This window comes from Mytilus galloprovincialis, chromosome 6 (genome assembly GCF_965363235.1).
Source record: "Mytilus galloprovincialis chromosome 6, xbMytGall1.hap1.1, whole genome shotgun sequence".
Classification (NCBI taxonomy): domain Eukaryota; kingdom Metazoa; phylum Mollusca; class Bivalvia; order Mytilida; family Mytilidae; genus Mytilus; species Mytilus galloprovincialis.
The window spans coordinates 94,667,571-94,739,659 of NC_134843.1; the positions used below are offsets into that span (position 1 = coordinate 94,667,571).

Genomic DNA, 72,089 nt, shown 5'->3' on the forward strand with positions numbered 1-72,089 from the left:
AGATCAAATCAAATACAAGGTTGAAGAGCATTAAAACAATTCCTACAAGTTATGCAAAATATGGGTAAGACCATATATGCCTGGGGGCATAAACATTAGTGTATTGAATAATTCAATATCTTATAAACAGGTAATGTACTGAAAACGAACATAGTTGTTCAAATATCAATGTCCTTGGTCTTTTGTGGAAAGTGGTCTCATTCGCCAGCATAACACATCTTCTTATATTTATATATCAATAATATTCAATCTCAAAATGTCAACACAAAAGTTCTGACTACTAGACTGATGTTCCCCCTGATATAAAATATCTACAATCAGTGGCATCCACCCAGTGGTTGTAAAATCTCATTATAGTTACCAGGCCATTGATTTACATGCAAAATGTATATGTCGTCTATCTAAGACTCATCAGTGGTGCTAAAATAATATTTATAGTAGCAGTTATTACATTGTTTCCATATCTGTACATCTTTATAGAAAACTATATAATTTTAATCTGATGTTATTAATAGAAAATGTATCAGTTAGAGAAAATAATAGTAATTATACACACTTTATTTGAGGGAGAGATGGAAAATTATCCACACTAATTTAAATCTCTGCCGGTTTTTTGACAAATTGATCAAAATTTTTAATGTATGTTATTTCTTTTCAGTTTTTACCTTATTGTATACATTGAATATGCCAGAGTTGTCCTATTATGACTTTTGATCAAGCATTTTATTATATTATATTTTAATCTTTATCTTACATTGAATTTTATAAATATACTAATAAACGACCACACTTCTTCCATTCATCATTTAACAAAGTATGAAAAGTCTCTCAAACTTACCAGCTCTTAATCATCTTTTCTAAATATAACATATATATCCATCCAACAGCTTCGTCCATTCCAAGTGGAAGTACAATCATAACAATATCAGTACCTTTAACAGCTTTGCCATACCTTTATAATTTCTAATATTTACACTTTCTGTCACAGTTTTTTCATTGTCTCTCAAGCTGTAAACCAAATATTAAGTCAGTCTGTTTAACATAATCTGAGAAAATTAATTCAAAGGCTTGAATGTCGATATAGGCAGGGCATGAACTACATGTATGGCTCTTGTTATAATATATCTATCAAAATATACTACTCTAGCAGTTCATACTAACATAATTTCATATGAGTTTGGTGTTGTTCCTACAAATGTCCGCCAGGCATTGCGTAAACTCTGTGTTGGGGTCTTTATATAAATCTTTTAATCTTTTCTGAAAAATGAAAAAATCATTTTATTGACTAACCTTTGAAATTATCTAATATGATTTTAAGGCCTGTTTGAGTTCTATAAATGTACACAACATCTTTTAAATAAGATGTTAAACTATGTTATTTTCTTCCAAGGTTAGTTTACAAACACTTTACTTATTTCAGAATTAAAGTAATCTTTTGTTGTAATTTATTTTCAAAGAATATATAAAAAATATATTTTTGAAGTGCTTACTCAATGAAACTCTGTGTATAAAGTTTCTTAGAAGAGTAAAACAAAATTTACATAAGAGAAACAAACAGGAGGACAGCCAAAATGCCAGTATTTCATCACATTTGGATGAGAGGTATATTTAAATGCACTACACAGTATGTAGGCTGCACAAGCTATGCAAAATACAATATTTCTTGTGCATTTACTTTTGAAATTTAAATGGTTTTTCTTTTTGTCCCTTATCAACGCATTGCGGGGAATATAAAACAAAAGTCGTTCGTCCGTCCATCCCTCTGTCCGGTCTTCTTATCAATTTCACAGGTACAATTCCTGCCAGATTTCTTATAAACCTTATACTAAAATTGAGAATGGAAATGGGAATGTGTCAAAGAGACAACACCCCGACCATAGAAAAAACAACAACAGGAGGTCACCAACAGGTCTTCAATGTAGCGAGAAATTCCCGCACCCGGAGGCGTTCTTCAGCTGGCCCCTAAACAAATATATATTAGTTCAGTGATAATGAACGCCATACTAATTTCCAAGTTGTACACAAGAAACTAAAATTAAAATAATACAAGATTAACAAAGGCCAGAGGCTCCTGACTTTGGACAGGCGCAAAAATGCGGCTGGGTTAAACATGTTTATGAGATCTCAGCCCTCCCTCTATACATCTAGCCAATGTAGAAAAGTAAACGCAAAACAATGCGCACATTTAGAATTCAGTTCAAGAGAAGTGCGAGTCTGATACAACCAAAGAAAATAAACAAAATGACAATAATACATAAATAACAACGGACTACTAGCAGTTAACTGACATGCCAGCTCCAGACTACAATTAAACTGATTGAAAGATTATGATTTCATCATATGAATATTAGGCACAATCATTCCCGTTAGGGGTTTAGTATCATACCATCATAACATATGTGAGAAGAAGTTAACCGGTGTCATGCCAACAACTGGTTTTTGAATAAATATGTTTAGTTTCGATTCAAAGACCCTATGAGTGAATCAATATTTACGCCAAAAGATGCAATCTTTAATGGCCTGACAACAGTATCGTAACTATATCCCTTCTTAATAAGTCTATTTAAAGGTTGCTTTTTGTTTCTGAGGTGAATACTGACATTTTTGTGCTTTATAAAGAATATTTCCATTAAAAAAATGGATGTGAAATACCTGAACGTATAAGAAGTCAGCATGTTGAGCTGTATTTACGAATGATGTCCTTATACCGATGATAAAATTTAGTAAATGTTTTGACTAGTTTGTGATATCGAAAACCCTGGTGTAATAATTTTTCAGTAATACATAAATTTCTCTCGTTAAAATATTGATACTGTACATACACGAACGAATCGCACAAATTAAGATATATAAACACCGTAAGATGGTGACAAGGCAACGTCACCATCTAAAAATGGATAATTAACGATAAGAAATGAAAAATTATCTCTTTTATCATAAATTTTAGTATCAAGCTTTCCATAAGTGATATAGATATCAAGATCGAGGAAAGGGATGTGGTCATTGTTATTATTAGCTTAACCAAAAAAAGTTAAGAAAGGATAAATTTCTTTAGTATACATACTGAAGTCGTCATTATTGACAGCCAAAATATCATCTAAATATCTAAAAGTATTATTAAATTTGTTTATCAGATGTTGTTTCAATGAGTCTTTGCTGATTTTTGTCACTAGTCCCCATTGAAATTACAGGTAAATATCAGAAATATCTCAAACAAGTTCTATAATGGTGGACGATCGACTTTTTAAAAAAAGAGTTATAGCCCTTGGACTTATTAAATTTATGAAAAATGGCCTCGTTAGCGCTCTCACAGGTACAATTCTTGTCAGATTTTTTATAAAACTTATATTTTAGGTTAATATCAGTAATATCTCGAACAAGTTCTATAATGATGGACGATTGACTTTTTTCAAAAGAGTTATGCCCTTTTGAATATTAAATTTATGGAAAATGGCAATGTTAGCGCTCTCACAGGTACAATTTTTACCAGATTTTTATAAAAACTATACTATAGGTTAATATCAGCAATATCTCAGTCAAGTTCTGTAATGGTGGCCGATCGACTTTTTTTAAAAGAAATATGCTCCTTAGAAATATTAAATTTATGAAAAATGGCCTTGATAGCGCTCTCACAGGTACAATTCTTTCCAGATTTTTATAAATCTTATACTATAAGTTAATATTAGCAATATCTTTGACAAGTTTTATAATTGTGGACGTTCGACGTTTTTTTAACTCTGTTAATGGTATTGTTTGCCTTAAAATATTGGAAAAATTTAAAAACAGTGATTTTAGCCTTTTGATTTTAATTACGATAGTGTTGAAATATAAGCCTGCAGTTTGTTATTTAAAATATTGTATGTTTCCTTGATCCTTAATATTAATTAAGAATCTGTTTACTATACTGATCTTACCACCTTTGCTTCTCGGTTTACTTCATGATTAATCTAATACATTGAGGGTTACAAAGTATCCTTTTTTAAATTAATGTTGTTGTTATGTAACTAACTTTTCCTCGTGAAATCCCAAGTCAATCAATGCATTCGTTTACTTGCAATATGAATGTGCATTTAATCGTTCTTCGTCAAATATCGAATAGTAAATGCCTTTTGTAAAGACAATTGATGTCCATTGAATATTTATTTTTGTATATCCATCACCTTTTTGTGATTAAACCCCGAAGTTCCTCTCCACAGTGATTTTACCAAATATTGAAAAAGCACAGAAAGAGCGTCATCATCATCTATAACCAATTATGCACCAACAATGGATCTAATGCCCATAATCCAGGTGCGATACAACAGATAAGTTTTCTACCTTATATCAGCACGTGTTTATTTGTTTGCCTGTTCAAACTGAGGATCTGTAAGTGATTGTTTTAGTTATTTCTGAATGTGGTTGATTATTCAATGTATTTCGTGTTGGTGTTGGTCTTGTCAACGTAAGTATATATTCATGCACTTCAAACAAGAAGTTTATGAAGTAAGTTCGCAACAACAATGTGATTTATACTTCTCCTGTTTTTTAGCCTGTGTATTTATTCATCAGCAAACTATTTATGGCAATGATGTTATATTATGATAACTTTTACTTGGTACTTTCATATTTGTTTACGATCAACATCATTCTTTCTTAGAATCGAAGTCAAAGAGCACAGAAATATTATGTCAATCACTTTCCTTTTACTGAGTATGAAATATACCTACGAATCATCTGACTTAAATGGGATTATTTCACAACCACGATTATAAACGACTGTCATATAAATTGTCTGTGAATGTAGTAGGAAGATACAATTGATTCCATTGGTTCATCTATAATTATGTTTAAATTACAACAACAAATATTGTATGCATGATTCAAAGGCAAATCGTTGTGACAAACTTATGATTTCCTTAGATTATTCATTATCATTATCCTAATCATTCTTTTACAAATATATATATTGATTTGTCTATCGACGTTTACAAAGTGCCCATCGTATATATCGGAGCTTTAATTCTTTTATCTCTTCGACTTTAATTACGACGACATATCCTACAATCGTTCAAGGAAACCTAGCAATAGGGAAATGCCAGAAATATATTAGAAACAGTTTACAATTGTCTGTTTTTCCTTAATAATCTGTTTGTTTTGTACCAACGAATGCACCTTTGACTATTGTCACGATAATTTTCATTGTCAATTAATTTTCTCTTTTTTAAATATTTTATAAAACAATTTCCTCATACATGTATATAAATGAGGAGATGTTTTATTGTTAAACATAAAGTTCAGTTACATTTCAAGGTAAGTGGACACGTATAATTTAAAGTAAATGTAAATAATGTCGGGACGTTTAAGCAGTACCAAAAGTACTTATTTCCATAATGTGTTTGTGAATGAAAAGTTAATTGAATCATGTGAAAATGCATGATTTTTTAAAGTTTTCCATGTCGCCCTGATTTCCCCTTGTACTTCTCATTAATTTTGTTTACGCGTTATTTGTGTTTCGAAAATCCAATCTTGATCCGAATATCAGGATCATGAGGCGATTTTATTTTTGAAAAAAACAATTCGGGTTTAAAAATGTTTGTCATATATTTCGCCTGTCCGGCTGAATTGATATATGTTTGATTTCGAGCTTTATTTATGCGCTTTTTCAAACAAAGTGTATTCCTTCAGGTTTCCTGCGCTAGAATAGTTTAACAAATGTTTGGGCCCGTTATTTGGATGGTAGGTGTGTTTAAAATTGGAAATTGTTTGAAAATGAAGCGTGATGCAATGCGACTTATTTGTTGTTGTTAGTGAGATCTTATTTAAGCACGAGGAAAACGAATTGTGAGATTTGAATTTTATTAATTGATCGTTTTGTGTTTAAGGATGTATTTTTCTCATGTATCAGTCCCGTTGAAATCTCGTTCGGACGGAAATTATTTCCAAAACATGTGATACAAGTGGAAAATATTAATAAATTTAAGAAATATCACAATCAGACTAAACTCTGTGACAAAGTTGTGTACTTTTAGTTTTTGAGTAATAAAATTTCAAATTTTAAAACCAATCCGGTCAACGTCATCCGTCAAAATATTGAGAAAATGGGTATCGGTACACAGAAATGATTTTACCAGAAATATGGACATCCAATATAACGCTTTTATTTAAAAATATTTAAGGAATGACTGCAATATTTTTTCTGTCTATGAAGAAATAACATTAAAAATTTGGTGCACACTGAATAACGCGCGTAGCTGGTAATTTAACAGTGTGCACCACATTTTTTATGTTATTTCGAATAGACAGAAAAAATATTACAGTCATTTCTTATAATTTGATTCTAAATTCCATTTTAAACCGTAGAAAACCATGAAAAAACGTTGATGACGTCACGGTCACATGACTAAACTGTCTATGTGCTCAACCATTTATAACAAAGAAGCTGAAATTATATGCTTCTTGTTCTAGAAAAGAGAAAAATTCCAAGTTTACCAAATTTATATATATTTATTTGAAAAAAAGGTTAAGTACAATCTTAAAATAATCCTCCTACAGAAAACCAGAAATCTCATTTGAATATGTTAAAGATAATTCTTTGTAATTTAATTGAGAAAAGTTGTCAATTTTTTGTTGTGGAAACTTTACTTTTTGATACATTGTGGTTTCTAAAAATTATACTTGCATGTTTTATACACAAACTTTTAAATTGATAAAAAGATATCATTTTCAATCTACTTTGCACATTTTTGAAATCTCTGGTTTTGGAATAAGCTTTTTAAAATTGTATATAAACAGTATTTTAAAAACAATATTAGCGCTGCCGTCATATTTCTTCTTAAAAAAGACGGACGAAAGATACCAAAGGGACAGCCAAACTCATAAATCTAAAACAAACTGACAACTCCATGGCTAAAAATGAAAAAGACAAACAAATATCAGACCACACGACACAACATAGAAAACTAAAGAATAAACAATACGAACCCCACCAAAAAACCAGGGGTGATCTCAGGTGCTCTGGAAGGGTAAGCAGATCCTGCTCCACATGTGGCACCCGTCGTGTTGCTTATGTGATAACAAATCCGGTAAATACTCTAATTCGGTAGGTCACATTCATGAAAGGGAAGGGGGTTGTAGTTACGACGTACGGAACATATCCGATATCATTTGTGAAATTAATTTATTAATAATTATCGTTTATAAACCCGATCGTTTTTTTTTTTTTTTTTGTTTTTGTTTTTTTTTTTTTGCTTAAAATTGTAAAATTATTTAAGAAATAATTGATGCCAGCTATACTTTATTGCAGTTTTAACATGGGTAGGCATTATATTCGTGATTATTTTTGCCAGAGCGATAGCGAGGGCTAAAATAACACGAATATAATGCCTACCCATGTTAAAACTAAAATAAAGTATAGCTGGCATCAATTATTTCGATTCTGATTAGGACAATTACGGTAATTTCTATGTTCGCTGTGTATAAGTGTACGATCTTCGTGTAGGCTCTTCCATCAACCTCGCTGTCGATTTTTATCCAACTAGTTCAAACCAGTTTAATTTCGCAAAGTTGTAGGTTTCTAAAATTCAAAATTGAAACAGAAATTAACAAATTAATTTATCAGCCTAACTAAAACAATATTTGAGTCACAATATAACAGAAAATTTATATTACAACAGTCTTTTCCTTTGAGGTCAATTTCTGACACGCACATTTTCAAGTCAGTTGTCAATGGCGGTGGACGCACAAGGAGAATCGGGTAGGTCTTTATTTTACTAAATTAATCGTAAATATTTCGCCGGTTAATAGTGTAGCATTGGTAAATATGTTTATATTTGATAGAGGATTCCTTGATAAAGTTGTGCTGACATTTGAGACTTGGAAGGAGGGGCCCTTTGACAGAGATCCATTTATACTTGCGGTGGCTACACCTTGTAAAGTTGATCAAAGGGCACGCCTTTGTGCATCTGACGATGTCAAAGCTGTATTACATGATGATTAAAATTAATACTGGGTGACAATCTTGTTGCATTTGTAAAATGGATTGGAAACCTTGGTGGTATATTGGTAATTACGCCTATTTTTTTTTATAGGAGAATGGGGTTCGATTCCCTGCTAGGGTCAATCCATTTTATCAGAAATATATGAAACAATTTTGTCATTTCAGTACAACAGTAATAATAACCTATACTTGATTTTATATTTTATCATCGGAACATATGTTTCAATGAAATTATTCTATACAATGACATGCCTTTTTAAAAGGAGAGATGAAACGTGTTTTTCAGAGGGAGGGGTTTTGAAGTTAGAACAGCCAACATGAACGATGCGGTATCTAGGTCAAATATGTCAATTACGAATTGTAACACATTGTTGTCATTGTAAAAGTATAAGTAACAAAATGTGTATCATTTTAGTGTTTGAAAGTGGTTTAATTTAAGGAAATACATTAAATGCATATCAATTTGACGAAATTCATTTTTCTGCCGTAGTCAATATACGCATGTGCAAACTAATTTTATTGGATAATAAAGTATGGTTTCTTTACAAAGCTTAAGAAGCACGTCATATTAGAATATTCGTTTTGTCATCACAGACTGTCACTTTTGTGTTTCGATTGTTAAAAGAATTACTGTGTTATTCTGAAGAGACCTATACAGAAGACACTATGAAGGAACTGATGTTGATTGTCTTAGTACTGTTCATTACTATAGGTAATATTTCTGAATAATCTCTTTGATCAACTCATTCGTTTTTATGTATATTCACATCGAAACAATAGTACAACATCACGAAGACGACGCGATCGCTTTAAAAGTATGTGTTCTTTTTTGAATGGTGACGAACACAAAATTTTGTTTGTAGGTTTAATAAAGATTATAGTCAAACATTGGATCAATTCCTTGCTATTCAAACAATTGACCACTCAGTGCAGTCCTTGATCAATCAAATCAAACAAAAACAGAAAAAAATTATGTAAAGTTAAGAGTGGATTGACGGTGGATGGAACATGTTAGGACAATTTTCCTTAAAAAAACAGTTCATTAAATTTAAGGTTTTATCAGGGTTTGTTTTTATAAATATCACTGTATCCTCTAATAAAATAGCTTTTATGAAAGCCTTAACATGAAAAACAAATCCCTCAAACATATTTTGCAATTATACCGGATGGAGAATGCAAGCAAATTACAAATAGAGATGGACAAAGACACATAAGGTTGTCTTGATATGGAATAAAATTCAAACGTTCGACTATACCAACCAACGAACGACTGGAAACAACAGACATATTCCTGACCTGGAACTCTCATTTTCCGAACGATTTGCTGTTCTGTTTAAACCTAGTTTTAAAGCTGACTTAAACCTCCTTCTTGTATGACAGATTCATACTTTACACTAAACATCTTGATATTTGAAATACAGTCAAAATAGATATTTTCCAAGTAATGATACTTCTACATTTATACCTATCTGTACACTTGCTATTCTAACTTAATGATAACGTATAAAAACAGGGATAATATATACACACTCTAAAATAGCAGTGACAGATATAACTTTTCGGTTTGTTTACATGAGATAAACTGTCATATTAATCTTACCTACACAACATATTCTTGACAATACAATCAGCCAAGATGGAGTTTTGGCAATATCTTTGGTGTGAGACAAGCGTAGAAAGGTAAAAAAAATATTAACTATTTTGGTTAGTTTACTTTTAATAGGTGATCGAATACGATATCTTGTGGAATATTTGTCATTGTGGACCGATATGATTCACCGAATTGTTCCAGTAACAATAGACACATATCTATAATTTTTAACTGTTTTATGAGTTTTTGTCGCCCAAAGAAGCAAATAAAGGTCAAACGACATGCTCGATTAATAAAATAGAAAAAAAGCCATTTTTTTATTAAATTTTTATTGTTGCATTTTTTTTTGTGTTAGAAATGGTGTATTCTAGACATAAGTGTGCTTGTGCGGCGTATTTAGATCCAGTTTGCTCCACGACTAATGAGACTCACAGTAATGCAGGTTGCGTACTTTGCGCGTAAGTTTTCTTTACAAAACCTGGAAATGCTCATTCTATAGATATAGGAAGATGTGGCATCAGTGCCAATGAGACAACTCTCCATCCAAGTAACAATTCATAAAAGTAAACCATTAAGGGTCAAGATACGACCTTCAACACGGAGCCTTGGTTCACACCGAACAGTAAGCGATACAGGGCCCCAGAAATTACGAGTGTAAAACCTTTCAAACCGGAAAATCAACGGTCTAATCTATTACTAAATCTAATAAGCTGAATCATTGTAGTAACTCAATATTTCATGCTGTTGATTAAGGACATGCCTATTAATTGGTGTTCCCTGTCGGAGAACGCGGTTTCGGTCATGTGATTTCCACGGCTTCTTTGTTTTGTTACCTTGATTGATATCTGCCCTAATTACAGTTAGAGATTAAATATTGCATGTTAAATTACTGTTTCTAAAAATTTTAAAACGATAATGAACGCTAAATCTTATGCAAGGCATTTCATTGCAAATTCTACTTCACAATAAAATCTATTGTAACCTAAATTAAAATTAAATACTACCCCTCCCACCACAACAATAACAAATATTACCACTCAGATAAGTTTATCCCTAAACCCTCCTTCAAGTATACTTCCAAACAATTTATGCGCCTCTCCCAAATTAGGTTCCTCTGACCTCTGTTAGTCTTGTATATTTTTTTTTATTTGGGTTCACCTAAATGTTTCGGAGTTTAGTGTAACGTCCGTTTTCGCTGAACTAGTACGCACTTGGCTAGCTGAATCATGCCTCCGTATACGGGATTTTCTAGTTGTGGTGAAGACCCATTGGTGGCTTTGTGATGTTAATTGCTCTTTGATCGGGTTTTGTCTCTTTGACACATTCCCCGTTTCCATGTTGATTCCTTCAGTTTTTCACATTGATTTAAACAGTGCTTGGTTAAATGATTACAATTAACCTATGACCATGGAATGCAGCTTGTTCGCCAAAAATAAATATTTTGAGCTTCGACCTTTTTATCAACTGCTGAGATTAACAACAATGATTAATTATATCATGTTCTCAGTATTATTACAATTTAACGTAACAAATATATCATCGGAGTTGTTCGAGAAAGGATTTGTCACAGATCATTAATAAAGGGCAAATATGTAAAACTTTTAGGAATTTTGGTCCTCAATGCTCTTCAACTTCGTAATTTCTTTGGCCTTTTTTAACTTTTTTTGGATTAGAGCGTCACTGATGAGTCTTGTTTAGACGAAACGCGCGTCTGGTGTATATACAAAGTTTAGTCCTGGTATCTATAATGAGTTTAAGAATGTATTTAGAAAACAAAGAATTTGTTTCAAAAGTAAAATCACAAAAATACGAATTACGAGGAAAATTAAAAACGGAAAGTCCGTAATCAAATTGCAAAATTAAAAGCTAAAACTCATCAAAGGAATGGATAACAACTGTCATATTCCTTACTTGGTACAGGCATTTTCTTATGTCGAAAATTGTGGCTTAAGCCTGTTTTTATAACTAGTTAAACCTCTTACTTGTACAAAAACAAATTAATGACCGTTAGGCAAGAAACGAATTATTTCCATGACAGACGTCGAACAGTTCAAAATGGTATGATTTTTATTTCAGTCATCAAGTTTTAGCTTGCCATCATGAATGTCCATGTGTGACGGCATCTGCGAATGCAACAGCGACAGCAGTAAGTTTTGATAACAGTAATGAAAGATATGTTTTAATAATAAATATATGAAACCAAACCATTTGTGTTGAATACGTAACCTAAGTTTTAATCACAGAGGATTATAATAGAATAAAATGAAAAACATCAAACCCACGGAGGGAAAAGTTCTCCGAAAAGCGCAACACTTAAACATATAACTTTGTTCAATATGAACTTATCTCTAAATCTACGTCATTATGGTAATCTGACCGATAAAACAGTTTGACAGAAATATTGAAACTATCTCAAAATATTAATGTTACTCAAATGATGAACTTTCACAAAAGAAAAATAAACGTATAGATATCAATAAATTTCTTAGTTTATATATTAAAACGAAACATTGAATCAATATACCTTAAACAAAATGTTGATGTTCTTTTCAATGAAGGATGCTAATTATTAAAAATTGACCAGCAACGTGTAGGATGCAAACTCACAATCTCAATGTTTAAAGGCTAGTGATACTTTCAGCTGTTCTTCCTCGAATCCTGCCGGAGAATTGTTTTGTGTTGTGAACTCACCCATGTTGATAAGGTCTGTATAATGTTGACATGCAGTTCGTATTGCGTGGTGTGGACATGTGAGAATACCTATGTATGTTAATCAAAGGGGATGTTGCTACTGAGAAATATGAGAATAGAAAAACTTAAATTTTCAAATTTTTTCTAAGATACTAAAGCCGGCTATGTATATTGATTTCAAGATATCTAAACATGAAGCAATCTATAGTATCCTTATTGTCAGGCTCACTAAGATATATAAGATGCACTGGTTGAAATGTGTTGAAATGACGTTTGCAACGTGTGAAGCAGGAACAACTTACCCTCCTACAGCATCTGAAATCATCCTGTATATGTTTGATTTAAAGTTGCTTTTTTTATAAGTTGGGTTGTGTAAAATGTTGTTTGTCTTTTAGCTATTTTTTCCAATGGTATTGTCAGTTGGTGTTTGATTGATGAGTTTGCACATCACTTTGGTATCTGTTGCATCTTTTTTGTTGAGAGATAGAAATTATAAACATACCTTAAATGGGTACCTGATATGAGATATATAAAAAAATTCAAAATGTTCAAGATTTTTAAGGCTTATCAGAATAATATATAGCTATGTGTAAACCAGAAATCTTGAACTATGAGGGGCAAATTTACGGTTACCTCATTTCTAAGATCAGGTATTACAATTGTTATTGTACATAAAAAGTTTCTGTTCAACTATTCATATTTGTTCTTACAGACAATAGAAAAAAATGGTCAAAAAGTCCAAGTATAGGTGCTTACAAAATATTCTTAAAAGGGGTATTCGAATAATTTGGGTAGCAGTGGACTAGTATATTTGACATTTCAAGCATGTCTGTAAAATTTACATATATTATGATCTTAACAAGATATGATAATTGCTTCCATTTACCATCATGTTTTAGTTTCCGCCATTTTCGTTTGTTGACAGAGACAAACTAGAGGGGGTGGCACCTTCAATAAGTGTAAAAGACAGAAAAACATAAGGTTGCTATTTACTCCGGACTAAAGTAGTCAAACAAGCGGATAAAAGCATACTTTCTAAAAGATAACTTTAGTTTTAATGACTTATCCAAGAATATTCTAGACTTGTTGAATTTACCTCCATCAGAAGGGGATGATACTTGTCTGACTAGTGTTAAGAGAAAGCCATATATATTGCACGTAAAAGAAAACCATGTAGATTATTAAAGAAAAAACAGGCTTATGCCAATACAAGGACGCAAACGCACAATGAAAGTGCAATGGAATTAATATGAGTTTCAATAACTTGTTTCCCAATCCACTCTAAATAAATATGTTTAAACTAAACCAGACATGTGATTTTAGGATACAAGAAAAGGAAAATAAATTCTCTACCGAGTTGAGACAAATCTTATCGGTTATTCAAATTGTTCGGTTGCAATTAAAACTTGTGCAATGTCAATTTCAACCCACATTGTTAAGGTCCTTATAATGTTAACTTGCAGTTCGTGTTGTGTGGCCTGAATTAAGATATGAAAATATCATAAGCTGGTCAAAGGGTGTGTTTCTACTGAGATATATGAAGTTGTTAATAAAGAAAATGTAATTTTCACATTTAGTGTCAGATTTTAGTCTGAAGCAGGCCGTATGCGTCAATTTCAAGATATCTAAATATAAAGCAAACTTGAGACAAGATAAATGAGAATGGTCGACACATTCAATAAGTGTGATGGACATACAGACATAAGTTTGCTATTTACTCTTGGCTATAGTCAATCAGGGCATAAAACGCACTTTCTATAAGATAACCTTAATATTTCAAACTTAACCAAGACATTCTAGACAAGGCTCTGTGTCAAGACCGTACTTTGAACAATAATGATTTACTATTACAAATTGTGAGTTGGATGAGAGTTGTCTCATTGGCACTTGTACCACATCGTCTTACATATATATTGATTAATTTATCTGCAAGTCTAATCAGGATACCTGTATCACATTGAACTAATATGCTTTCCCAAGTTTATACTTAGCTTCGAATCCTTATAAAGTATTTAGTGAAAAGGGCCATGGAATAAGGTATATTATAAGGATAGATGATTTACAAGAAAAGATAACAACCTTTATGCAACAATGTTTGTAACAGTCATTTTAATTGGATAAAATCCCAAATTTCATCACATCAATTCCGAATAAATGCTTTAGAAGTGAACCTGCAAGCACAGAGGACATATGACAGATTCTAAATTTATGATTTGACATTGTTTTCTGTCAGTTTTAATAAAATGGAGATAACCGTATCATATTATGAGATAGGACAATATACCTAATGCGCCATGAAATGATGAACTCAAAAGTAACGTGTAGGATTTTCTAATCCCAGGAATGGATTAAAAACCTTAGCCGTATTTGGCACAACTTTTTGGAATTTTGGATCCTAAATGCTCTCAACTTTGTACTTGTTTTGCTTTATAAATATTTTGATATGAGCGTCACTGATGAGTCTTATGTAGACGAAACGCGCGTCTGGCGTGCAAAATTATAATCCTGGTACTTTGATAACTAATTACCAAAACATCTCTGTGTAGTGATATTTGACACTTTTCTTTGATAAACAAGTGACTGAGCTTAACCAGAATAAATGTGTAAAATCTAAGGAGCTATTGAATGTGTTCAAAGTATTAAATTTTCAAAGAACTTATTGTGTTAAAAATGGGATTTGTTACCACGAGGAGCCGCATCACAAAAGGATACTCGGGGTTTGCTAATTTACGGAAAATTCGATCACCAGCTGGTCGCTTATGAGCCTCATCATTCTTTGGTGTGAAAGTTTGGTCAGTCCATTACTGTTTGGAACACAAATACTCAATAGATGGCTGTATAGATAATCATTCAAGTAGTTAAAATATTCATGCAGTTATTACAAACAGAAAACAGAAAATATTTTTGAGCACACCAATAAGCTGTCATGTCTATTTTCTACCCTTGGTCGTCCCCAAGGGTATCACCGGCCCAGAAGTCAGCACTTCTGCGTTGGAAAATACTAAGGATTTTTTTTATCCCAGGCATAGATTATTTTAGCCGTATTTGGCACAACTTTTTGGAATTTTGGGTCCTCAATGCTCTTCAACCAATTTTTTATTTGTTTGGCTTTGTAACTATTTTGATTTTAGTGTCACTCATGAGTATAGAGTAGACAAAACGCGCGTCTAATGTATTAAATTATAATCCTGGTACCTCTGATAACAAATTGCTGTCTGTAGATTGTTACCTTTTGATGATGCATTTAAAAAATTCCGTGTGTAGTACTGTCTAGTTAAAGAAGGGCTTATATTTATATCAACATTGTGTTTCCTGATATCTTCGAAAGGTAATACTCTACAGGAAGACACATTTAACCTACATATTTTTAGAACTAAAGCAGATCAGTCTTATATATTCAACATAAAGGCTCAAAGTTCAAATTTTTCGTAGTTAGAAACAGGGAGAAATATGTCTTTTCACTATACCTTCTTCTAGTGTCCTTTATTCTTAATTGTTTTTATAGATATTTGAACAGCAGATTTTAAACCTTTCATTGACTATTGTATTACGAAAATAAGAACATTTAGTAGTTAGTAAAGAATATTTGTTTGTTGCATGACTATCCAACTCAGGGCCATTCTTATTTTAATCAAAGAAGAAGTGTAAATAGGGATGTTGGTAAGTCTATTTGATGTCATGAACACTACTCAATGATGATGGAAGTTTTTAACGACCTTGACCGGCTATACATCCCTTCCACGGTCAGGCAACTACTCAAAGTATGTCAATTGAAGGCGGACTATGGTAATCTCTTTCCTTCCTAACACATTCATTTTTAATTCAAAAAACGGCCATGTCTTTATACAATATCATGGATGAATTGGTGATCAAAAGAATAAACATAGACATTTTCTGTGGAATTTTGTTTGAACTAATTGGCACAGCATTGACATATGTTTAATAAAGAGATAAACTTACTTGTTGCTTCTCAATTTGCCTGAGAATAGGCCCCTGTAAAAAAAAGATAACAAAAAATAAAAACTATTATTGAAAATATCCCCTTATTTTCAGAATTGCTATAATTGGAATGTTTTTCAAGAAAAAATATTATACAAAACATTTTCTTTGGCTTATCCCCTTGTCTTCTAAAGATATTATGTATCCCATACAAGAACTTCGGGGATGCCAAGTTGTCTAGGAAATTTTGATTTAGCCTCAAAAGTATGGAGTGGTATTCAAACAAATAGATTATAGGACATTTTTTTCTATTGTTTTTAACAATTGTACATGTTGTATAATCGATGTGATTTGTTTAGAAAATATACATGTTTGAAAAGCCTAGATTTTATTCCAATATAACAACATTGGACAGATTTTAAAACATACAGTCTAAAGATCATGTATCTTATTATCGAAGATAGTTACTTTTGCATAAATTTGAATGAAAGGGAAGAAAATACTCAAATGGTTTAAAATTGCCCTTTATTTTCTGTAAAACATCATGTCACTTGTACTAAGCAAGCAGTTTGCCAACAGTTTTATTCATTTATATATTTAAAAATGTTGATCTTTAATAAAAAGTGGTGTTAGAGGAAATACTTTTGTAGTCTCTGAAAAATCATTAATAACTTGTATAGAGTCAAAGTAACTCATGTAGATTGACATATGGTATACACATTTGTCTATATTGATGAATAATGCATATTGATATCAATATGTATGTTGTTTTGTTGGTTGAAATGGTGTATGTCTCATATCTCAAACTGATTTATATTGCAATGCATACTCTGAAGTTACAGGTGATGCAAATGCAACAACTCTTATTACTGTAAATTCAGAAATTATTGCGAAGTTTAATTATTGCTAAAATTGAGACAAGGTTATAATCACAATAATTTAAACTCGCATTTTGAAATATTTTATATGAATTCAACAGGAGTTTCCTCAATTACGCATAAATTAAAACTGCATTTTTTGTCTAAAATGATAAAATCACAATCGCTATTTAACCTTTGTTAATTTCTTTGACAACAGCACGTGCACTCTTAGTTTCTAGTGATTGTTTTACATCACTCAATCTACTATGCTAAGAAAGTTATACTCTAATTAAGTGCAGATACATTATAAATATCCCATGATTTCTAATTTTTACACTTTTGTTTTTGCTAACTTAAAGTCTGTATGAAAAAAAAAAGTTGTTCAGAAAATAAACGTATGAAATATTTTGACTTTGCAGCCATAATTTTCATGTTCTTAATTATTTTCACATTTTGATATGCAAAAGCTAATCAAAACGTCTCTGCTGACATGATACCTATTTAAAAGTAAGAACAGAAACGTTCTAGAGATGATCTCAATGATATCTAGTTATGTTCAACAATTTCAACAAATACTGTATGCACGATTCAAAGGCAAATCGTTGCGAAGAGCTTATAATTTCATTCTGTTATTCATTCTAGTTATCATTATCATTCTCTTTATTATTTTAGATGTCGTTATTTCTATTTGTCTATATACGTCTCTTGTGGTTATCAAATATATTGAAGATTAAAATTCCCTTATCTTTCCAGTTTTAATTATGACGTAATGCCATACTGTCGATCAAGTAAACCTGGCAATAGGAAAATTCCAAACACTTTACATCCCAGTGTTTTTCTTTTATAATCTGTTTGTTATGTACCAAATGAAAACACCTTTGACTATTGTCAAAACAATTTTCATTGTCAATTAATTTTGTCTTTTTTAAATATTTAATAAAACAATTTCCTCATACGTATATATAAATGAGAGGATGTGTTATTGTTATATAATAAATATCAAGAACATTTCAAGGTAAGTCGACACGTAACATTTAAAGTGAATATAACTTATGTAGAAAAATTCATACAAAAGCAATAATATCCGAAATGTATTTTAATATTCATTTTATTATACGAGCGTCGATTTCGTTCTTTCGTTATATTTGTTTCTAAAATCAATATTTGACCCGATTTTCTAGATCACGATACGTTTTTATTTTTTGAAAATACCAGTTCGGATTGTATATTTCGCATGTCCGACTGAGATGAAATTATTTGATTTAGAGCTTTATTTTTGCGCAAGTGTGTTCCTTCCATTCCAATTTTATCAAATTGTGTGTGCTCTTTTTTTTTAGGATGGTAGTTGTGTTTAAAATGGAAATTGATTGTTTAAAAATAAAGCGTGATATTGATTAGCGAATTGTGATGATTAGCGAGATCTTAATCAAAAGCACGAGGAAAAAGAATAATGAAATTGGATTTTTATTGATTGATTGCTATTTATATAGAGTCAAAATTGGAAAATTTAATGCATATTAAGCATAATAACAAATTGAAAATAGATCCACTAATTACGTTCTCTTGTTAACCAATTTTGACATGAAGAGGACCTTTAAATATTTATATGATATGTTCAATTACTGAACGATAAATCGTTCAGTAATTGTGAGTTTTTCATTTAGTTTTCAAACATATATTCTACCGCAAATATTGTTAAGACAACCATCTTGAAGCCAATCAATATCTGTTCAGTTTATATTCAGACTATTTAGTAGTTGGTATGAATTTGAACCATATGTACACATTGTCATCATGCTCCATTTGCTACCAAGGATCCGTCCACGCAGTAAAGTTATAAAGTTCATTTTTTTACTCTTATAATTGGCCATCAAATCAGCAGCTAATTTAGATACTGAAAGCTGTAATACACCTGCCCACTATTCATTTAAATGCCTGCCCCTTAGCAACATGAACGTGTCACTCTAGCATCCCATGTCAAGCTTTTCAGGAAAATGGCTTTTAACATGAACTTTACATAATAACAAAGCAAATAATTTGTTGTAGCAAATGTAAAATGGGGAAAAAAATTGTTCAGATAAAAAAAAACTACTCATTTTAGATGTGATATAGATATATGAAATCGAAAGAAGTTTCCATTTATTCTGGAAAAAAAGAAACAATTACAGTATTATTGATTTGTAGGTTCTGAATTATTCGAAAGAACATGTAGTTTAACAACAAGATATAGAATGATACGTTACATACATGTTAAATTATGATGATAAATTGCAGGTTGATTTCGGCATGTTTGATGAATGAGATAAGTGCGTTTTCTATATATCATAATGCTAATGATTCGTTTTAAAACGTGTACCATTGCGCTAAAACAGTTCACTTTAATACCATTTGACAGGTTTTCTTTTTTTATATTCAAAAATAACTTAAGAATGATTTAAACTCCAATACTTAGTACAGTTAGTCTTCTCTGTTTTTAAATTTTGGTTCATTTATATGTTTTGGGGTTAAGCATGACATCCATTTTCACTTAACTTGTACAGTTTTGTTTAAGGGCCAACTGAAGGCCATCGGATGCGGGATTTTCTGACTGCGTTGAAGACCCATTGGTGGCCTTCACCTGTTATCTGCATTTTGGTAGGGTTGTTGTCCTCTTGACATATTCCCCATTTCCATCCAATATTTAATCATTTATGTATTAGTATTATTATTATTGTGTTAGTATTAGCATTGTTATTATTAATGTATCATAATAATTAGGTCTTTCCACTTTTCCGTGGAAAGACCTATTGGTTTTCTTCTGATTATTATTATTTTTTTTTTTTCTTCCGCCAACTTTTTGTTCCTCCGCAATTTTTTTGTTTCGCAAGATGTCGCTTAGACATATGGTATATGATATGGAACAGTTATTACGCTTTTGTAACTGACACCGTGTAACCAAAATCTTTCCCATATAAGAGTTATCTCCCCGAACACTGTTTTTCTTGTTATCGCGTAATCTTCACAACCGTATAAGAAACCGACAAATTTATTTTTGCAAATTGCTCATTACATCTTCAGGATGTGCTGTTTTATTTTGACCGAAGCCGTATAGAGATTCCATATGAGAGTTATTTCCCCTTTTGTATTTGAAATTTTGAAATGTATTTTAAACTGGAAAACCATAAGTGATAGAGACCTAGGGTCTTTTGATTTGATATCCTTGGTCCAAAAAAAATGAAAATTAGGTCAAGGTCAAAGGTCAAGGTCATATTCTAAATTTTGATTTTGGCTTATTTTCACTCATTTTCATTAACCTTATCAGATATCGACAAATTATTTTTACTAAATTGTTAGTTGCGACATGTTGTAACATAATAATTTTGGTTGAAAGGGTGCGTAGACAATAAATGGGAGTTTTAGCCCCTACCACATCTAAAATTATGCGTAAAGTGATATTACTTATTAACCATACATATTAGAGACCTAGGGTCTTTTGATTTGAGATCCTCAGTTTGTGACCTTGAAATTGAGGTCAAGGTCATAGGTAAATTTGGCGTTTTAGATGATGACCTTTGGTTAAAATTCATATCTATACATCATAAAGCCATAGGAACTGACATTTTAGACTGATTTTTAATATTTTAATATCAAAATAGATATTTACTGGTGGAAAGACCTTCAATTGTTCTCTGAACAATTGGTTTTTAATTATTATTATTATTATAATTATTATTATTATTATTATTATTATTATTATTATTATATTTTTATTATTAATACATGTATTATTGTTTTTTGTATTTATTTAAAGGAACTAATTGTTTTATTGTATCGAACTATAAGAAAGACACTATGACGAAACTGATATTGATTGTCTTAATACTGTTCAAAACTACAGGTAATATTTCTGGATATTCATTCGTTTTAATATATATCTACAACGAATTGCTATTACTACAGCACTATGTTGCACGTGATTTATTTACAAGTAAGCGTTCGTTATATTGGACGGTTACCAAACAAACTCACATCATACAGTTCTTTGCCAATACAAGCATTCATCAAAAACACAAAATTTATATGTAGAGCATGTAAATAAAATATGGGTGAATCGTGTGCGTGCAATTTCCTTGACAAATTTGATTAATAAATTTCATGTTTTATCAGGAGAGCTTTTGTAAAAGCCTTATTCTAAAGACAAATCCTTCGAACATATTTTGCGATTATATCGTATGCAGGCAAATTACAAAAATAGATGGACAAAGACACATCAGGTTAATTTGGTTCGGGTATAATCGCTAGACTACATGAACCAACCATCAACTATAAATGAACAGTCGTATTCCTTACTTGACATACTCATTTTACCAACAAAATGGTTGGTTAAACCTGGATTTAAAGCTGGCAAAACTGTTCTTCTTGTGTGACAGATGCATACTTCACAACAAATCCCCATATTTGAAATAATAGTTAAATAAGATTTGATTAAAGAATAATAATTCCATATTTCTTGTACCTTACTAATCTAACTTAATGATAACGTATAATAAGAGAAATGTAATACACCCTATAGAAATAAGAAAAGGTCTTACTTTTTGGACTGTTTGGAAGAGATAAAGTGTCATATTAACCTTTCCTACTAAATATATTTTCGACAATGCAACAAGATAGAATTTTGAGAAAATCTATGGTAACCGTGATATTCACCATTTCACCGAACGTGAAATCTAGAATCACCGAATGGTCCAGTAACAATAGAAAAAAAAACATAAATTGATATAAGTGTTTGGGGAGTTTTTGTCGCCCAAAGGATACAAATGTAGCTTAACGCAAAATACTCAATTACAGAAATAAAATATTTGTAATTTATTTTTTATTTTTATCGTTGCATTGTTTTATTTTAGATATTGTGTATTCTGAACATACTAGTAGCTGTCACTGTGCTGCATATGTTGATCCAGTTTGCTCCACAACTAATGTGACTCATAATAACGAAGGTTGCTTGATGTGCACGTAAGTTTCTTAACAAAACAGAAAAAATACTAATCCTAAACATTTATTATTAGATAAGAATTTACACGAACCCCGCGGTTAGAGTAACATATATTTTAATGCATGCTAGTGATAATTGAATGCTACATGATTGTGCGTTATTATTGAATATAGTACTATGCTGGTGATAATTGAACATTGAATAAAGAAATTTCTCACAAAAGTAATATACAAATATATCTAAATCTAGACATCAATGCTGAATGGAACGTTTGATCGATCTAGTTAAGAACATTATACATTGATTTCACGAAACTTCATAGAAAAATTAGCACAGCTTTAGCCGCAAACAAGGGAGTTCATATGAGAATTATATATTGTCTATTTATACAGAATTGCAACCTATAAGCTGAATCACTTTAATAATTGTAACTGAATATAACATGCTTCTGATTAGGAACATGCATAATAATAGGCGTTCCCTGTGGGAGACCCTAGTCTAGATCCTGTGATGCCTAAGCTTTTTTTGTAACCTTGATTTGTCTCTATCTTCATTACATTTATGCAATTTGAAAATGTCATGGTTAATTACTGTTGCTGAAAATTAAAAACTAACGCTACATCAAACGCAAGTCATTTCATAGCAAATTTTACTCAGCAATAAAATCTATTTTAACACGAGTTAAAAATAAATACCTCCCACCCCCACCACAACAATATTACCATTAATATTAGTTCATTCATAAGTTCTCCTTCCGTCATCATTCAAAACGTTTTCAGAGAAATCTGCTTACTATTCGAACGCTAATTTTCGCGACTGGCTGTTTTCTTGCAAACAATTTTAAGATTGACAAATATGTTTGGATGGTCACATTGATAATGAAATAAGAAAAATTACTAGTAAATATTTTATTGTTTATCTGTTTTTTATTGGTAAAAAAACAAGCAATGTTTTATGCTATGTTTGTGCATTCAAAACTCTATCTGATTGTAAATACAACTTATAAAACATAAGGTTCTATATACATCGCAGAGTTCGTTTTAAGCTAGTTCATTAAAATTGAGAAGGAAATAGGGAATGTGTCAAAGAGACAAAAACCCGACAAAGAGTAAACACAGCCGAAGTCCACAAATAGGTCTTCAACACATCAAGAATGTCTCGCAGCCTGAAGCGGACACCAGCTGACCCTACACAAAAATGTATATTTGGTCAGTGAAAATGCCGTGATACTTTATAACTTCTAAAACATATTAATGAACTAGATTTTTTTTTAAATGCAGATAAGACTTACATTGTCTCTTTCTTTATAGTTGTTACATGTTTCGTATCATACAACAATTCATAAACCTATTGAACGTACTGCGGTAGTCACTAATCTTTTAAAGAAATAATTGCTGAGGTTAATAGCCGTGCATAATTATATCATTTTCTCAGAATGATTATAATTTAACGTAAAAATAAATTTGAATCGGAATCGTTTGAGAAAGGATTTGTAGCAGATCATTATCTAAAGACAACCATGTATGTAATAAAAATCAACAGTATTTTTTCAAAACATATTCGACGACCGTTTGGGAAGAAAGATTTCCATGACAGAAGTGGAACAGTTCAAAATGTTATATTTTATATTTCAGTCATGAAGTTTTAGATTGCCGTCGTGCATGTCCATGTGTGGGTGGACCACCAACAACAGTAAGTTTAAATAATTATAGTGAAATATGTATTAAATAAAAGATAACGGTGTTGAATGATTCTTAATATCGAGGAATTATAACAGAACACAATAGAAAGCAATGAACCCACACGGAGGGTAGAGTTCTCCGAAAAGCACAGCACTTAAGCCAATATCAATGTCACCAAAAACAGATAGTGGCAAATCTACATTGAGTTCATTTGTAAAAGGAAATGGGGAAGGTGTCAAAAGACAACAACCCGACCAAAGAGTAAAAAAAGCAGCCGACGTCCAACAATGGGTCTTCAACACGATAAGAAAATCGAGCAGCCGCGGCGTACTTATGCTGGCCCTAAACAAAAATTTGTATTTGTTTAGTGAAAATACCTTCACAATTAACTTCTAAAACATATAAAGGAACTACAATTAACAAAAATACATGTAAGACTAACATTGTCTCTCTCTCTTTAAAGTTGTTACATGTTTGACATCACACAACAATTCATACAGCTATTGAACGTACTGCAGTAGTCACTAATCTCATAAAAAAAGAATCAACTGCTGAGGTTTATAGCAGTGCACAACTACATTATTTTCTCAGTATTATTAGTTGAAATGAAATTGTTGGAGAAAGGATGTGTAGCAGGTCATTAACTAAAGTCAACAATGTTAGTAATAAAAATCAATAGCATTTGGGAAGAGAAGATTTCCATGACAGACGTGGAACAGTTATTAATGTTATCTTTGTTATTTCAGACACCAAGTTTTACCTTACCATCGTTGTGAATGTCCATATGTGAGAGCATCGACAGCAACATCAGTAAGTATAAAAAAAATTGTAGTAAAAGATATTTTTAAATCAAAGATAACAGGTGTTAAATAGGTAACCTACATTCTGAATAACAGGGGATTATAATAAAACACAATTGAAAAACAAATAACCAACAGAACGAATATTTCTCCGAATAGCGCAGCACTTAAATCGATATGAATTTCACTCAAAACAGACAGTGACAAATCAACATTGAGTTCATTTTTAAAAAGAAAACGTATAAAATATCTTTGGCACAATTTAAAATATAATTATCAAGCAATTGTATAATGTATTAATCGTAGTATTCTCCAGATTCATGATTTGGTTTAATCTGTCAGATTTCAAAATTACATATATATTTGCCTTTTGTTTAATTCCATCAAAATATAACTCAAATTAAAACCGGAAGTGATACATCTACGTAATTGTGGTAATCTGACAGATAAAACCGTTTGACAACTCAAATGATGAACTTTAACAAAAAGGAAATTTTGCGTTTCTCAAAGTTATTGATCATATCTGCAAAAATCGAAAATGAATCTGAAAACGAAAAATTGACACAATATGCCTCAAACTAAAATGTTGATGTTCCTCTCAATGGTACACCTGAAACATGCAGGATGCGAACTTACAACCTCAGTGTTAACAGGCTAGTGATACAGTAGTTCGACTACTCAAACTAACCGGCAACCAAGACCCCAACGTCAATTTACCATTAACTACAGACAACCTAATAGACAATGGTGTTCCCTATTTAAATAATGTGAGGTTTTATGTAAGAAAAAGGTAACATCACAATAATACTGACCTCGGAGGAAAATTCATATGTAGGAAATGGTGGATTGAACCTGGTTTTATAGCTAGCTAAACCTCTCGCTGGTATGACAGTCGCAAAAAAATCCATTCTTCTGACAATGGTGCGTGAACAAAACAAACAGACAGTATAGGTAAAAATGTCAAAAATAGATGTACAGCAGTCAAAATTGTGTAATAATCTTAATCACTATAAATAAAAACCTTTTTTTCAGATGCAAAAAGGCTTCAACCCTTGTTTTAGAGAGGTGTTAATATTATCGATTTCATTTTCACTTTAAGCAGCAATTATTCATTCATTCAACAGACACTTAAATATTACTTGTTCAATGTTATTTCCTCTAGACTAATCTATTTTACATTATTTATTTCAGCATGGCTAAGTGAGATGGAATAACATATTTGAAATATATTACAAAAGCAAAGAATAAAAGATTTTAACATTATTAGTGTTGAATATTATTGTGAAAAACTTATCATTAACGAACAACATTGTAAGGTACATCATTCCATAAGAAAACCTATACAAGATACTGAATATTGAGCATATTACAAAAGAACAGAAACATGAACTGACATTGCCACATTTTGTCTCAGATACTAGTCTGAAGCCAGACATATGTGTTCATTTTAACATAACATAATGCAAACCTCCTATTATCCATAGTATCTTTGATGTCAATTTCACCGAGATATATGATTTGTCCTTGTTGTAATGTGTTGAAATCACGGGTGTCACATGTGCAGCAGAAACTGTTCAACCTCTCCAGAGCACATACAATCTCCCCCGAATTACGTTTTCTGTTAATTTTGTGTTTCGTTTAATATTGTTTATTTTTTCGCTGTTTTTTTCACTGGTATTTAAAACAGTTTGAATTTGATTGATGAGTTTGAATATCATTTGGGTATCTGTAAATATACCTAAACTTTTGTACTATTTTCAGCCAAATTTTCTTTGTTGCCAGAGACAAACTAAAGGTGGAATCGGCACCTTCAGTAAGGGTAAAGAATAGACTAAACGTTTTTATTTAATCCTGACTCTAGTGAATCAGGGGATAAAACACACTTTCTAAAAGATAATAGATAAAGGAAGATGTGGTGTGAGTGCCAATGAGACAACTCTCCATCCCAATAACATTGTAAGGTACATCATTCCATAAGAAAACCTATACAAGATACTGAATATTGAGCATATTACAAAAGAACAGAAACATGAACTGACATTGCCACATTTTATCTCAGATACTAGTCTGAAGCAAGCCATATATATTAATTTTAAGATAACATGATGCAAACCTTCTATTATCCATAGTATCTTTGATGTCAATTTAGACTTAATGTGTTCACTTGTTGTTATATGTCTTTTGATTGAGTTAATTAAGCCATTTCAATTGATAGTTTATAGTGTCTTTCTATGATGTGATGTTTATACACTATTGTTTCGGGTAAAGGCTGGTACCTATTAAAACGTTTAAAACCCGCTGCATTTGTTTGAACCTGTCCTAAGTCAAAAATCTGATGTTCAGTATTTGTCGTTTTTTTATGTGATTCATAAGTGTTTTTTGTTTTATATATTGATTAGACCATTGGTTTTCCTGTTTGAATAGTTTTACACTAGTCATTTTTGTGGCCCTTTATTGTTACTGTTAGGTGTGAGCCAAGGCTCTATGTTGAAGACCATTCTTTGACCTATAATCTTTGATTTTTCACAAATTGTGACTTAGATGGAAAGTTGTCTCATTGGCACTCATACCACATCTTCTTATATCTAACTGCAAGTTCTATCATCATACCTCTGTCGTTAGTAACAGTAATTTTAATTGAATAACATGCCTAATTTGATGGCATAATTAATAATTGATGCTTTTGAAATGTACCTGCAAGCACAGACGACATATGACAAATTTTGAATGTATGATTTGACATTGTCTTCTGTCAGTTTCAATAAAATGGTGATAACTATATTGTATTTTGAGATGAAGGTTTCAAACAAAACAAAAGTAGTTACTTTGAATATACATTTTTTTTTGCTACTGAATGAAAAGAATATTTATTGGTGCCAAATAAATCTGGCATTAAACTTTGAAGTGTATATCTGTATATGGTATAATAAATGTTTGTAATTGCAGAAATGATACTAGCAGGCGCGTAGCTGCCTTTACGCAAAAAATCATTTGCTTGCACATGTTTTTCACACAAAAAAAAAAAAACATCCTGAAATTGAATTTTGGATAGTCTTTAGTCTTTCCAGATTATCATGTCTGGCGGTGTCTGTACTTGCAACTACAATCACGACACAAAGTTTAACCCCGGTAGAAATCAAAATAAAAATGAAGAAGCTAGATTTTTATTTTAGCAAGAAGGCAGCGGATAACGAAAGCCAAAACGTTTTATCTAATTCGCCCAGCAAAGATGTAAATGAGCCATGTGAGAAACACCACGGGTGTCTTGCAAGAAGCAGGACCTGCTTACCTTCGGAGCACCGGAGGTCGCCACATTTTTTCGGGGTCCGTGTTTTTCATTTGTAGTTAGTTTTCAATGTTGAAAGTTTTTGCTTGTCATTTTGTGTCTTATCTGTTCCCGGGTTTCCAAATTACGAAACTCACTAGGATGTTACTATCGTTTCTTGAAATATGGTATAGTAAGAAACAGATAGGGTATTTATCATTTTCATCATAAAATGGTTCAAAAAAAATTTTCGCCTCGATCCGCTCGCCAATATATGCTTGCACTTTATTTCAACTCAGCTACGCCCCTGACTAGGAAAACACTGTCTAGGATGGATGAGAAATTGAAGAGATAACATTTAATATTAATGTTAGTGTTAGATGTATCAAACATTTGAATATTTTATCACAAAAATGAACAATATGATAAAATTGTTATGTCACTTTTTGAGTTTTGCTTTCAGATTGATCAGTCCTATTTTGATCATCAGCTGGTCTCTTATGAGTCTCTTGGTTTTTAGGTGTAAAAGTTTGACCAGTCCTTTTGTCCACTACTTTTTGGAACACAAATACACAATAGATGGCTGTAAAGATAATCATTCATGTAGTTAAAATATTCATGTAGTTAAAATAGTCATGTAGTTATTTTAAAATATGTATGCAGTTAAAATATTTTTGAGCACATCAATAAGTTGTCCTAATCAAGTATAAAAGTAATCTAAATCCTGATTTCAAATTTTTTATTTTTTTAGTAACATTCACTATTTGTTTTTACTATAAAGTGATATGACTTCTTCTTAATGTAGTTGGCTGTATTGGCTAGTTCATTGAATTATAAATAATGAAATATCGTAAATTTTACAGGACATATTGCATGGCAAAAATTTTAAACTTTTATTAGATTTCTCTGACAGAAAAAAACAATACTTTGAATAACTGATATTTGCCAAAAAAGAAAATAACACAAACTACAATGCCTAAACTTCCTAGACAATGCTAAATTAAAATACCACACAGACACTTATGTAAATAGATAATCACATTTCAATGTGTATTGATCTGTTTTATATCACTGATTAGTACAATTGAAGTTTATTGATAAAGAAATGAGGATTCGTATTAACCTACCTCTGCTACCATTTTATATACCAAGAATCAGACAATATATCAAATATAATATTTGCACATCCATTGATGAAATGTGAGAAAAACAAGAATGTGCCCACAGAACACAAATGCCCCACTCACACTTTCATGTTCTATGTTCAGTTGACCATGAAATTGGGGTCAAAACTCTTAATTTGGCATTCAAATAAGAAGGATCATATCATAGGGAACAAGTGTACTAAGGTTTAAGTTGATAGGACTTCAACTTCATCAATCACTTCCCTGACCAAATTTTTTTTTTAACCTGAAACTGGACAGACATACGCACAGACCAAAAAACATAATGCAAATAAGTGGGGCATTAAAATAAATGATTGAATTCTTTGTTATGTTTCTCAGCTGAATTATGATAAAAATATAGTTTAATGTCTAGAGGCAAATATTACAAGCATATATATATATATATATCATGATCAGTACAAAATATATAAATATTATTATCAACTTTGCTTTCTACAAGACTGAAACTGACATCAATCCACCTATTATTTTGCCCTTTGAGCAATTCAGTCTTAACTATTTCTCTTCATTGATGCATGCAATGCAGAGAAACAAATAGCAATGTTTAAGTCTTTGGTTTGACCACTATCACTGTCAATATGGTAGTCTCTTCCCTATCCTTACACATCAATCTTAACAGAAACGCTGTCATAACATTATGCAAAATAATGGATGAAATGGTGATAAAAAGAATGAAAAAAGATTTTTTTCGGCATAGTTATTTTCTGTGGGAACTTTGGGAAAGTAACGTATGAACAGCTTTGAAATATGTCTAATAAAGAGATAAACTTACTTGTGGCTTCCCATTCTGCCTGAGACAAGGTCCCCTGTAAATAAAATAAAACAGGTAATGAAAATATTCCCCAATTTTCGGAATTGCTGTAGAGTTATCAGCACATGGAAATATCTAAACTCTTCACTAGTTTTTTTTTTCTTTTTTTTTCTTAAAATTATATCTTTATTGCACTTTTCTTTGCTGTTATGACAAATAACTCGACCTACAGCAGTTGGCCGAGTTTCCCTGTGAATTAGTCACTGGATAACCAGAGAATTTATGCAGTGAATTCATATTTATAGATAGTTTGTTAGTTTTACAATTCATGGTTATTACATACATTTTGCAAACTATATTGTTTCATGATTACGGAAAGTGTACAGTTTTGTCCTGTTCTGTTTCTATAGATTAAAACTTTATGATCATTGACCATGTTGACCTTAACCTTATTGTTGAAAACCGTTAAAGCTGGTTGATCAGTTGTCCTGATTAATTTATACGTTTAATTGATTCTCACGAACAACTTAAACTTAAGTTAAAAATTGTATGTGGTAAGTCTCGACATTCTAATTGAACATTCATTTGATTAATTATGCATAAATGTGTTTGGAGACAAAATTCTGTACATTTTCAGAAAGCATGCTGTTTAGGTTTATTGCCATGTGTTCAGATATATTGTCAACTATTGCTAAAATTTTTTATACATGGAAGTATTTTATATCTAGCTATTCATCATGTTCATGATCAAATGTATCTTTTTACATCATTTAAAAATTTGCTGTTTTTAGCATTAATATATTTGTTAATTTCGTATGTATTTAAAAGTTCATTTCTGAAAAATGCATAAGCGTCTATGCCTCTTTGTTTATAATTTGATATATTAGTATTTTTATGGATTGAATATATTAAGATAGTTAGGAAGAGATTTATATCGCTATACATAGGATCATGTATTTTATAGCCCAGTACTAAAGTTTTAAAATTAAAAATATGTGACCCAATTTTGATTTTGCTTACAAGTACATATATTTTCTTCAAAAATTCATGAAAGAATTGACAATTGAGAAAAAAGTGTTCGTAATCGTCAGTCAAGTTACACAAGTCACACATACTTGTGTCTTGTATGTTCCATTGTAGTAATAATTGTTTACATGGAAGGATATAATGGAGTAATTTCCATCTTAACATTTTATATTTGTTATTAATTAAATAGGTAAAAGTAAATTGTAGCACATTATTTATTGGAGTGATTGATTCTAGTTTGAAGATGTTTTTCCATTTGGAGAATCCTATGGGTCTCTCATCATTTTTGTTATTTAAATGATTATATATATCTTTAGATGACATGTTTTCAATTAATTCCGTTTTTTTGTTAACAGTCAAGGACAAGTTTAATTTTGTTTTTACCAAAGTTTTCAGATTTTAATGCATTGTTTTGGAATAGAGTTTTTCAATTACAAAAGTTCAGAGATCCAATTAGTTTTGAGGTTAATTTCTCCAATATAACTTTTTGTGATATATGCCCTTTTTGATCAATTATATCATTAATGAAAATAATACCATCTTTTATCCAATTTAGGTAAACTAAACATTTTCCTTAAAATATAATTTTCTTCACTAGTTTAAGGGAAAAGTATTATACAAAATTCTACTTGCCTTGAAACATTTTTGACTTATCCCTTTTTCTACTACAGGAATTACTTGTCCCACCCAAGTACTTGGAAGAAAGTAGCTTATTTTGGAGATTTTAGGATAACCCAGAAAAGTCAGGTGTGGTATTCAAACATCCCAAGTTATAGAACACTCTTTTTGTTGTTTGTATCAATTGTATGATAATGTGATTTAGCCAGTTTGAAAAGCATGTTTTTATCCCAATAAAACAAACTGGGGTAGATTTATAAACATAAAGTCTAAATTTAACAATTATAAATGATTATAATTATTGCTCAAATTTTCCTGAACAGTGCACAATTTGTTTCAAATTGTCTATTAATGAAGACTGCATATTTACATCTGTAGATGGGTTTTTTATATGTTGTTTTGATGGTTTATGTTTTGTATGTATATCTTACACTGATTTACAGATTGCAACTACTCTCAAGAAGTTACCCACTATCCAGAAAGTGTTTGTGTCTAGGGATTCAATATCATCATTGGCAGCTTAAGATTACAGAACATTTATGATCCTAGGTTGTGGCCAAGGAAATCCTCAAGCTTAATGGTTTGAAAAATGCAAAAAATCATAGTATTTTGACAATCTTTTTAGGCGTAAATAGATTTCACTATGTTACAATATTATCATACCACTTTAACTGGTCGTCTGTGTCTGTCATCTGCTGATTGGTCATCTGATTCTTGAAGATGTTTTACTGCAGCTTCAACAGTTTTATAATCTTCAGGCTTTTCACTGACTAAATTTGATTCTCTGTCTGCAGGGTATGTCTGTTAAATAAAATTTATCATATGTACAGATTCTTTTTCAAATGAAATACAGTTAACTCTCGTTGTCTCGAACTCGGTTGACTCGAAATTTCGGATGAGTCGAAGTTTTCACGTGGTCCCGAACTTTGTTCCATATAAATGTATGTAATTCGACTCCTGATGAGTCGAAATTAAATGTCGAAATTTCGGTCGAGTCGAACTAAATTTACGGTCCCAAGGTTAACAAAAGCATTCAAAATTCTTTATCCATCTCGAACTAATACACATATGTCAAAACATGACCTCCAGGATTTAAATGAATCGAAGAGTTAATCTGACAATACACGTGTAATTAAATTTCCGGTCACTGACCAACCACTGTATTGATTTATGACATGCTATTTCCACGAGTGTTTACCTAAGAATTTATATAAATAATTAGTGATACATTGTTAATATTCATGAAAAAGTATTTAAAATGTTTACAAAACAATTAATTGTGATTTATACTAATGAGCTTGGGTGTATAAAGTGAGGATTATGACTTCCGTAAATAATCTACTAAAAACTACTCAATCGGCGTCTTTAATCTTGTTATATTTTCTTTTGAAAAGAAAGAGTGTGATTAAACAAAATGAAGAGAAATCTTAAATATCCAAAATCTCATGTATCCGAGAATAAACAATTTTGTGAACTAAAACCGACCTGAACAACGTAACTAACTATTGGAAATTACTCTCTCGAAGAAATAAGTCATAGGAAAAAATTGCAACTGAAACAATAGAATAAGTAAAAATAATGTTATTAAAATAATGAAAGACCATGACATTAAAATACATCAATCTGATACCAGAATATCGATCCCCTTCCCATATTCACCGGATTTATCTTAGCTTAACCAAGTTAAGCAAGAGTTATGTCCCTTGGTTTGTCAAACTTCCGGTTTTCGTTTGAGTCGAACTATGTGTATCTCGAAATATTTCTCTGGTCCGACTGACTTCGAGATAACGAGAGTCGACTGTACTGTAAACTCAAAAAAATGTTTGTGCATTTATTATTGTAATTTTTTAACATTGTCAAAAATGGCAGATCAATAATTGTTATTTCAGGTAAATGCTGCATACAATTAATGAGATCATAAAATCTATTGAAATTTTTTGCAATAATTTTAATGCGATGTAATTGATAGAAAGTATATTACTTTAAGGAAAGAACAATAGTAATTACTTCAAGAGCTTTCATTTTCCGTAACAGCGAACTGTGGTCACCATGTTCTGATTTTTCTTTGAAATATTCTGCAAATGGTTTCCGCAGTACCAACTTCATACCAAACTCTTCTGCCAATCTGTATTCATTTAAAAAAAGAAGTTTAATTTTCAGAACAAAGTTTACTGACTAGTTAGGTCACTTGAGCAAGTATTCCTTTATTCTTATTCTATATCAAAGATGCCTATAAAATGTCTGTAGTTGATTGGGTGTAAATCATGATCAAACATTTAAATATTTTTCCTCATGAATATATAATGTCATTCAGTTAACCTTCTGTTCAAAACTACTTTTTTCACATTATTTCATCAATTTTACTGGAATTTTAACATGTTTAACAAAGGTTTTTAAAAGTCAGATCAAACCAGCCAGACAATTGTTTTTATTCTAAAGTTGCAGAAAATGTTAAATGACTAATTAAAAACTTAAGATCTTACTTTTCTAATGCTTGAAAATTAACTAAGAATTCTGGACAATCAACAACACCTTCCAGATGAAAATTATATTTGGCACCAAATAGCGGAATGTTTTCTACGTCATCTGACTGATATGTAATTCTGTAGACGTCATTACCGAACGAGTTATCTGTTGTCTGTCTTAGTCTGTGTCTACAATACAAAAGTATGTAAGGTCTTTATAAAATCAAGATAATTATTGACGAATATGTTTCATATTCACTGACTTTTTCCTATACAGGTTTAGTGCAGATAAATTGCAAAGCTCACTTGGATTCTAATTTTTACACTTTCTTTGTCACTAACTTTAAAGTCTGTATGAATTTTTTTTCTCGTTCTGGAAATAAACTTTTAAAAAATTCTGATTTTGCAGCCATAATTGGCACGAGTTCTTAATTATTTTCACACTAAAATATGCAAGAACTAATAAAAACATATCTGCTGACATGATACCTTATTTAAAAGTAAGAACAGAAAGGTGCTAGAAATATATATAAACTTTTAAAAGAGTGCCTCCAACTCATAATTTTAAAACAAAAAGTAGATGTTCGACAGATCCTTATCTGCATACATACTTTACAATGAATGACTGATAAACTGCAGACTAAAATAGGATGTCATTTTCTTCAATAAGAAGTGAATTATTTTTTTAGTTCATTCAACATACTGAATAATTCAAGGTATTGACAATTTGGAATCTGGTATCTGACAGATCTGAAAAGTGCTTACACATTAAAAATCATAATTATTTGAATTGCAGTGCATAAAAGGCTCTTGATATAATAGCTCCCTGAATATAAAATGTTCTAGCAGTTCATACTTACATAATTTCATATGAGTTTGGTGTTGTTCCTATAAAATATCCACCAAGTCTGAGACATTCACAAGCATTGCGTAACATCATCTCTGCTTGCTGTATACTTTCAAAACAATAATGGAAAGAAAACTGGCAGCTACACAAGTCAAACTCGGTGTTGGGGTCTTTATATAAATCTTTTAATCTTTTCTGAAAAATAAAAAGAACACTTTACTGATTGACAACACATCCTTTGAAATTATCTAATATGATTTAAAAGTCTGCTTGAGTTCTACAAATCTGCAAAAACTCTCGGAAATAAGATTTTCAAATTATGTTCTTTTCTTCTTACAAAGTTTTGTCAATGCATTTCAGAATTTTTGCTAAAGTAATCTCTGAGTGTAATTCATTTACCGACAATAAAAAACATGTAATCATGGTTATTGTAGAAATTACTCACATGAAACTTGATATTGAATTTCACGTTCTGGTATGAAGTTTCTTAGAAATGGGGAACAAAATTTTCATAGTACAGACAAACAGAAGGACAGACAAACAGATGGAGAGACAAACAGATAGAGAGACAAATGTCAGTATATCACTTTATTTGGATGAGATGTACAATTTTAAAATGTCAATACTCAGTCTGAATGCTGCAACCAACAATATCCTTTGTTTGTAAAAGATCTATTATTTTTATCTTTAAAATTTAAATGATTTCATATTTGTTTTTAATCTTGTTCCTGGCAATGAGTGCCTTAAAATTTTTAAACACAATTTAAATACATTGATTGTGGACTTTTCAATTGAATTAAGATTATGTTCAATATTACATACATTTACTCTTTCATAGAACAAGAGAATGTTATATATTTCTGGTACAATAATCATGTGGTTACTCGTTACTTATAAAGCTTCACACATTAGTATATAGGTAGAAACTCCCAGTAGCTTTAATAAATAAAATCTTACTTTAGTACAGTCTGCAGCAATAAATTCAGCTTTAAATATTGGTTGTGGGTATCTGTCTCTGGAATTCTTGTCTACCATATCATTATATCTGACCTCACTTTGTTCTACTGAGGTCTCAGCTATATCTGTTAAGAGATGTCAGCAATTATACATTTCAAATACTAAAATCGAATAGATTCAATGAGCTCCAACATAAACATGATAAACACACTGTTACTGATATTTCAAATAATGTCCTATTAGAGAATATTGGAATAATAACACAACTTTGGTAATAAAACAAAATAAGAGTATCATACCAGCATTCTAGCTATATAGGTGATCATTTAAGTGATGTGAAAAAGATCTTTTGTTTGATTCAAAGTAAATCATCTAGTTCCATACCAACAGTGCACAACAATTTAAATCCAATTTGTCTGCCCTTTGAAATAATACCTTACTTCCTTTGTCTGTCTTAAGTCATAAACTCTCATATACATGATCGTCTTATTTCATATTTTTATTTGTTTTTTTCTCTCATTTTGGTATTGATGGTAACTCTTTGATTGATTGTTGGTTTTTAAGTCCACTTTCAGCACTCTTGTGTATTATTGAAAACCTTATGCTGACCTATATATTTCTTTTAGTTTTTTTGTTTCATTGGGTTGCAGTCTCATTGACATACTCATCAAAAAGTTGTAAAAGCAGAATAATGACACATTGTTTTCCAATACACCTTATTGCTATTAGGAAATCTGTGTTGTTTGACCCAAGAATCTGCACTGCTTGAGGTTTTGATGTCGTACAACAATAACTTTTCCGTTGTGGTGAGAGATGTTTTCTATTGTGACATAAAATTCAATGGGAAACTTTGTGATGTCCAGTAATGGCTGACAAATAGCAATGTTATCAGTCTCAAATTCCTCCCTAAATAAATAAAGCCTCAAGCTGATAGAATGATAACAATACCAATAAGGAGAGGGATAAATAATAATCTATATGTATTGATTGTTAATTGTTACCTGCACATATCAATTTTGAGATTCTCCCTTTTCTCCATTTGAGAAGGTCCCCACCTTTACCAGCACATAAGTCTAAAACAGACACTTTGAGATCTGATGTGTTTTCATCTCTTAATCTGTTTATTGTTTCACCTAAAAAAAACCCAACTAAATTGAACTCATTCACTATTAAAAGTTAGACGAAATACAATGAATCTGGCAGCATGATTTTGTTGTGAGTAATGCAATTAATTCTTTAAGATGAATAGTAATGCAATTACTTACAAAAGGTGAATAATCTTATGACATCTTGTTGGTAGCATTTTTTTACCATAATCTACTGTTATTTGATAAAACCTTTTCATCTTAAAAGTTCCTTCAGTTACTTTATAATAAATGTTTGACATATTGATGGGAAAAAAAGGAAATTGACAGGACTCTGCAGGAGACAAATTTATCTGTAGGACAAAAAAACATAGTATTTCTAGCTTCTTCAAGAAATGTGTTTCTTATGAGCAGATGGAGTGATCAATGATTTATTTCATTTCATAAAATATTTCTTACCAATTACAACACTTTTGATCCAGTTGTTAAAATTTCTTAAGAAAAATATTCGACTGTCTTTCCTTGTTTCTAGGCCAGCTTCCTGTAACTCATTATAATGTTTGGCAACTGTTCCAGTTAAATCTACAGCCTACAAAGAAATAAAATCTGTATATATGACTGATTCAAAATATTTACAGCTAAATTATGCCATTGTTTCATTCTTAAATGTATATGTAGTTTCGAGAAAGGAGTATAAGTGCATAGGGTCAATTAGATTAGCCTCTGAAATTGTAAAAACTACCTTTCAAAATTATGCCAAAAAATTAAAGTATAAATAGGATGGGAACCACAAGCTAACAGACAAAGTAACCATTGACTTGTCATGCTTTACAAGATCCAGCATGAGCTAGTGGACATTGGTGCCAGTTCCATCTTACGTCCAAAGGATAGGAGTACTAGAGGCAAACAACGCCTATATCAACCACCAGCAAACCAGAGACTATATAAGTACTCATACTTTCCACGGACTATACAAGAGTGGAACGACATTCCAACAGCTACAACTGAAGCTCTGACAATAGACAAAATGATAGACATGATAGAGGGGTTCCAGAGTGCACTAGCCAACAATAGTGCATCTCAGAAACCAATACCATAGACAGTAGCCAAGTGTACATAGTTTTAAAAATTGTATATATTCGGAACGTTTTATTTTGTAAATAATTACAGGAGAATTGCTGTCTCATTCTCCGTCTAGGGGACTTATAACATTCTTTTAAAGAATCCAGTCCTTAGCTAGGAAGAAGAAAATGTAGTCTTGTAAGTTTAAAGCTGATTTTTTTTAGTTTTGATTATAGTTGAATAGTAATACATAAAATAACAATCTTTCAAAATTAGGCTTCAGAATTTGTTTAACTTTGAAAAGCAAATACTGAGCCATGAACTACTCATATATCTGTATATTCAGTGTTCTTTATATAGTTTCATGTATGGACCTTTGCTATTTTATCTGTTTACTTTTGGTCCTGTGAAATTCACCCTTCAGCATTTTCAAATGTACCTTCCACTTGACATGCTTGATATAAATTGTATCGTATACAAGAATACAAAAACATGATAAACTGTTAGGAGTATTCAGGAAAAACTTAGTAACTGGTTCAGATAGCAGGCCTGGGGTAATGGTAATTTGTAATTGTAATGCATTGTAATATTACTTTTTTTGGATGTAATGCAAAGTAATTTGTAATGCACATTTTCTGCATTACAATTACATGTAATGTAATGATTACTTTAGTTAAAAATTGATGTAATGCCTCCATTACAGTACATTACTTTTCATTACAAATTGGTAAAATAGATAAAATTGAAGGATATTGTATAATAAAAATAAAATATTAACAAAAACAAAAGAAAGTATGGAATAAAATTTTTGTCACAGTTAATTACTGTATTAAATAAGGTAAGAAATATAAAACGGTAAACAATATCAAGTCTTTGATCTTGGTTTCTGATATTTGTTTAATATGATATGGGAATATTTTGGTGTTAGGTGGTCTTTTTAAAAATTATCAAACAAAACTATATAGATCAATGAAAAAAATATGAAGATGAAAATTTCATAATTCTATACACACCTTACATTTATTTCAATGAAATATTGAATATATCAAACAACATTTTAAACCAAACTGTGGTTTGGGTCCTGTCTGTGTTGTTATTTCACCTAATTAATATCACAATGTTTTTATTGCAATCAAATCTTCTCAACTTATGTTTGTCCTCACAGAACCCTTAGGCATTTCACAAGATAATCCTTTAATGACACATTTATGATATCCCCTTGAAATCCTTAATGATGTCTTAATGATTAAGTGATCAATGTTAGAAACAAAATTATATGATAATTTATTTATTTTTTACCACCACCTAAGAAACTTAAAAGTGACTTTTTCAGTTTCATGCCTCCTACTACTCAATCAAAGGGTATAGACACAGGTAAGGTGCAGTACATGATGTTGACATCTACTTGTCTGAGCCATGTGAAGAAATTTCAATCAATGCACTGGAATAATGGAAGTCAAATTCAGTGTGCCTTTCTTCTTTGGTTAATACAGCTATCAAGTATTTAGCCATTTCCCACACATAAGCTCCTGTAGAAAGGCTTTTAAGTATTGCCGGAAAGGTGTACAGAACTGATCGCTGTTCTCTTAATGGCATCACATTTAAACCACTTATGATGATAAAGTGCAATGGACATATTAAGTATTTGAAGTCTATGTCCCTAACACTGTATACATATGTACATATACCTCTGTTTTTGAAATGCTTTTTGTTTTTATATTGAAAAAGTAATGTGTAATGTAATGCATTACACAGGCAAAGTAATTGTAATGTAATGTATTACATGTGAGAAAAAAATGTAATTGTAATTGTAATGGAAGAATCACAAAGTAATTGTAATGTAATGCATTACATTGCAATGTAATGGCCCCAGGCCTGTCAGATAGGTTAAGTGTTTATACATGTACAATTAAAAACACATGAAAAAGTTATTTTTCTTTTACATTCAATAGATATCAACATAGTTTTCAATGATTTTTAATACATGTACATGATCATGTAGTATCATCATATTCTACAAATACAAGACCACATTCAATAATCTTACTTGTGGACCTTGTGGTTTTTGTGTTTCCACTTCTTTCTTGCCTAAAATAAAAAAAGAAAATCAGTTATAACAAATCAATATGTATGTAACAAACTTGTATAATTCATTATGCTCATGTAACATGTGTAAGCAAAAAATATTCATTTTTGTTCATTTTTTCTCAACATGTTTGTGGAATACATACCTCAACATGCTCATTGTATCTGGAAGGCAATGTTACAAATATCTTCAAACATTTATTTTGCCACTTGAATGCTTGAAGGAATTTCTTTTGAAGAATCTGACCTCATACTACTACAGAATCATAAAGAAGCCAGTTCTCGTTTGAACTGGCAGGAAGAAGTGCATGTTCCCCTATTTTTTGTCCTTTTTTGTTTAGTACAAAATCCATTGTTTTAATTCATGTCTTTTATCATGTTTATAGTTATGAAATAAATAATATTGTCCCATGTGTCCAGGCTCCACTAAGAAACTCTGATATCCGTTCCTAAATTTGCGGAGAAAATTGGGAGAGTTCCCTGTGACTTCTGTCTAAATCCACTACCTTTTGTTTGTTCATGTATTGCAAGATCTCTCCCAGCACAGATTCACATAAGGTAATTAATTCCCACAATCCTTCTTATCTACAGACCTACTAACTATCCCGATTTTGGTGGTATCATCCCGATTTTCAAGCCTCAACCTGTATACCGATATCAGGATCATTTTCTGGTAAAACAATTCAAAACCAAATTTTCATAAAACATACCTGAACAAATTTAACAATGAAATTATAGATACCCATTTTGAAGTTTTTCTGATCAATTTCTATAGAGCTATAATTTTACTTTGCAACATATTTATGCCAAGTTTACGACCCTACTCTAATCAAGGGTCACAACAGGTGTCATAATTTGATGTTACATGTAATCTGCTTATCTGATGGGTCATAATAATCCCCAAAAATGTAAAACAATTCAAACGAGATACCTAACTGCCTAATATACAGTACCATTCAAGAGGACCAACTCTCCCACACCCTACACCAAGGAAAATGTTAAAGTCACTCCGAAAAAACTCTGATATTCCTCCAAAAATGTTAGGAGGAATTTAGGAGTCTCCCAAAATCGCGTAAATGTTTATTGTGATAGCAATCTCACTCCCTACACTGAAGAATTAATTGCCCTTATCCTACTTTGATCTCTACCGGCACAAGACTGATAGGGTAATTGGATTACGTGAAAGGTAAAGGTTGATGTAATAAAGAATTATATTTCTGGTCTACTTTACCAGTTTAAGTGTCAAACAGGTGTATAATTTTAAATGTCTTTTAATACTAGTTAAGTTTAATTTGTGGTAATAAGTTAAAATATTTTCGTATTTCTTGCTTGCTAATCTAAAAATATCTTTACCAAAATGTACTTGCTTTTTTTAAAAAAAAGTTTATAAAATATAGTGGAATATGTGAAAAACCCAATATTCTACTTCAAAGTTAAAGTCTATATTTGAAAATTATGTGTCTAAAAGTTTTGTATATGCAAGTAAAAAGGAAAATGTATTCACCATTTGTTAGGCATAATAATACTTTTTTTTTTAGCCCCATAACAATTATGTAAGTCTACAGCATTTTCTTTTTACGATTATCTAATTGCTGGAATGAATAAAAGATTTAAAAGCAAAATGGTGTTGTTAATTCTTTCAATTGCATTAAACACATGTCAAAGTTTTATAAAAAAATAACCAGATGCTCCGCAGGGTGCAGCTTTATACGACCGCAGAGTTCGAACCCTAAACATTGAGGCAAGTATGGACACAACATTCAAGCTTGATACAGTTCTGAATTTGGATTGTGATTAAATAGTTGACACAACACAGGTTTCTGACACATAATGAATGTGGTCTAAGAACTTAAACTTAAAAACTTTAAATTTTAAATTTGAAATTACCTATTATGGTCCAATATCCAAAATCTAAATACATGGTTAGATTCAGCATATCAAAGAACCTCAAGAATTCAGTTTTTGATGAAATCAAATAAAGTTCAATTTTGGACCCTTTAGACCTCAATGTGGACCATTCTGATAACCTGGTCCAAACATCAAAAATCTAAATACATGGTTAGATTAAGCATATATATCAAAGAACCCCATATATACAATTTTTGTTGAAATCAAACAAAGTTTAATTTTGTACCGCAATTTGGACCAACTTGAAAACTGGGCCTATAATCAAAAATCTAAATACAGGTTTAAATTCAGCATATCAAAGAACCCTAAGGATTCAATTTTTGTTGATATCAAACAAAGTTTGATTTTGGACCACGATTTGAACCAACTTGAAAACTGGGCCAATAATCAAAAATGTAAGTACATTTTTAGATTCAGCATATCAAAAAGAACCCCAAGAATTCAATTTTTGTTAAAATCAAACTTAGTTTAATTTTAGACCCTTTGGACCTTAATGTAGACCAATTTCGAAATGGGACCAAAAATAAAGAATCTACATACACAGTTAGATTCAGCATATCAAAAAACCCCAATTTTTCAATTTTTGATGAATTAATTCAAACAAAGTATATTTTGGACCCTTTGGGCCCCTTATTTCTAAACTGTTGGGACCAAAACTCCAAAAATCAATCCCAACCTTCCTTTTATGGTCATAAACCGTGTGTTTAAATTTCATAGATTTCTTTTTACTTTATACTAAAGTTATGGTGCGAAAACCAAAGAAAAATGCTTTTTTGGGCCCATTTTGGCTCCTAATTCCTAAACTGTTGGGACCAAAACTCCAAAAATCAATTCCAACCTTCCTTTTGTGTTTTGTGTTTAAATTTCATAGATTTCTATTTACTTATACTAAAGTTATTGTCGAAAACCACGAAAAAAAAGCTTTTTTTGGCCCCTTTTTGGCCCCTAATTTCTAAACTGTTGGGACCAAAACTCCCAAAATCAATTCTTACCTTCCTTTTGTATTCATAAACTTTGTTTTAAAATTTCATAGATTTCTATTTAATTATCCTAAAGTTATTGAGCAAAAACCAAGAAAAATGCTTATCTGGGCCCCTTTTTGGCCCTTAATTCCTAAACTGTTGAGACGAAAACTCTGAAAAAACAATCCCAACCTTTCTTTTGTGTTCATAAACCTTGCATTCAAATTTCATAGATTTCTATTTTCTTAAACTGAAGTAATAGTGTGAAAACCAATGTGTCGGACGAACAGAGAGGATGACGCCAAACCAATATATGACCAATTTTTGCGGTTGTATAAAAATAGTTAACATTTATTTTATCCACAGCACGAGTTTTTAAAAGGGCGGGAAATAATATTGTGTACCAGTAATGGATGAAAATTGAACGATGGAGGAACTTTCACCATCACAAACTGTGTCTACGTCGTACAGTGTAGCGCGATCAAAACTTTTTTATCCCTCCACATAAGGATTGGTGAACATGCTAATTCATTGCTTATTTAAATTATATTTAATTGAATTTTCATTATAAAAACTTTCAATAATTGCCGTTTTTAACCATTCAAAGCTTAAGGCCAAGCCTTCATGAAGCATTTGTGGAAACGTAGTTGATCTACCTGTACAAGCTCAGGTACAAGTGATTAGTGATCTTAATCCGGATATCCCTCAGGCGTAAGAACTGTATTGAATTATAATATAAAAAAAGCCTGAGGGTTATGCAATTACATGCATTTGATTATAATTGCAAAAAATATAGCGTCGGGCTATAAAAACGATAACAATTTTGAACATTGGCGGAAGACAATTTAACGATGGCGCGGGTCATTTGACAATGGTGCACAACATTTGAACGATGGCTGGGCGCCATCGTTAAACAGGTCATGGAGATCCCTGGAGTGAGTCATAAAAGATTCCTAATGGTGGCAAAATCATCTTTGTCGAAAGAACACAATGTAAGACCTGACCGGACTGTAATAGAAACACAAAAAAACAAGTTTTTTCTTTGAACGTTTTATTTCAAATATAATGGCATGGGACAAAAACATATACGATAATAATTATCTTATTTTAAATGATAATGTCACATTTTTATCTAGTCCAAATAATTATGACGCCTGGCAAGGCTATTTCAATTTTTTTTTCTGGGATGCCTTCCTAGGACGTCATAATTATTTGGACTAATCTTTATCTGTCAACAGGTCAAAGAAAGGAAAACATTTGTTCAAATTTTAATACCATGATTTTAAAGCACACCTGTGCAATCAAGATCGATTAAATGTACATAGGTAAATTATCTGGCTAATCCGATTATGTTGTCATGCCTTGTTAATTTTTAGTACATCCCATGGGCAATAAACCAATTAACAGGCTGGGAACAAACCCTCTATATGGTGATTATACCTGTATAGAGGGATAATCCTTCTATAGAGGGGTAAAATTATCCCTCTATAGAGGGGTATTTTTGTTTAGACTGGATTGAAATCAAAATAGGGCGGAATGGCATTCTCTACTTATTATGGCAGTAATCTGGAACAGTTGATGCACCAATTGATGTACTTAATTTAATATGCACATGCCCAGTTTGATGCTTATCTGACTAGATATAAAATCTATTGTTCGCCATGATTGAGAGCTGTGATGATCAGGTAAATTCTACTCACTTATGCCTCACTGAACAGAATTTCTATTGTTAGATTTAACATGAAATTTAAAGGTCAACTATTCCTTTTGTTCATTGTTGTTGTTGATCAGGTGTTCAGAGAGGTAACGTTTACAATAGATTGCAAGTTTTGTCACTTTAGCAGAAAACTGGTTATCCCAATGTTTAGTAAAGTGCATATATTGATGCATATAACATGTATAATGCTAGTGATTATAGCCAATATAACTAGAAAATGCCATAGAACATGTAGGTTTGTAAAAACCCTTTTTATAATATTTTTTTCTTGAGAAACATGATGTCGAACATAATTTATGTCAAAGCTCTCAATTTCAAAAATGATCAACTCAAATGGTGCTAAATACTGACATTAGCAATTGATGTCAGCATTCATCAACAGTTTGCAATTAAATACATTTCTTTTTAATTATGAGAGGAAATGACAATGAGTAACACTTATCCTATACACTGGGAAATAAAAATTGTTACTTGCTTTCCATTTCCATTTCTTCCGTTGCTTAAGCGTTAAACCCCGAGAAAAACACGAAATGAGTATTCCGAACAAAATGTCGTATTTACCGCAAAATTCTTTATAGATAAATAAAATAATAAATTTGAAATATTTTGAACAGATTTTTATTCATTCTTTGCTGCCTAATATCATAGTTGATTTTTAGAATGGTAATTTCTAAATCTTCGCATGAAATGTTCATGTCGTAATGTGTCGTCTGTCAACTTCCGGTTTAGAAATGAGCACGTTGGATTTGACCGTCAAAATTATACACAACAATTGATTTGACTCCTTGTGTCATGTTAACAAAAACCTTGACTGGAAATTGTATTTCCATTTTTAAACGGAGAAATCATGAGCAAATAGAATTTTGCCACAGATTTTTGATATCACTAGGGAAGCCGCAATCGTCAAGCCCTGCAAGACTTCGTCATATTTCATCATTTTCCTCGCAATGTTTTTGCAGACCCAAGAAAAAATGTAATTTCTAATACATATAATTTGAGGCAGGTGCTTCAACCTCTGAAATATAAAAATAGTTGCTTCTTCCTCTCAAATATAAAAATAGTTGCTTCCCCTTTCCTAGATTATAATTTTTTGTATAATATATATGATAAATAGCATCCCTATGAGCTATTAGTCAGTAATATGAGGCAGGCAGAACCTGTGAATGGGGACGAAGTCTGTATGATTTTTTTTATAAATCAAACATGTTAAAAAGAGAAACAGAAATACCGTAACGTTTCCGATTTTGGTTCTGTTGTTAAGCATTTTAGTTGTGATGTTATATAAGTTATGTATGAAGTCATATTCAATGTAAACAAAGAAACACTGTCATCAGGTAACGTTTTTTTTATAACAAACAATTTTTAAAAATGAATAAGTATTGAGTTCCTTTCTCATGTTTCTTAGACTGATAAATATACATTTTATTCAAAGTCTCATGCAAACAAGACCGGAAACGGAAGTAGATTTCTGCGCAGATTTGGAAATTCAAAAACGTGACAAAAAAAAAATTTGAACAATTTTGAGTTCATTAGTACATGTACAAGATGATGTAGTACAATGAAAATTTCGGGAAAAATTTCCCGATTTTTTTTTTATTGAATTTTCTACTGTTATTGGGGACTTCGTCCCTATATTACTACATACACCTTATCACTATTTCAGTATTTGTCCGCCATTACTGGACATCACACAGGTTCCCGTTAAATTTTGACTTCATACTACAAAATATCTAATGCCACAATGGAAAAGTGATTGTTGTATGACGTCTATAGTTCAAGCGTGACAAACTCTCAGGTCAGCCGGGAATAGCAATAAGGTGTATTAGGTGCACTAGATTTAAATTGCTCTCACGTACAATGGGTGTGTAGTCAGACAAGCTGGGACCATCGGCAGTTAAAGCTTGCCGCAAATCATAACCAAAATATGGATAATTGTCTGTCCAAAATTAAGTGTCACTTGTTGCTTCTGGCTTGGACTGATGGTCTTGGATTCATATACATTTGTACATGTACATCAGGCGTAAATTTGTTAATTTTTAATTTTTCTCTTCATTTGTATAAGTTTCGTCTATCTGCCAGTGCCTCCCTTTATTTTCTCATATTTGAACAGTTTTTACAATGATGGTTGTCCCAAGTCAAGAGCCTCTGGCCTCTGTTAGTCTTGTATTATTTTTAATTTTAGTTTCTTGTGTACAATTTGGAGTTTAGTATGGCATTCATTATCACTTAACCTGTACATATATTTGTTTAGGGGCCAGCTGAAGGACGCCTCCGGGTTCAGGAATTTCTCACTGCATTGAAGACCTGTTGGTGACCTTCTGCTGTTGTCTATTCAATGGTCATGTTGTTGTCTCTTTGACACATTCCCCATTTCCATTGTCAATTTTATGTATTCATATTGACCAAGGGTCAGCTTATTTGCTTCCTACATATAAACATACAAGTGATTCTTCCGGCTGGATTCAAAATCTCCCTCTTTTCAGACCCTCTTCTGTTCCTCCCAAGGGTCAATTGCAAAAATCAGCTGGCATAATGCATTGCAATTAAATTTTTCTTGTTGGTCACATGACAATCTTTCAAAGTGAAAGTTAAAATGCAGTTACTGATAGGTCCATGTGAAAAGATAAATAACTGCCCTTCTTAAGCTGTTCTCTCAATTTTTAAAGGAAACTCCATACTAAAGTTTTTGATAAAAGAGATGAGTTTTCTTTTCCTATTATAATGATTGTTAAATTTCTGTTTGGACACAGTCTGATATGCGGTTTAAATAGAACAAAAGAATTCGACCTCTTGTGTTTAGAAGGTAGAAAAGTGAAATAAACTTTGTATACAGTTGTCAAGATGTCACAAAAGTTACTTTCCGTAAAGTCATTATAAATATTTGCATTCACGTTGTTTAATTTTCATATTGTGCAATTGTTAACAATGCAACTTGAAAACAATCGTTTTTAAAACGACCATAAGTCAAGCTGTTACGTCATTTAGGGTGTCTCCTTAAAAACTGCTACTTGTTTTTGCCCAACATAGAACAAATCTTGGGAAAATTAAAAACCAATTGTTCAGAGAACAATTGAAGGTCTTTCCACCAGTTAATATCTATTTTGATATTGAAATATGAAAAATCAGTTTAAAATGTTAGTTCATATGGCTTTATGATGTATTAATATCAATTTAAAGCAAAGGTCAAAATCTAGAACGTCCTATTACCTATGACCTTGACCTCAATTTCAAGGTCACAAACCAAGGATCTTAAATCAAAAGACCCTAGGCATGCTAGGTCTTTAATATGTTTGGTTAAAGAGTAATATCACTTTACGGGTAAACCTAAATATAAGATGGGCAAAAACTCCCATTTATTGTCTGCGCACCCTTTCACCCAAAATATACAAGTAAGAACATGTCGCAACTAACAATTTATGAAAAATTATTTGTCGATATGGCATATGGTATTTGAAAATCAGTGAAAATAAGCAAAAATCAAAAATTTAGAACATGACCTTGACCTTTGACCTTGACCTCATTTTCATTTTTTTGGACCAAGGACATCAAATCTGAAGACCCTAGGTCTCTATAACTTATGGTTTACCAGTTAGAAATGCATAATACTTATATCATTTACATAAGGGGAAATAACTCTCATATGGAGTCTCTGGAAAGCTTTGGTCCAAATGAATTGCCTAATCCTGAAGATGTAACGAGCAATTTGGTAAAATAAATTTATTGTAATCTTTTACGGTTGCGAAGGAGTAGTGGCCACAAGAAAAACAGTGTTTGGGGAGATAACTCTTACAATGTAAAGTATTTTGTTATGCGGTTGAAAAATTTTAAAGCGTATAAGCTATACAATATCATATTCCAAATATCTAAGTGACATCTTTTGAAACATCAACAATACGCAAGAAAAAATTTAGGCGGAAGAATAAAAAAAAAATAATAATAATAATAATAATCGGAACAAAAGCAATAGGTCTTTCCACGGAAAGGTGGAAAGACCTAATTACAAAAATTGAGAAATGAATTGTCAATTGTTTAAGACCATTCCCAAAGTGGTACACCTAAAATTGACATTTGGCATGTGTTTGGAGGCAATTTCAAAGTTGGATGTAATATGACAGGGTTTTGTGAATTAATTTACACATCGAACACACCCGTCCTATACATGTAACATCACATGACATTTAAGTGTTTAAAACTATTTTTTTTTAGATAATATTTGCATTTCTGTTTGACATGTTTTTTTCTTAAACAATTACATTTACACCGACAATGACCGATAGTCATGATTTCTGTATTATTCAAAAATGTTTTGTTACACATTTTGTTACATCTTAGTTACACAGCAACCCTGATTGGTTGATCATTGTGAAGTTGCATATATTTATATCGTTATATACCTTTTGTTTGTGTTAACCAATTGTTGTTCGGAATTATTTTTTTATACATCATTTATTGATCTTGCAATTTCGTGTAATTTAGTTTGCGTCTTAATTCTTGAGTGTCATATGATGGCTATGTTTGTGTTCAATCATACAGTATAATAAGTCGGTAGTTGCCTGCGAATGGATTTTTTTTATTTCTTGTGACTCTTTGCGTCTTATTTGTTGATTGCAGTTGGTTTTTTGTTTTGTGTCATGTGGAGATATGGTGTGATTTTGTTTTTGTTTTGATGTGTTTGCATCTTAAATTGGGATTGCACTGAGTTATTTCATGATTTCTTTTGTGCTATATTTTCGATACATTTTTATTGACCCACCTACGATAGTAGAGAGGCATTATGTTTTCTGGTCTGTGCGTCCGTTCGTTCTGCTTCAGGTTAAAGTTTTTGGTCAAGGTAGTTTTTGATGAAGTTGAAGTCCAATCAACTTGAAACCTGGTACACATGTTCCCTATGATATGATCTTTCTAATTTTAACGCCAAATTAAAGTATTGACCTCAATTTCACTGTCCACTGAACATGTCAAATGATAGTGCGAGTGGGGCATCCGTGTACTATGGACACATTCTTGTTAGTCTATCTTATCATGCTTATAGCATCTTACAATAGGCTCACTCTATTTTTCTTATACATGCTCACTATAACAAGTCAAGAACTATAGTAGTACACCGGTGTCTCCAATTTAAAAAAAAAAGAAGGGTTCAGATGATAAAGTTCTTTGAACATGTTGAACAAGGAGAAAGGGGAAACCAATGTCACTGCTATATATCATCTCAGAAATTATATAAATTATTACCGTCAGTATTACAAGACTATAAAGGATACATTCACATCACTTCTGTTATGGATAGGTTTGACAAATTCTGTATTTATAAAAAACCCAAGTTCCTATTGTGGCATAACTTTATTCATATAGATTATTTCTTCTACATATCTTTATATTGCTTTCTTTTGTTCAAATTGGAATCTCAGATAAGCATCTGGTACTTTCAAACCTCTCCATTCTGTTCCATGCCTCTGGTAGACATGTGTACTAAAGAATAATTCCTGACTGTCAGATGTATAGCAGAACTTTCACATAACTTCTTGATAAAACTGCTGTCTATCTCCCTTTTCGACACTGCAAACATAAAAATCGAACAGGCAATTAAAGAGGGGGTTGCAACCACGTGTTCCCCTTACACATAGATCGGAACTAAGAGCTCTTTCCCGGATCTGCCACTGGATTTATACATCAGATGCATTACAAAATATAAACATTTTATTAAATATACTAGAATATGAAATAAAGAAAAATATAAATCGAAAATGTTGAATTATAATTTATGTCTACGAAACCCAAAGTTCCTACTTAATTGGCCATGTTTTCATATCATATTAAATGTTTTCATTGGTCTTCACATCAGTCAGGGGACTTACTTATGGTGACTTGAGAAACACCGATATCACTCAGATTACAATTCTACCTTGACAGGTAAGTTTGTATCTAGCCTATAAAATACTTATTTAGCCTTGAGAATTGAAAGGTCAGTTTATCCCATTCATACAAAAGAAGTTGGTAAAATTGGCTTCATGCCATTTACCTTGTCCAAAATTAAGGTCATTTTATTGTTATTGTGATATTGTTAAAGTACAAAAGAACCCTATATTCTGACCAATGCTTAAACTTTGTGCATCTTGATTCAATTGTTCAAAATATGTTAATGTTGAAATTTAGGGGTTACTTTCGGCCTTTTTTTTACGTGTTAGTTTTCTTTTCAGATATAAAAAAACTATCGGCTTTATAGAAGTAGACTCTGCTTGCAGGTTCTCTTGTTTTTTGTTTACACCAAATTCTAAAGGATTATAATTTAGTTGCAAAATATTCTAAACGAGAGCTGAATTTTTTTTTATCTTTTAATGTGAATTGAAGGTTAAATAATTATAATGTGAATTAGAATGAAGAAAACATCTTGGTCCCAAAAAAAATCATCAATCAGGATATGAAATTCCAAATATTAATTTATTATACTAAAATCAGTTCATATAGAATAAACTTTTTAAGATTTTATTGATTCCTTTTAAATTGAAATCTCAAGCCACTGTTTTGCAGGTTTAGATCATGCCCCAACAGAAAACCAATAAATATGACAGTACAATGTACTCTAAGCACAAACACATAAGGTCAGTGTGAAATAGACATCTAGGGCAGGAGCAAACTGTCAGTTATACCAAACCAGTTTGACTAGATCTCTAGTTTAAAACCAGTTTGACTAGATGTGTAGATTATAATGGTGTGGCCTATATTTTGACAAGGTAAATAACATGAGGACCTGGATGGGTTTTTTAATATCTGTATTCTTTAAAGTTTTAGGGCATTTTCTTTTAATAGCCTTGAAATAACTCTCATTCTGTAAAATTCTCATGAAAATGATTTTACTATTTAGTCTTTCTGTTACAAGATTATTTATCAATTATGTTCATTGATCATGATTATATTATCAGTATGCCTTACAGTTACCTAAGTTACCTTTTTATTATGCACAGTTATTCCTTATACTTTTGCACTGCAGTAAATTATTCTCTATTCTTTATTTTGATGTCATTTTCTCTATTCTCTATTATTTTTTGTTGCTATTACATGTATTCTCTATTCTGTAAACCCCATTCTGACCCTCATAGGTAAACTTCTTTTGTATGCATGGGATAAACTGACCTTTCAATTCTCAAGGCTAAATAAGTATTTTATAGGCTAGATACAAACTTACCTGTCAAGGTAGAATTGTAATCTGAGTGGTATTGGTGTTTCTCAAGTCACCATAAATAAGTGATTTTCTAAATCACTGATTCAAGTAACATTATTTCCATAAAGGTTGGAAGTTAGAGTTGTCTTTCTCTAATAATCACCTATTTAAGTAGTACAAATTAATCACTAGAAGAAGTGATTTAATTTTATTGTAGCTTTAAATATAGAATACTAATGATCCAGGGACTAATTATGTTTCTAAACTTATCAGAACCAACATCTGTGTTGTCTAGGATGACCAGGTCATTTCAGGTGATGACCTTGTACTGAATCTAGGATAATGACATAAAAATCACTTGTTTAAGTATCAGACCTCAATTTCCTTCCCAAAAATCACTTCTTTAAGTATCATTCTTTTAATAACCCCCACTAATTTCAACACCCCCCGAACAGTGAAATTTTTATCGCGAACAGTAGAATTTTATTACATAATCTGAAAGATGAAACCCTGAACTTTACAGGAAAAATACTCCCACTGCTGGGAAAAATCTTTTAAGAAAGTATCAGTTCATTATGTTAAGCCATTATTATAGCATTTTTTCAACTAAAATAGAATTTTCAGCTAAATGATAGCATCAAAGGCATAAACCTTGCTACTTAAAAGAAGCAAAAAGTTTAATTTTTTAAAAATTTTACTAATTAAAATTAAATATATTATTTAAACCTATGTGTTTAAAATTTGGAAAAAACTACAAAATCCCAATTTGTGACAAAACCTCAAATTTGCTACTCAAATAAGTGATTTAAAAATCACTTATTTGAGTAAGTCCCCTGACTGCACATGTTAGAAAAATGTAGGTTATTGCATATTCTTCAGAGCTGTATCTTGAACTAATGAATTGAAAAAGAGGAGATGGATATAGGTACTAAACATTTCTCTGTATTTTCAACATATCTAACAAACATGTGAGAAAAATTAGTTTTAGAATACGAAATATCTCTCTCATTCTGTAAACAGATATTGTAGGATTGTTAAGGTATTTTGATTGTTTTAACCCCCCCCCCCCCTTTTTTTTTTGTAATATACACCACAAAAAACATTTAGTAAGGATAAAGAACTAATAACGATAGTCCTATAATGTAAGGCTTCAGTCACTCAGTTTCATTTACATTCAACATGTTTATTAGATTTTTTTTACTAACAATGTTGAACCCTTATTTTTATGTCGAACCGTTGACCCGTTCAACATTAATAGTAAACAAAAATTTGATAAAAAATGTTGAATCTAAATGATATGAACCTCCAGGCTTATATTAAAGGACAATATATAAGACTTCTTAGATTCATATCATTTACATTCAACGGTTTTATCGGATTTTAAAAAAAAAAACTCCCATATAAAAATGTTAAATATAAGTGATATGAACCTCTGAAGTCTTATATAATAGCACTATGGTAAAAAGAATAATTGAAATGCAGTTAATTGAGTGTTGGAGGCTATTTTAATCCACTTTAAGAGTGTATTATATAATGTTACAATGTAACAAACCTATCAAACACACCGTGAAAAATAACATTATCTCCCCTGGAAATGCTTAACAACAAGATACAAAAAGCTGCTACCTTTTTTTGCCCTATATCACATAATTATGAAAACACATTACATAGATAGGGAATACTGTGCTTGTGTACACGTTTGAATGTGTAGGTGGCACACTCAGAACGATTGTCTCTAGATTTTTTTTTTAAATTGTCCCGGCCTTTCCGGGGTTCACGTAGCAACACGTTTCTTTCCTTTCCAGCTATTCCTGATTATGAATAAATTCAAAACATGCATATATTCCAAAGCAACAACTATTAAACAACTCACCTATACCATTGGTGATCGTCTAATTCCTAGGTGATTCCTTTAATGGTACCTTTCTTGACAACACCCATCGTTGTAGCGTCTACCATTGGAGGTAGCGAAATTACATGATTTGACAGGAGAGGGAAATAAACAAGGGGAGCAATTTTATCGAACTGCATTCTGGACTGGACAGCAATGCTCCTTTTGCTCAATCATACAGTGTTTATATATCCCAACTTGTTTGTTATGCCATTGTGTTCAGTTATGTCATACATTTTGTACATTTTAATGAATCTAATCAATGCATCACTGGAAAATTATTAAGAATTGTAGATGAAGAGAATTCGTTACCATAAATTACTTCAAACTTTCCCTAAATTCTTTCATAGACAAATGATAGATACAAAGATTTGATCAGTAAATTAAGCTGTACCTGTACAAAATACTTAGTTGTACGGTAACACATGTATAATGGAATTTTATACGGTAATACATGTATAATGGAATTTTATACAACTGTCATGCAAGTTAGAGGTTTAGCTAGCTATAAAATCAGGTTAAATCTACCTTTTTCTACATAAGAAAATGCCTGTACCAAGTCAGGACTATGACAGTTGCTGTCCAATTATTTGATGTGTTTGAGCTTTTGATTTTGCCATTTGATATGCTTGATTATATATATAATTACGGACTTCCTGTTTTGAATTTTCCTCGGCAATGCTCGGAGTTCAGTATTTTTGTGATTTTAGTTTTATTTGTACTTAAAGCACGGAAATCACTATGTGTCAGATCCATGTAAGCTCATTGAACCTTCAAACAAACTTATAAGTTAAGGTAAATTACCAATGTTGTAATTAGATCTTTGAATATACAATGATATACATGTAGTTTACTTTGGAAAAAAAACCTTTTTGTTATTGGCAAATTAAAAAATAACTAAACTTGCATCCTTTTCAACATTTGTTCAAATGGGATGTACAAATACACATCCATGTTTATTTTCTATATGAAAATGTATGATCATGATGATATGCATTTTATATTTTCAGATACATGTAACACAGTAAAAAGCTCCAGTCTTTCAGTGACCGGTGGTCAGCAATACTCTCAAATATATCCATGTTCAACTATTTATCAATCATTTTCAACTAGTGCTGCTGACTATCAGAAAGATAAACCAAACGACAAGGAAACAGCAGAAAGTGAAATCACAGACAAAACAGAAAGTTCAGATAGTGTTGAACAAAATTTATCAATATTTCAAAGATTTAAAAAAGCATACAAGGAACATGGAAAAGTTCTTATTGGAGTTCACCTGGTTACGTCAACTTTCTGGTTTGGCTCCTTTTATTATTTGGCATTAAGGTATGGACAAATGAAATATACATATAGTTAAAATTTAATTATTGTGTAATCAAAATCATGAATACTTATTCAATGTACTAAGATTTGCTGTAGAAATTAATATAGAATTCCTTAGACATAGATATTCTGTTTACCTCAATTTTTTTAATATACATGTGTTTCCAAACAATAGCATTTTCATATATCATTACAGATGTAAGGACGTCCAGATATTTGTTTATTTTGGTGGTTTGATAAAATAAAAGTTGTGTCCCCTTCCACAAATTTATATAATATCTCAGTAATTGTATCATGTACTGTATAGATGTTCATGCAAAAATTATTTCTAATTGGATAAAAAGATTATGATCAAAATAAATAATACATTGAAATTATTGTGTCAAGACTCTTAAAACTCTTGAGTCAATCTTTAATCTGAATCAATTTTTTAAAGAATTGCTGTGTTCCATGTTGTCATCAGTGTGTCCTTAGAGGATTGATGTATTGCAATCACCTGTTTGTCTAACAAATATAATTTCATCCAACTTTTCTCAGTAACCATTGAATGCAAAATTTTTCTTCTCTAGTAGGCAGCTTGACAGTGATATAATGTTTGAGCACTTTTTAGACCTCCCAGACACCTATGCATGTTTTCAGATAATTTGAATAACAAGTTTACATATGCTCAACCAAACTATATAAAAATAAGGAGATGTGGTATGATTGCCAATGAGACAACTATCCTCCCAAGTTCAAATGAAGTGGATGTAAGTAATTATAGGTCCTTTAACAATGAGAAGGAAAACATCCTTATTGTAGACTTTAAAAGGTCCTGACATGAAAAATAAGAAACCATTCAATTGAGTAAAGTAATGGCCTTATTAATGTGCCTGCATTCTTGTTGTTTTCCTATTTAAAAATATTTACTTCACACTTTCTCTGTTTATTTCAGTGGTATTGATGTGGTACCATTGTTGGAAAGAATGGGAGCTGGAGAAACCATAATGAAGCCTTTTAAATCATCACATGCTGGAGAAATAGCTGTGGCATATTTATTATACAAGTTGGCTACACCTGCCAGATATACTGTAACTCTTGCTGGAACTAATTTTACAATCAAATATCTGCAGAAATCTGGAAAAATGGTCAAACCAGCAGAAAGAGAAAGCTTTAAGGAAATTTACAAAGATGGCAAACAGGAATTGAAAGAAAAGCGAAAAGAAATTGATACTAAGATTAAAACAAGAACTCAGAAATATTCAAAAAAGTGACATCATTGAATTAGTGACTTCTAATACATATTTGTTTATTCATAATAATATGCCAATTAAGTCCACTTGGTGTATGTGATAGCATATTTATTTATTGTATCAATATATTTAAGGAAACAGAGTTTCTAATCTAATATTAAAATGAAATATTCCATTTGTTTGTTGGATGTTGAGATGAAGAAGTAGCATTATAAATACCTTAAGAATTGTACCAATTTTATATTTGTCAATGTTTGTAGCTCATGTCAGTATTATGTCATTTACACATCTTTATAATTTCAAGTGGTATATAAATAAATATCTTCCTATCATTATAGGTTTTTATATTTGTACGTCTCAGTAGTCAGTCCTGAAGTATCAATATGATTTATATTTAACAATCCTGAAATTGTCCATTGTCCATTTTTTAATTTAGAAATGATTAAGAAACTAATGTTTTGTAAATTTCCTTAGGCAAAGTTGACTTTAATGATTTTGACTTAAATTATATTGTCCTTTTTGGTTTAGGTTAAACATATTTTATTGCTCAAAATGACAAATGGATCAGACACAATATAGCTCTTCAACTGTTAAGCTTCTAATAGCTTATTGGCTTAATATTGAGTGTTCCTTATGGAGGTAAATTCAGAAAACTGTTTCTGATGCATGAAATATATAAAGTTTTGTTTTCATTATTGTATAAAAAGAAAAAGGTCATAGTATCACATATTTTTGATTATTTTCAAATGTTTATTAAAACACACTAATCATGCTAATGCTTACTAACAAATAGAACAGAAATTGATTGACAGATTTCAGTGCCATATTGATCAAAGTTGGTGGTAGTCATTTTATGACCAATAGACTCAATCTGAATTGAATTTATACAGGACTAATAGTATGTGAGAAGCTTAATTCACCGATTGAAATGGTTGTATTATTTAAATCATGGTAATAATTTTGTAATGTGCTGTTGACAAAGATATATATTATTTGTGCTCTGTTTATTGTGTGATTCTGCTTGTTTGTATGACTTCTGTAGATCTAGTATAAATAAAATGTTATTCAGTGTCAACTTTCTTATTACATATTAATAAAAGTGGGTGTTGTCTAGATATTAGGGAGGCAGCTTTCTTTTTGTTCTGTACACTTTTCTACTTTTTTTCATTCATACCAAAACAATGCTTATTTATTCCAACACATATGAACCTTGGTGGATAGTTGTCTCATTAGCATTCATACCACATCTCCTTATTTTTTTATATTCAAATCAGTGTTACAGATGTTTTAAGTAATTGCAATTGAAATGCCCTCTAAATCTTTGAGTTCCTCATTTGTTTCATTTCTAGGAAATGCATATCTTCTCCTGTTGTGTATGTATTCTTTTTGAATTGTAATTGAAATGGTCAGCCGGATTCATAATATTAAACATCAAATTATTTACAATTTAAGAGGATTACAAGTAAAAAAATAACTACCGGTTGATGGCAGTGATAAACTACAAGATATGTTTTTTATTTTTTTCCTACAAATTTGTAGGACTTGTTGTCTAAACGGATATTGGTTGTTTTTTTTGCAGCGGAATTGTCTTTCATTCGGCCAAAACACTTTTAAGTGTAGGTGTGAACGATAGTCAAATATCCATCATTAGTCCAACAGACCATTTATCAAACAATCTAGTATCTGTACAACAATCCTTTCCCAATGAGTCGCAATAAGTATATCTTTCCTTTATCTCAAATTCTGTGGGATAGGTGCGTTCAACAGTCACGAATTTTTGAATTATATAGTGAAAGAGCATCATCTATATATCGAAAAGTAAAGTTCAAGGATACTGCTTACTCTTTTTATGTCTTCCTAAGAAGTTCCAGTATGAAGTCACCGTCCTATGAATAAGAGAATTAGTCGTCATGAAGAGGGACAGAGTTTGTTCCCATGCGTATACGGATCGTTAGTTGAAAAAAACCTTCCTAAAGGCGTATAAAATATGTTGTCAATCAAGAAATCTTGATAATTTCAGTTTCAGAGAATTTGTTTGTTTGAACTAGAGTGATCCTTTACAAAGTAGGATTTATTAGCCCTCCCTAACACGATATCCATGTTGGAAATTGATTTGTGTCTGCCAAACCAGGACCAATTCTTTCATTTTGTCCTTTAGGGGACGACCATTTGATATTCGAGGGGGGGGGGGGGGGCAAAGAATGATGTTAAAGATAAATAACTCAGCCTTGATAATCACAAAAAAAATGGTTTGTTCTGTGGTAGTTTGAAAATAAATTGCCTGACTTTCAATGTATTGAATACAAATAATAGTTATCAAAAGTACCAGGATTATAATTTAGTACGCCAGACGCGCGTTTCGTCTACATGAGACTCATCAGTGAAGCTCATATCAAAATATTTATAAAGCCAAACAAGTACAAAGTTGAAGAGCATTGAGGATCCAAAATTACAAAAAGTTGTGCCAAATACGACTAAGGTAATCTATGCCTGGGATAAGAAAATCCTTAGAACACAGCAGGTCTAAGTATGAGATGGCACAAGATTCTTCATAACTTCATCTTATGAAAAACACTGGGAAACACTTACAGATTTTTTAATAATGAAAGTATAAATATTTAAATATACTTGAAATGTCTGAAAATTGGTTTCATTTAACTTGAGATATATTGTCCCAGGAAACCTTACCTCACTTTTATTTTAACAGGGTCGTAACTACATTGAGGCAAATGCCTCATGTAGTGAATTTCAAAACCAAACGCCTGTCTCCATATCAAATTGTGTTCAGGCGAGTGCCTTGCAAGAAGCAAGTTCTGTTTTCCCTTTGACTTTTCGGGATCAGTGTTTCTTATTTATTTGTCTTTTGTTCGTTGGTTGCCCTTCTGTATTCTGTTAGTGTTGCGTTCCTTTTGTAATCAAGTAATTTTGTTATGAATTTGTTAATGAGTTTATAAAAAAAAACAGCAGCCACAGACTTAACTATGTGAATTCCATTTTTGTTTTATCATGCACATTGGGTTTTTGATGTTGTCCCTAGAAACTTGAGTCTTACACTGAATTTATACATTTAGCTTTGAGACCAAAATATTGTCAAAAAATTATTAGAACAAAACTTGCATTTTCAGATTATGAAAGGGTCTTCGGGACACCCAGAAAGCAAGATTTTGCATCATTTGTTCTATAGCTTCTTGGGCCTTCAGTGGCTCCAAAACCCTTCCAAAATAAAATCCCTCTCTTTGCTCGGCGAAATATGTTTGCCAATACATTTAAAAGAGGCTAGTTACAACAAATTTAAAAACTATGTATGTATGCAATACATATATATGAAGTTGGGAATATAAAAGATTCATTTCTGCAGAGGATGAGGATTAATTCTGATTAGATGGTAATTAATGACTTGACTATACATGTATTATTTATAATAAACAAATCATTTTAAAATTGTATGTTTTAGAATATCATAAATATATAGCTGTGAAAATAAATAATCAGTCCCTTGCTTTAATGAAAATGAAAAATCTTGCTTCAATAGAGCAGAAAATGAATAATCTGTCTTCTTAGTTTACAAAAATGAATAACCGATTAAAAACAAATCCTCCTGAACCCCCACCCCCAGAATATCAAATGGTCGTCCCCTTAGTTTGGAATGGCGGATACTTGTGTAGAAAATTCAAATGTTTTAATAATATTGCAAGATTAAAGTGTCTAAGATTGTATGCACTCTTAAAGAAAGATCTTTAGAATTATTCAATATCCAAACTGACTCACGCCCGCAATAAAATTAAAGCACATATATAATTTAAATGAAGGCAACAGAAGTATACCGATGTTCAAAAGTCAATAATTGATTGAAAGAAAACAAATACGGGTTATAAACTAAAGCCGAAGTAAACACACTTGTAAGAGGAACAGTAATGTGCAACAAAACTAAACGTCAGCATACATAGAAAACGAACTATCTGATAACAACTGCCACATTCCTGATTTGGTACAGGACATGTAAAAGACAAATGGTAAGTTGAACCTGGTGTAATGGCTAACTAAACCTCCCGCTTTATGATAATGTTAAAAAAACGCTTAAATTACACCCACTGCGTGACAAAATACATCACATACACACGCAATGACATTTATCACAGAGAAACGCACACACTAATAATATAATAGTCCACACAACATGCAAGTTTCTTTCATCTAGTATTTAAAAGTTTTACTTTTCTACCCGGAACAAAAGTATTCCCCATACAAAATTTAAGGACAATTGAAAGTATTGACTCCGCTTTGTTTAGAAAACGGATAGCCTGTTAATCAGTAATAAATCATTCTGATTTAAATAAACCAATAATTTTCAGGATGCTAGATTTTCGATTGACAACTTTAAATTAAGATCTGGGGACGTGTTTTTCAATCAACAATTGTCATTTCCATGGGAAACAACTGTCCTCTTGTCACTAACTATTTGGTGACTTTGTTTAATGTACTCATAACAGACAGAAGATTTGGTATTATTGTCAATGAGACAACTCTCCATCAGAGACCAAATCATGACATAGACTCTCGATAAACTTTGTTTGACTGTCTTCTCATTTACATATAAAACATATTAAATGCCTGCTGGATGAAAAGTTTGAAGCCCATACGTCAATCAGTTTATCAAATTACACTCACCATAGGTACCAGGATTGACATTTATATTTGCGCCAGCTGTCTACAAAAGACTCGTTAGTGACGCTTGAGTAAAAAAAATGTTAAACAAAAGGCAAAATAAAGAACGAGGTTGAAGAGCATTGCCGAGGTAATCTATGAGCCACCGCTTTTAGTTTTTCATTGTTCTGTTCAGGATATAAATAAAACGTGATAATAATGTGCTTTAATTTGCAAAATATGTTTTGGAGAAAGAAGAAATTTTCTGCTACTGCTGTTTGAAGACAGAAATTGTTACTGTAGCCTGATGGCAGGGAACTATTGCCGCTTGAGGACGGGACATTGCTGTCGCCGCTTCTTATTGTGATTTATTTTTGATTATGTTTGTTTTTTTAATTAAGTGTTGGTGTCGAACAGCAGTTATAAGATGTGATGATATAAATGAAGGTGACAACGCCTTCTTCCATTACTTTTTTCTTAGTTACATCATTTAATTTTCTGGTAATTATTTAAATGTTGTGCGTTCATTCATTCTGAAACTTTATCAATCATTTATGGTTTTATTTGATTCAAATTCCTGTATCTAATCATTTGTAGTTCGGAATACCGTATGCAATATCTTATTATACTTTTAAAGATTTTAAAAAAGATTTTATAACAAAATGTTGCGAAGTATTTTGTTCTGCTCCTAATCTTTTTCGATATTGTCCAGTCTACTCCCGATGTTTTGTTTGCTTCTTCAGCTTTTCTGTTATTTTTCGACTTGCGCCAGGATGTGTTTTGAGTAGGTCTAGAATTTTATATTTGTATGCCATTTCATTCACGTATACCAAATATTAAAATGGTAATTGTATGAACACGTTCAAGACCATACATCAAGCAACTTGACTGTTATGGAATAACCGTTTCACAAATGATATCGGATATGTCCCTTACGTCGTAACTATAATCCCCTTCCCTTTCATGAATGTGACATACCGAATTAGACTATTTACCGGATTTGTTATCACATAAGCAACACGACGGGTGTCACATGTGGAGTAGGATCTGCTTACCTTTCCGGAGCACCTGAGATCACCCCTAGTTTTTGGTGGGGTTCGTGTTGCTTATTCTTTAGTTTTCTATGTTGTGTCATGTGTACTATTGTATGTCTGTTTGTCTTTTTCATTTTTAACCATGGCGTTGTCAGTTTATTTTCGATGTATGAGTTTGACTGTCCCTCTGGTATCTTTCGTCCCTCATTTATGGGTTACTGTTCTCTTGTTTAAAGAAACTCACTTTTCTGGTTAGGTAACGCGATCACAGTGTGATTCTCCTCTTTCAAATAGAGCACAACTGTCGAGTACAGCGGTATAGCTATCTCAATACGGTCATCCTGCAATCTACAACCAGCTGTCCTGTAGTAATGTTTTTTCAGAAGCAAGAAGTGTAAAAAAAAATATGAAAAAAACATCATGGATAAACTTGAAAAATACTAGAAGGAGCCTAAATTAACTAAAGAATATCGGGAGCAAACTAGACTAACCGGAAACATTTCTTTTTGTTCACGCTACAGGTTGTGCAAAATTGTCAGATTTTGTATAGATTATGCACGCATGGAAAATCAAATTGTGTGTGATAAAAAGAAAACGTACTATAAGAACATTAAGATAAAATGTGAGGAGATTTCTCTTATAACATGCTTTCAGATAAGAAAAAGAAAAAATGGGGTCACCGAACTTGTTTTCTTGCTACATATCAAAATAGGTAAATTCATTACACTTTCTATTATAAAAAACACTTTATCTGAGTTATCTCCCCTTATTTGGTAAAGTTGAAAAAAAGTCTGTAATTATGATAAAACACACAATTTTCTATATTTATATCAAAAGTCTTTTACATAAATTACATACAACTCTCAAAATTTTCACATTTCATCAAATATCTAGACCAAAGTTATCTGCTTCTTCAAAATCCAAGATGGAGGAAAACAACCGAGCCACCTTAAGGTCGCTGTGGAAAAAGCTAGGAAGAAAACAAACAACAACAGCAGAAAAAAAAACCTGAAATACGGCGATTTGCATTTCCAACTACAAGCGGTCACATAAGACAGATACAAAATATGCTTTTGACTACTAATTCTTTTCATTGATATATACATACATATAATTTGATTGATATCGAACAGATGATAATTTTTTGCTTTTATCTTATTGAAACAATTGCAAGGACTATTTAAAAACAAAAAAACTAGTTGAAAAGAAGTCTGTATGAATGAAAGCCAAAGAGTAAAAATATAGCCATTATCATTCTTTGTTATCACTACATCATCACTTGTAAAAACCTCAGCTCACCACCTACACTAAATGTCATAGCTACAGTATTAACAACATACATTAGAACACCAGAGGCGATAGCAATATACCACACTTAATCACACACAAGCAGCAATCTCCCGCCTTCAAGTATTACCAGCAATATTTACCCTCGTGTGACAGAAACAATATCCCGATAACTCCGACATATTTTTTTTCTCAGTAGTATGTTAAGTATCTCTCATTTTTGTTTAAAAACATAAAAAAAAATGTTTAGATACAACTAGATTGATGTATGCAGATGTTTTGGAAATTGAGAGTAATTGGGATCATTTTCATATATTTTGAATAATTAATTTCCGTCAAAAACACATTACAGATTTTTTATGGAAATATATTTTGTAAAGAAATTTACTAAATGCATTTCATAAAAAATCGAAAAATGTTCAGCATTTTTTTTTTGCCTTTATATTCTTTGCCTTCATGATTCGTATATAGAAAGTGTATTAAAATGTTTTTGCAAACAAATCGTCAATAAAGATTTGGTATATACACTATACAAATAAGATGATTAATTTAGACCGTATCATATATCTCGAAAGCTTGATGCAGATCGGTTCATTTGTACTCACCTGGATCCGTATCTCATTCATTTCATTAATTGTTGAAATATGACTAGTCTAAATTTACTTTAAATAAAAAGGTTTGAATTGAGAAAGAAAATCACAGTAAATGGTTTGTGTATCCCATTTTTAAAAGATTTGTACATACGGGTTAACAAATAAAAATACCGACTTAGAACACTCTAAACACGCTCATATGCATGTAGCAAGGAAACACATCTTTGCATTTTCTTAGTTTCTAAATTTTGTTTGACATTTTTTGTTTAATTCATTTCTTATTGCTTTCGTGGAGAATGTAGGGATTATATGGGTTGTTTGAGAGTCCTGTATGATGTATATAAATGAGTTTTGAAATTGTATCCTACTTTCATACATAAAATAAATATATCAATAAAGCTGTTCTTATTTTTCATCGAATCATTATGAAATGTACCACTTTTTCAGATTTGTTTATGTACCAGTACGATATTGGCTTTTCCTGGAATGTTTTCCAAAGGTTATTTTCTTAATTATGTCTAATCTATTTCGTAATTTCAATAATGATGCAACTTACATAACACTTTTTGATTTCTTAGCTGGTATCACATTTACAACCCCAAAATCATTGCAATGACAAGTTCTTTTCTGTGAACGACCTACATTCAAATGTCAATCTATTACTTGTTTTTGATGTTTCCCAATAGTTTAATATTAGTCATTAACAGCAAATGAATCAGAATTATTTAAAAACAAACAGGTATAACTTTAAGTTACTCAGGTGCTAAATGAAGTAATTTATAAAACGCAAACTCAGTATCTATTAATCGATTTCATACAATTCAAACATGAAACGTACATCTGAAATAAGTTTACAGGAAGTTACGTTTAATACAGCTATATTTTTATTTCCTTTCAACTTAAGTTGGCCACCAGCCGAGTTTCGTCATGTTCTGAGTCAAAGGAAATATTCAGTGGGCAGTTTGTTTACTAGAATCTTATTTTATGCAAGTGAGGTGAAAATAGTTTAGAAAAGTGTAAATGTACGAGTATTCTACTGGTATTCAGAACGCTGATTTTAAAACACCTGACCAAAAACTTGTTCTTATCTCTCCAAGTTATAGAACAGGTAAAAACTTTCTTTTGATAGAACTTTATTGAACTCAGAAACGGCTGTTCTAATTGGTAACAAATTGTGTTACAGTATCAATATTCTGCAATGGGTTTGCTTAAAGAGGCATTAGTCTCAATTAAGACAAAATCAAAATATACAAAAAAGTATATATACAAAAATACCAAACTCCGATGAATTGTTAAGAGGTGAACAAACCGTATTAATACATTTATTATCTTTTTTTTTTTTTTTTTATTACTAATGATTTTTTCTTTTATACATACAGCGGACACCCTTATTCGAACAAATGCATTTTAACTATCCAATGGTATTGGTTTTGATTTTCCTATTTGTCGAAGAAACCAGAAGATAGCAATCAATAGTTCATATTTTGGTTTCTTACATTCATAAATAAATTATTCTTTGACCCAAAACCATGTTCAATCCACCATTTATTTTCTTAAAATGTCTTGTTCTAAGTCAGGTAAACGACAGTTGTTATCTGATAAATTAAATCCGTTTCTGTGTCTGTTGCATTGTCGTTTGGCTTTTTTTGTTGCACTAAAGTGTTTCTGTTGTTTTGTTGTTTTCCTCTTATAATTGATGTGTTCCCCTAAGTTTTAACGTGTAACTCGGATTTGTTTTCTCTCGATCGACTTTCGAACAGCGGTATACTACTGTTGACTACATATGCTATAATTTAAGATTGAATTATAATTGTACTAAATTATAATCCTGGTACCTTTGATTACTATTAAGAAAGGCAGCATTTGCAACTCTGAAAAATGACTTAGATAATATTCAAATATTTTACAAAGCCTAATGATATGTTGTATCGAAACAAAAATAGATACTGTAAATTATTGCGTGCAACTGAAACAATCAGATTGAATATAATAATAACATAATTTTACAAGATATTTGTGCTCTACTAAGAATGACCTCTATTTCGTTAGAATTCCACATATTCCACAGAATTAAGTTGACTAAAAACATGTTTTTGGGGATTTTCATTGTTGTCTTGTCTGATATACACCCATTAAAACCATGCTTGTGTTGCTTTTCATTCCAATCTTTATTCTCATATTGATACCAATATCTTGCTTTGTTGCTATTGAACGAGTAGATCAATCATCCCTTTACCTATATTAGGACTTATCTAAATCAAAATTGATGTGGAAAATTGATTTGCATCTTATCATTTATTTTATTACTCTTAAACAACGGTAAACTACTGTTGCCTTTTATTTACGTATTAATTGATATGGTAAATACAAAACATATCACACATTACGCAGTTTTGACAATGTATTTATATTCTGTGAGATTTGTATAAAAAGAACTTTGTATCTTTCAGAATCCAATTTATTTCGTTATTATGTTTTGATTTTTTGTGAAAAAAAAATCTTGTACAAAAGTTGAGTCGGAGCCTGAGCTAAATGGGCTACATTTTACTCTCTTCGCAACAAAACAGAATGCATATTTGTGTATTTTTCTCTTTTCATGAACGAAGTCTGTATTTGTTTTATCTTGAAAAAACGTGCTGTCATACTTAAAGTACATGTACACATGGGTTACCCATATTGTAGTGATATATTTGTCTCTGGTGTTTTTTTTTTTTATTAATTATCGAAGCTAATTTTTAATTACCTTGTACCCTAATATGGACATAAGTTCGCTACTGTAATTTCTACTATTTCTGTTTTTCAATCAAGGACTTAGATTAACTCCATCACCTATTATACAATATGATTACAATAAGTATAGGCTTGTGCGTCCATGATATGGAAAACCGCAGCAAAAATGGAATTTCAAATACACTTCAATTATTTCCGATATTGATATTAAAAACAACAATCCTAGTTTATGGAAATAATAATTCAAGGTTTTTATCTTTTTCTGATTGATTTGACCATACCTTAACATTGTCAAAAACCGACTCTTTTATGATGGTATAATGCTAAACCCCGAACAGGAGGGATTGTGTCTGATATACATATGATGAAGACATAATCTTTCAATCAGTTTAATTGAGGTCTGGAGCTGGCATGTCAGTAACTGCTAGTAATCTGATGTTATTTATGTTTTATTGTCATTTTGTTTATTTTCTTTTATCTTCTATTCTGATATCGGACTCAAACTTCTATTGAACTGATAGTTATCAAAAGTACCAGGATTATAATTTAGTACGCCAGACGCGCTGAGTTTTACTGTGCGTACTGTTGTGCTATAGATGTATAGGGGGAGGGTTGAGATCTCAAAAAAACATGTGTAACCCAGTCGCATTGTTGCGTCTGTCCGAAGTCAGGAGCCTCTGACCTTTGTTAGTCTTGTATCATTTTTAATTTTAGTTTCTTGTGTATATTTAGTATGACGTTCATTATCACTGAACTAGAATACATATTGTTTAGGGGCCAGATGATGGACGCCTCCGGGTATAGGGAGTTTCTTGCTGCATTGAAGACACATTGGTGTCCTTCGGCTGTTGTCTGCTCTATAGTCGGGTTGTTGTCTCTTTGACACATTCCCCATTGACATTCTCAATTTTATTTTAAGTTATGCATTTTTCTTAACAAATTATCGTTCACCTTCCGAAATAAAATGTGTTTATACCATTAAACTCAATGCATCTACTAATCATCACAAGTTCTTTACTATTGTTAACTTCCTATATATTCAAAAATGCTCAGCTATTTTTCTTACTTCAAGCAAGAATTTCATATCAGCAAGTTATGAATATCATTGCATTGAGTCATAGTTAACACATATCAGCATTTTATGATGTCGCAATTAACATGCAACTTCCAGGGACTTTCTTTACTTAGTATACTGAACTGCCTACAAATTCAATAAAGTAGGCCAATATATGTTTGCTTTCTGGAACTTACAAATGTAGCGAATGCGTCGACAAAAGGATCTTGTAACATAATATTTTAACAAGTAACATATACGATATAAATAATGAGTTTAAAAATTATGATTTGGTTGACTGTAATGAAATATATGTGTCATTTATGAACTTAGGCAACCTACACTTGTCTTTACGACAATCCCGTCTTTTTGTCCTCAAGTGTGAAATAACTGACAGCGAGTTCTCGCCGAATTGAACTTGCTAACAGAACACAACGGATGCCACATGTGTAGCGTGAACTACGTATCTTTGAAAAACCATCGAGTCTACTCCCTGTTTCTGGTAGGGTTCGTGTATATAAATCTTTCCGTGGAATGTTTTATTAGTGTTTTTGTCGTTTTTAATTTAGCTTTGGTATTGTATATTTTTATTTGAAGAAAAAAATCTGGTTTGATTTGCTTGCATTTATTTAAATGGTAAGGCATGTTTCTATAACAAAATATGAGTTTTATTACGTTTATAACTAGACCATTATATAAATTGTTCTTTAATTGGCTAAATCAAGTTTTTTATAAATATTATATCTTTGCTTATTAAACAGTATGTATGGTTTTGTTTGGGCTTTTTTTTTATATCACAGGAATCTATGTTTTAAACTTCTTTTTGTTTGAAAACCTCTAAATATACCTACCCTGTTATTTCCTTTCTTTTTTTTTTTTTTTTGCTTCTTTTTCTTTTTGTATGTAAATGCATCTTAAATCTTAAAATTGTGCACAAATACGTTGGACGACTACAGGGTCGCATCTTCTTATGCTGTACATGAGCTGCTGCATAGACTATATAGCCGATGATAGTGACTGTACTGTAACTAGGACAGTGTTTGAGCTTTTGATTTTGCGATTTGATTAAGGACTTTTAATTTAGAATTTTCCTCGGCGTTCGGTATTTTTATGATTTTGCTTTTTTCGAATATTGTTTGAAACCGTTATGATATTTTCTCTGTCTTTTTTCATTTTCGGAATATACAGTACATGTAATAATATGGCTTACTGAGTTTAAGTTAAAAGTTCAGTAAATAAAACCATCATATAGATGCAACAATTATGAATTGTAGGCACAACACAGTTTGTACCTTGCTGGATATATCAGATTCCTACATTAACTTCTGAACAATGCCACTCATTCCCCAATGTTACGATTTGTTGTCCATTTGGGAGCAGTTGATATTACACTTGTTTAGATTTAAAACTTTTTTATCTTAGCGTCACTGATGACTCTTATATAGACAAAACGCGCGCCTGGCGTTACAAACTTTAAGCATGGTACCTTTGAAAACTATTTACTATCATCTTATGTAGGAGTTAGAATGGGACAAAATAATGTTGCCCTGAGTGGGATTGTATCGGATCTTGTAATTGTTATGGATTTCCGTCATTGTAGTTTCTCTTATTACACAGTCAATTTGGTATCTTTATAGCACACTTACTATTTCGCGACACGACAAATAGACCAACTGGAGACGAATTATAAAAGTCAGTCATGTTGAAAATTGTGTTTCCAAACAAGATTCGTATTTATAATGAAATAAGCAAATTTTTAAGCAGGTTTTCAAATCAGTTGTCAGACTTTTTATTAAAAGATATAAAATATGTACTTTATCTTATCGTTACGACTGTTTTACAACTACATAATACATTTGATTATTTTCATTTGATAATTCACAAATCTTCAAATAAGCTGTATACGGGAAGAAAACCTAGAAATTTCCGTTTTAAAGATGAACGCACAGAAGTTGTTCTATATTATATTTAAGCATTGATTAAAACACTTTCACCCTATGTTTCTTTTTCATTTAAGAAAACCTCGGTGATCTATAATTTGTATCAAATATAAAACAAACACGATATAAACTACATTTTGGGAAAGAATGACTACGTACTATTCTATAATGCAGCACACCACAAGCTTATACTAGTAATTAATCTATGTATGTTAAGTCTATGTACTTTTAGGACTTTTGGTCCTTAATGCTCTTCAACTTCGTACTTGATTGCCTTTTTACTCTTTTTGTTCGAGCGTCACTAATGAGTCTTTTGTAGACGCAGCACGCGTCTGGCGCAGGTGCCGAATACCATTCCTGGTATCAATGATGAGTTTATTTGGTATCATTGACGTAAGTTTTGGGATAGCTGGAATGAAAGTGGTCGGTGTCAAAAAATGGTTCACGAATAATCAGAGAGATGATTCATGTGAGTCTGATCACTGTGTTCAGTTAACCGTGTTTGTTTTAATATGGGACTAGATTACTATATATCGAGTCGGTCATGCACATGCCTATATGGCCCATAAACCATCATAGATCAAATGTTCATGATAATTCTTTAATGATGCAATAATCATAATAGACATTTATGGACCACTTGTGTTTCTTCTTAGTTATTGAATTGATGTAACAAATGGGACATACTATACTTTTAACAAACGTTGTTATGTCATGTGGATAGTTGTTTAATATGACAAGTGGTTTTGTAGTTTTGTAGTTTGTTATTGTGCAAGTTACTAATTATTATTATTAATTGTCTAATAGTTTTTTCGTTAATCATCTAGTTGAATTTCCTGTTTGGTCACTTTTATCATTGATGTACCTGTTTATCTATTTGTTTATCAATGTGATTGTGTTGCATATAGTATTCAAATATGAATTTAAATTTGTTTTTCTTAAACTATTATTTTCGATTCCATGGTATGTGTGTACTCTAAATGTATTAATTTCTGCGCGATCTGGATATATGCTTATTTTCAATCATAAGATCGCTTCTTGTCCTAAATTCAGTACAGTCTTTGTTTTTGTGTGAAAGAACACGTCATTTTGACCAAACTCGGTCATTTCTCACCCTGTGAGTATATTTTTTCGGGCAAATATTGAATTTTGCATACACTCATGCAAACAACAGCAGGCGCCGTTGCATCATTCTCGGCTTGATTGCATGTAACACAGCCATAAATATCCTGGAACTCTTTAATGTTGTGATGAAAACGATGAAGTCATCAGTTTGCAAAAAAAAACATGACCTTGACAAATATAAAAATACAGTCGGGTTCGAATGAAAACAGTGATGTCATAAAGCGTCAAGCAGGTAAAATTGTGAAATCAAGCGTTGTCACTACAGGAATTTGTCACGCTATTCAAGTAGTATTTTATCTCGGATGCTATCTAATGCAAATAAAATTGCTTTTCGTAGTAACTTTTGATAGGAATTTTATTAACTTCACAAGAAAAAAAGTTATTTGTTGTTTTCCATATTCAAACGGTAAATTATAAATTGAAGAAATAATTAAATAATAATTTCGCAAGGAAGGACTAAATGTCAACTGTAAACATGTCTCTGAAGTTAATTGGATATTTACCTATAAATTTATCATCAATAAGTTATCAATAATGAGATTTTATCAGGTGAACTCACTAAGAAACAAATAAATAAGGAAAGGTCAACATATATGTAGTCCGATAAATGAATGTGTGTGTGTCCCTGACGAAATACTGATAACAATCTGAATCATTCATGTCACCAAGTTCAATTGGTATAATGGTCAGGAAATCCTAAAACTAACAAATAAGAGGATACAAAGTGAAAAATAAAGGCAACAGCAGAATACTGGTGTTCAAATGTCATGAATCGATAGGGGAAAACAAATCCAAGTTACAAATCAAATCCGAGGGGAAAACATCAAATAGCCATAGACGAACTCATCCCAAATCTAAAGGAAGAAAACAAAGACATAAAGCTACAAATAGAACAATATAAACCCCGCTTGAATTCCATGTGAAATCTGGTAGCCAGAAAAGTACCCAGTTCTTATAAATCCCTTGTATTCTGTTAAATTCGCATTATAATTTGCTTTGAGTCCTGAAATCTGAAAACACATATAAAAACAATGTATTGTTTCTGATCACAACAGCAACAATAACATGTATCAATACAAAAGGCAAAATTCTTCAAATCATTTGAAAAAAATTCAATCTCTTTAATATTTTGACAGATTGAAATTTCCAATCAAATTTGAAATAAATGGTAGAGTTTCTGGACTTATATCTAGAAATTGACAATGATGGTCTGATGAGAACAGTCTCATTATTTTAATTGCTTACATGTTAGCAGCAAACATATATCAAGGAAGTTATGAAAAACAATGCAAGCACTAAAACATCATATTAACTATGAAATATGTATATAGATAGATATATGAAGATGTGGTGTGAGTGCCAATGAGACGATATACAGGCGCTGCTAGATTCTTGCTACTTAAGCAATTGAGAAGCTGAAATCCTTTTGTATGTCGAAAAGGATTGTTTTCAACCGACCCTGATTTTCATTTCGACATGAAGACAATATTTGAAGCAGACTTGACTGTTTCTTTTGAATCCTGGATATAAAGTCACATTTTGTAGATGCCTTTGACAAAGTAGTCACTTATCTATTGGGAGAACATCTTCTATATAGCCGAAGTTAATGGATGCTGCTAGTTCTTTTTAACT

At 31.4% G+C, this 72,089-nt stretch overlaps 3 protein-coding genes across 6 annotated transcripts; 2 read left to right on the forward strand and 1 right to left on the reverse strand.

Moving 5' to 3' along the window:
* Positions 1-8,555: 8,555 nt before the first annotated feature.
* On the forward strand, positions 8,556-25,773 carry LOC143080772 (uncharacterized). 4 transcript variants are annotated; one of them, XM_076256797.1, is made up of 9 exons: positions 8,556-8,687; positions 9,922-10,024; positions 11,643-11,712; positions 12,208-12,270; positions 20,847-20,933; positions 21,940-22,048; positions 23,663-23,720; positions 24,457-24,520; positions 25,702-25,773. In XM_076256797.1, the coding sequence occupies exons 5-8, from the start codon at positions 20,888-20,890 to the stop codon at positions 24,484-24,486; spliced, it is 243 nt and encodes an 80-aa protein (XP_076112912.1). In that variant the 5' UTR covers positions 8,556-8,687; positions 9,922-10,024; positions 11,643-11,712; positions 12,208-12,270; positions 20,847-20,887; the 3' UTR covers positions 24,487-24,520; positions 25,702-25,773. The 4 variants fall into 4 exon arrangements, with proteins under 4 accessions (XP_076112912.1, XP_076112910.1, XP_076112911.1 ...); XM_076256795.1 differs by lacking the exon at positions 12,208-12,270; XM_076256796.1 differs by lacking the exons at positions 9,922-10,024; positions 12,208-12,270.
* Positions 25,774-28,122: 2,349 nt separating this feature from the next.
* LOC143081076 (mRNA cap guanine-N(7) methyltransferase-like) lies at positions 28,123-45,239 on the reverse strand. The gene is made up of 12 exons (XM_076257310.1): positions 45,197-45,239; positions 44,917-45,015; positions 39,821-39,861; positions 37,171-37,300; positions 36,628-36,759; positions 35,627-35,751; positions 34,683-34,864; positions 33,841-34,011; positions 33,365-33,482; positions 32,021-32,158; positions 29,735-29,768; positions 28,123-28,358 (listed from the first exon to the last, which is right to left on the reverse strand). The coding sequence occupies exons 1-12, from the start codon at positions 45,237-45,239 to the stop codon at positions 28,210-28,212; spliced, it is 1,362 nt and encodes a 453-aa protein (XP_076113425.1). The 3' UTR covers positions 28,123-28,209.
* Positions 45,149-56,383, forward strand: LOC143080774 (uncharacterized). The gene is made up of 3 exons (XM_076256799.1): positions 45,149-45,418; positions 54,506-54,821; positions 55,753-56,383. Exons 1-3 carry the CDS (start codon positions 45,238-45,240, stop codon positions 56,069-56,071), a joined length of 816 nt encoding a protein of 271 aa, XP_076112914.1. The 5' UTR covers positions 45,149-45,237; the 3' UTR covers positions 56,072-56,383.
* The last annotated feature ends 15,706 nt before the right edge of the window (positions 56,384-72,089 follow it).

Excerpts from the sequence above, each read along its gene's own strand:
- LOC143080772 (XM_076256795.1), top strand. The coding sequence starts at position 11,670 with ATGTCCATGTGTGACGGCATCTGCGAATGCAACAGCGACAGCA. Across the intron at positions 11,713-20,846 it reads CGAATGCAACAGCGACAGCA|GAACTAATTGTTTTATTGTA; the intron begins GTAAGTTTTGAT and ends ATTTATTTAAAG. Across the intron at positions 20,934-21,939 it reads AATACTGTTCAAAACTACAG|ATATTGTGTATTCTGAACAT; the intron begins GTAATATTTCTG and ends GTTTTATTTTAG.
- LOC143081076 (XM_076257310.1), bottom strand. The coding sequence starts at position 45,239 with ATGACACAAGGAGTCAAATCAATTGTTGTGTATAATTTTGACG. Across the intron at positions 39,862-44,916 it reads GAAATGGAAATGGAAAGCAA|GCAAGAAAGAAGTGGAAACA; the intron begins GTAACAATTTTT and ends TTTTTATTTTAG. Across the intron at positions 28,359-29,734 it reads GGCAGAATGGGAAGCCACAA|CCATCTATTGTGTATTTGTG; the intron begins GTAAGTTTATCT and ends TTATCTTTACAG.
- LOC143080774 (XM_076256799.1), top strand. The coding sequence starts at position 45,238 with ATGTTAACAAAAACCTTGACTGGAAATTGTATTTCCATTTTTAAACGG. Across the intron at positions 45,419-54,505 it reads TTGCAGACCCAAGAAAAAAT|ATACATGTAACACAGTAAAA; the intron begins GTAATTTCTAAT and ends TTATATTTTCAG. Across the intron at positions 54,822-55,752 it reads TTTTATTATTTGGCATTAAG|TGGTATTGATGTGGTACCAT; the intron begins GTATGGACAAAT and ends TGTTTATTTCAG.